This window comes from Galleria mellonella, unplaced genomic scaffold (assembly GCF_026898425.1).
Source record: "Galleria mellonella isolate WM207_F2 unplaced genomic scaffold, CSIRO_AGI_GalMel_v1 utg574, whole genome shotgun sequence".
NCBI classification, from domain to species: Eukaryota; Metazoa; Arthropoda; class Insecta; order Lepidoptera; family Pyralidae; genus Galleria; species Galleria mellonella.
The window spans coordinates 864,828-936,916 of NW_026442122.1; the positions used below are offsets into that span (position 1 = coordinate 864,828).

The following is a 72,089-nucleotide window of genomic DNA, read 5'->3' on the forward strand; positions in this document are numbered from 1 at the left end:
TATATATATATATATATATATATATATATATATATATATATATATATATATATATATATATATATATATATATATATATATATATTAAAAACAACGATAAACACTATCAGATGTAGTGACTATTGACTAATGTGTAGCTAGAACTAGTCTCTCTGACTCGACAAATAATTGAAATAGTCTTCTTTTAAAAATATGCTTACTGGATACTCTGCGTAGGGTTACAGAGTAGAGTAAATAATAAAAAATGGCGGTGAAGGAATTGGACATATAAATTCGGAATGGTGTGATGGATTTACAAGAAGAAATTACGTAAATGAATAAAAAAAAAACTCATAGCTTAGGCAGGTGGTTTATGAACAATACTATGAATATCATAGAATGCATAGTGATTCCAGCTTCATGGAGACTACGCCTGAGGACTAAGAGGGGTTTGCCTCCTTAAATACCAATTTCACTGCTATATATTTTACTTCAAACCGAAATGTCATCAACAGACACAACTGCTTGATGGCAGAAAGATAAGTTAGACAGAGCACGTACTGATCGATATAAATTTAGGAATAAATTCATAATCCCCTAGTAGATATTTCCCAGACACCATGAAACCTGCTCGATAATATATATTGACCATCATCATATCAGTCATTAACTGCCTACAAGGGGGGTTTTACCAGTAATCATGCTTGGCAGGCAGGTTGGCAACCGCAGTTAGGCTTTATTGATGTTTTAAGGTGGACGCTGCTGCCTATCGCTCGACTATTAAGTTCCCTTAGTCGCCTCTTACGGGACTCACGGGAAAGTAAGCAATGGCTTATTCTATATCGGTATTAATTCATTATTATGGGCATTAATACATACTTATTTATTTATTTAAACTTTAATGCACAGTAAAATTCTATGTACATTTGGCGTACTTAATACCGGACGGTGTTCTCCACCAGTGAACCATTGGGCAGACTGAGAAATACGTAGGCGGTGCATTATTGAATTGAGGAAAAATAAAGCAATACTTGATATATTCATATAATATAAACATATAAATAGACTAATATATTAAATAAATAAATATATACATACAATAAATACATACATACGTAAATAAGTACATAGGTGGGGAAAGGGATTGTTAGTAATGGGGTCTAATAGCCCCATTACTAGCAATATACCCTCTCAGGTCGACCTCCACGCGGTTCCCCCTGGAAACCATCATGTTTAATTCTTGTCTAATTCATCATGGTGGGCCAACTGATCTGCATTAGTTCTCGCCTATCATCTTCCTCTGGTGACTTGTCGGTGTATACCGAAGGCGCAGGCGGGGTTACCATTCCATTTTCACCCATTAAAAAAGAATAAATACAAAAAATATTACTATGTAAAACAATTAGATAAAACAACTGTCATAGAAGAGCAAATAGCAATCTATGACTCAAATAGAGTAACCAACATATCTTGTTAAAGTATTATTTATTATTCAGACAGGCCTATGCTAGACAATTATAAGGATGAAATTTTTGATTCTACCTTCGAAATCAGAAAGTAGTTTCACCCATACGGCCTTATGAAACTGACCAATCACTGGGGAGAAAGGAATTGTTAGTAATGGAGACTGAGAATCCTATTGCTAGTAATATACCCAACCAGGTCGACATCCTCGCGGTTCTCCCTGGAAACTATCATGGTTAATTCCTGATGAATTCATCATGATGGGCTAACTGGCCTGTTTTCATTCTCATCTATCACCCTTCACTGGTGCTCCGCCAGCGTATCCCGTTAGCGCAGGCGGGGTTACCATACCATTTTCAGCCATCAATAAAAAAAAAACTGACCAATCACTTCACTTCAGATTGGCAAAATCGATAAATCAATAAACAATCAATATTTATTCAAAACGGACCTCTGTATCCATGTATTAAAATTTGCCATTAATCTCGAATACAATCTAAGGCGCCGGCGGTAAATCGCGACCATAAAACAAGCGTATAAATTATCATAGTACGTATATAAAATATATCTTGCAGTGCCTTGCAGCGGCGCGTGATGTACGGGCGGCCAGAAACATCGTTTACTGTGTTAATTTATCGCCTTTCATACACTTAGCATGCTCAAATCTACTGCGAATGTTATATTGTTACGCTTTTTAGTATGTCCAAGCCAAAACGAATAACTATGGCAGCTATGTTTTTTTTTTATTTATTTTGTTTATTTTATTTTATTGGCTGGTACATATTATTTTGTTACATCTAATGGGTTCATTATAAAAAATAAATACAGGTAAAAGCGAATGTGAAGTCGAAATAACTGGACGTAGCTTTCAAACAATTCAATTATCATATGTATTAAAAAGAAAATAGAGTCTATTTTAAATACATGCAATGTAAAACCCTTACAGATAAATACTACCTTTTAAGTCGTGTCGTTTGTCAACCTCTCGCGATTCTTAAAAAAAAAAGTGTCATTATCATCTTTTTGAATTTAAAATTCGAAAACAAAAGAATGTTTTCAGATTGGTCGAATAGTTTTATTGTATCGTCTATTCCAGGGGTTCCTAAACTTATTTTGTCTACTGCCACTACTACTACCCCACTTTGAGAGGAAATTTTTTTAGCGCCCCTTTTTTTCTGGGTCTTTCCGTCACTCCTTCAGGGGGTCGTCCTGCACTGCATTTGCCATACAGGGTCGCCACTAAAGAACCTTTCTTCCCCACCGGTTGTCGGTTCTTCGAGCTATGTGACCACCCCTTTGCCACTTCAGCTTGCTTATCCTTCGGGCTGTGTCGGTTATTTTGGTTCTTTTGCGGATATCCTCGTTTCGGATTCTATCACGCAAAGAAACTCCGAGCATAACCCTCTCCATAGCCCGCTGAGTAACCTGTAGCTTTTGCATACGGACAATCGTGTAGGACCATGTTTGAGTCGGGGCCCGCAAGCCGGTGCGGGCCAACGCCGTTGGGGATCCCGGTGAACTACGCAAGGGAACCCGGGTCCCCAACATTAAGGCGCGGCGAGGGAATGCCATGTGGTTTTTAGCCGGTAGGAGTCCGGCAGTATACACACCCTCCCCCGGGGGTGTGTTTCTGCATGACGCATTTTCTACATGAAAAAAAAAAGGGCCGTGTTTCGGTTTCATAAGTCATCTCTGGCAACATGCACTAGTTAAAGACCTACTAAAGAGTTGGTAAAATTGAATTCACTTATAAATATTCCTTGACTAAATTGTTTTACTTTACACAAATTTCCATACATAAAACTAAACGGAAAATATACCTGTAATAACTCGCATACTTCAAAACGAACACATAAAATTGGGCGCTAAAGAAAAAAAAGCATTTTCACGTTTTGTTTTCTTTCTTTTTTTTATGAAACCATTGGCCCATTTCTCGTTTTATGCGCAGACGCAATTCGTCATGGTCATTATACTATGTCTGTGGCACTTTCATCTCGCTTATGTCATAATTAGAGCCGGTAGCAAGGTCACAATGTTGTGATCGCGTCATTTAGTGGCCGACACAAACATTATTTGTGGTTATCATGTGTGAACGAAACAAAAACGAGAATGGAAATAGGGAGGTTCATTATCGTTCGTGAATATGGATTTATGGATGCGAGTATAAAAGATCAAAGATATAATATTTATAATGCGTACCTGCTACAGCTACGCGTGTTTCAGTTGAAACATCATTAAAACAAATTTTTTATATGAAATATTATTGTGAACTTTAATTTAAAGAGGCGCGCCGTAGCCGAAATGTTCATTTTCATCAAAGAACTAGTCCAAATTATTCGAATGCAGTTTCCGACAACGGACTTATTAAATTTAATATGATACGTGTATCTGTTTGTGTTCTGTATTATTATTTATAGTTGTTTTATAGAATCTAATTTATTGCTAATTTAAATAAACAAAACGTAAATTAAAAGAAACACAAAGATATGAATGTGACTTCGATTTTTTTTCAATCAAACTTTTGATAAAGACAAATTAAACAAGCAATCTATCTAAAATATAATTCCTTTTTTCATAATGTAAGTACTAGTTTCCACCCGTGACTTTGTTCGTATGACTGAGATAAATTATATGACTTGATTGAAATAGATCTGGAGTAAACAATAAAGTAAAATCATTATATATATATATATATATATATATATATATATATATATATATATATATATATATATATATATATATATATATATATATATATATATTGCACTTGTAAGTTACATTTAAAATAATGCATTTATAAATGTTGTGAGCAAGGGTGGACTTATCTCTGACAGAGATCTCTTCTAGTCAACCCAATATAGTTAGAAAGCATGTTGTTAGCGCGCAGCTGAAGTGCTACAAAGCTATAAAGGTGTCAAGCGATGACATACGAACAAAACAATGACGATTATAAATGTAAAACCAATCATTTTTGTAAATCTTAATGCACATTGAATAATCGATTTCTAAAGAGAATAAATTTAATTTGACTGTATTTTTTATGTACATGTATGCTATTCAATATCTATATTAATTACTAACTAATAGTTATAATAATAGTAATAGATTAAATAACTGAAATTAAAAATACTACTACCAGAGGGAGACTTTGTACAAAAGTCGATTGCTTGGGTACCTCTGTCCCATTCGTGTTTCTACCGTGAAGCAGTTGTGTTTGCATGGCTGTGTTTCAGTTTACAGGGTACAGAGGAATAACACCTGAGTCCTTAGGAATGGCAATGTATGGGGGGTATCATGGGCGAAACAGTATACTCTGTTATGTCCATGGTACTGCTCATGTCTATAGGCGACGGTTACCACTTTCCATCAGGTGGGCCGTCAGCTTGTTTGCCATTCTAAGTTTTATTAAAAAAAAAGTACTCTATATCCTTGTCCATCCCATACACTACGTATATACAAAATTTAACAGTAATCGGTCAAGATGTTAAAAGGTTAAAAACTTAATCTTAAACTTATATTATTAATAAGGATTTTTAACCAATTTTATTACCTACTCGAATGAAATATAATAAACAAAACACATTATAAGACATCTGAGATTATAAATTTCAATATTACAAAAAAAAAACCCCATTAAATCTTTTCTCCTAATAACCCGTCGAAACAAAACGTTACCTACAAATTTATAGTATCCTCTTCCCCAAAAAAAAAAACTAAATAAAACAAATTACAGTCATAATAAAAATGTCAGGACATCCTGTATATGAATAACGATAGTTTATTAAGCAAAATGAGTTGTAAATGATATATTCACGTTTATTTTTGACACGTAAATTGTTAACGGAACGTATAATTCGAGTGAACAGTACGAAGTATGCATAAAATTACTCTCTGCTGAGCCATGACATACATACATAGTTCTTTTATAATTTTATAAAACTTTTTCAAACGTTATATAAATGAATTAAAATTAAATTAATAAATAAATAATTGATTAAATTATTAAATAAATAATTTATGTATTAAATTAAAATTTTATTTTATACTAGCGGCCCGTCCCGGCTTCGCATAGGTGGTTTTTACATTTTAAAAAGTGACCATTAAGGCTGCACACGCGACGGAAGCTTAAAAATGGAGTAACTTCTCCCGTTTTCCCAACATTTCCCTTCACTGCTCTGCTCCTATTGATCGTAGCGTGATGAAAAGTATACTATAACCTGCCTAGGAGTATGAAGAATAATTGTACCAATTGTTTCGTTAAAATCCGTCGAGTAGTTTTTGTTTCTATAACGAACATACAGACAGGCAAAAAATTTTCTAATTGCATTTTTGTCATCAGTATCGATCACTAATCACCCCCTGATAGTTATTTTGGAAATATATTTCATGTACAGAATTGACCTCTCTACAGATTTATTATAAGTATAGAATTAAACACTGAAATTAATTAAGTAGTAAAGCGTAACCTAATTAATAGTAGCACCTCGATTGACAATTGTGAAACCAAAAATCTTTGAGTATTTTTAACTTACTCTCTGGTGATGGAAGATATTTACAATTATATAAATACATATCTATCACGCCTGTCTTCCATTAGGGTAGGCAGAAACAAAAAAAAATACATTATACAGATAGAGTGTCTCCATTTTAGAAAAGTGGGTCAAGTAACAATATTCTTAAAAACTAATGTTAGTAAATTTATATACACAATACACATACACACACATACACACATACAATATATTAAGCAGTATACAGATAATCACCGCTGCACAATTCCATTGGAAATTGCGCAGCAGTGATTAACGTATATAGTACACTAATAAAAAAACGAATCGGCTATTTTGACATTTAGCTGACGCGTTTTTTGGGTTCAATGCTCTATCTATATAATCTAAGGAAAAATACTAATAACAAATAATGTTAGTATGAGACATGGCGAAAATTTTATGTAATGTTAAATACAAATTTTCATTGAAAAAAGTGTACATGTAGATACATGTAAGTTTACCAGAAACACTTTGTACAAAAGTCGTTTGCTTGGACACCTCTGTCCCATTCGTGTTTCTGCCGTGAAGCAGTTATGTTTGCATGGCTGTGTTTCAGTTTTAAGGCAGGAATGTCAACGTATGGGTGTAACATGGACGAAAGAGTATATCCATGGTACTGCTCATGTCACAATGACAACAGTCAACTTATATCTTTGACTATCTCATTACGGACCATATCGTGACCATTTATTTACTTTTTTACTGTAAATTTTTCTTTTTTTTTTTATTATAATATAGATTTGCGTTAATTGATGTGAACAAACAGCCATCTGTATTTTTATTTGACGAATAAACACACAGACTGCAATTCTCCCGGTGTTACGGATGCTCATGGGCGGCGGTAGTCCCTTACCATTCAATTGAACCTCACGCTCATTTGCTCCTTGTATTATAAAAAAAAAATAGTGCATTGTGTCAATTAATGCGACACTTATATAAAAGAAAACTCTATCAATTGCAATAAGAATTATTATTAATATAGGTACAAAAAAATACAGATATATTGAGGAACTAAATATTTATATATGACTAGTGCACTTAGAAATTTAAAAATTTAATTAATAGATTAAAAATAGATAACTTTATCTTTTTTTTAAATCCACTAAATTAACTATATAAATGCAGATTGTCTTTGGAATTATGATTAGAAATCCTCTTAAAAGCTTAATAGCCCAGCTAAACGCACTCAGCCCCCTGCAAAAGCAATACAGTGTAGTTCCACGTAAAAAACTAAAAGTAGGGATTAACCGGCACCCCAGAGTTGAGGTGTAACATGCGAAACCACTCAACGGCCGCCATTACCCCGTAGCGTTTTATAATAGTGGCATTAAACAAAGAATACCTTGGAATTTTCACGGCGGGGCACACTGAGAAATTGTATTAGGTGGTACTTGGTAATGTTTTCTAATAGACACGAGTAAATTAAAAAAAAAAACAGAGAAATCAATCATAATACTTTTTTTTCAATTTTTTTTTATTTATTTTTATTCTACTTAGAATGGCAAACAAGCTGACGGCCCATCTGATGGAAAGTGGTAACCGTCGTCTGTAGACATGAGTAGTACCAGTTTCGCCCATGATACCCCCCATGCATTAACATTCCTGAGGACTGAGGTGTTATTCCTCTGTACCCTGTAAATTCACACCATATCCCACCCTTCAAACCGAAACATAGCCATGCAAACCCAACTGTTAATATAGTAATGATATACCTTTATAAATATTTTTTAATGGGGATAATGAAATTGTAATCCCGCCCGTGTCACCAACATACGCTGGTGAAGCACCAGAAAAACACGATAGAAGGGCATCAAAGTGGGTCAGTTAGGCCGTCGGGTCAAATTAACTATAGTGGTTTCCAAGGAATTCCGAGTAGAAGCCGACCTGATGGGCATATAGCTTGCAATGGATTTATTAAACTTAATTGTTAACAATCCCTTAACTTCAATTAAAACAATTTCTGAATTGTAAGTACCTACGTCACTTCAGAAAATTTGCACCTTTTTGACAAATTCTTATTTTTTTGTATTTGTAATTGTCAATACCATATTTAAATGAAAGAAAATATTTGAAAACTCATACGAAAAATGACAAATTTGATAGACTGGTGAGAAGTCAAGTGGGTATCTAGTTTTATATAAACGTATGTACAGTACAAATTTATGCTACCTTTACTTTGTTTTGGCCGTGTGGCCCCGGCAAAGAATAGGCCACCCGTTCCTGTCCCGTGAGACTAAGAGAAGGCGAGGGATGGGCAATAGCGTCCCTCTTAAAACAACTGTAAAGCCTAATTGCGGTTGCCAATCCACTTGCCAAACGTGGCAACTACTGGCAAAACCCCCCCAAGGGGGAGGTTTACCTTCAGCAGTGGACAGTTGAGACTGATGACGATGATATGTTTATTTAAAGTCCAAGAAATTTAGGAACAAAGACTTTAGAAAAATTACAAAAACAAATCAAATCATATTAAAAATTAAAATATGTAAAACGGACACGCTTCACTAAACGAGCGGATGTAAAATATATTTTAAGTTTACAACTCTGTCTCCCTTTACTCGATCAAACCGTCACACGTACGCATATAAAGACATACATTACGACATATTTTCACAGCACGTCATCAGATTGTCATTGGATGAAGGTGTTCAAATCAAAATGATGCGCAAACGCCGGCTCAAAGAGAACATCACAACATAAACATGTCGGCGTTTATTCTCCGCAATTCGCTCAGAGTGCGGACTTTCATAACTGGATAAATGTCCTTACCAGCTCGTATAATGAATCCCAATTAAAGCGTGCTGCGCGCGGACAAAATTTCGTTTTGTTGTGATAAAAGATGCGCATTATGTTTCTTTAGTCACGGAATACACTGTTGAAGTATGTTATACTCGTATTTTCTTTTGTAATAAGCTATGACTACGAATTTGTCCTCGCAGTCTCAAGGCTGCGAACTATCTCAAGTTAAAAAGCATCTAAATAAATTTCCATTGATAAAATAGGTTAAAATTCATTTAAAAATTTCGTAATATTCCAAGATGAACAGTCAAAATGAAGAAAATGTTTTAAAATAAGAACAAACGAATTAATTCATATATATTTTAGTAGAGAATGCTCGACTAGTTTCGGGACAATCCGGGACTTTTAGTCATGAGCGGCCGTGATGGCTTGCTGACCACAAACTGTAATTGCTAACGGTATCGGCTTAGATACGAAAAATGACGTTCGAAGATTTTATTTAAAAATGGTAGTAACGTCATAAGATACAGGAAGATAAGATTAATTAATGCCTCTAATATTTACTACAGCCAATCACATACGATGCAGTGCATGATTCGTTGGGCTCCGTCATTTTCCTCTTTGAACCGAAGATCTTGAATTGCGTGAATTTACTGGGTACAGAGGATAAACACCTGAGTCCTCAGGAATGGCAACGGATGGGGAGTATCATGGGTAAAACAGTATACTTTGTTATGTCCACGGTACTGCTCATGTCTATAGGCGACGGTTACCACCTTCCTTCCATCAGGTGGATCGTCGGCTTGCTTGCCATTCTAAGTTGCATAAAAAAAATAAAAAAAAAAAAACGAGACACGCGCACAGATAACAATATATGCGTCTTTTTAAAACACCATCAACTGCACTACGCTTAAGTCGATCACACGTCCACAACTCAGGTATGTAAATACGTCCATTAGTAGTTGACTCAGAAGCGGCCGCGTGCGCTCGTAACTCTCCTTTTTTATGGCCACACACCTACGCTCGCTTATTATTTATTCCGTAAAGCGCTTGAGAATATAATGAATTTCATTAATACATCTAAAGTCGTCATTTGAAAGCTTTTAAACTCTTTCTTGCCAGTCACTGAAATGTGAAAATATACATAAAATCTATAAAGAAGTGATGGTATAGTTTTATGTGATTTGTTTAGTTGAATACCGCCATTTTATCTATTTCTAGCAAGCATGGGGCAGTAATGCATATTTTATTGAACCTAGTCATGCGGTTCCGAAAAGAATGGGCCACCCCTTTCTTTCCCGTATTATTGACAATAAATAATTAGTTTTCTTTTAAAAGTGAGCTAAATAAATCATTATATTGTGCAAATCCTACGTCATGTATCACTGTCACTATATAGTTTAAAATAAAGTCGCTTTCCTTCCCATATGTCTGTCTGTATGTATGCTTAAATTTTTAAAACTACGCAACGGATTTGATGCGCTTTTTTTTTATTTTTATATATATATATATATATATATATATATATATATATATATATATATATATATATATATATATATATATTCGAAATTGTATTTTGTAGTTTTTTTTCTTATACAACTTAGAATGGCAAACAAGCTGACGGCCCACCTGATGGAAAGTGGTAACCGTCGCCTATAGACATTAACAGTACTATGGACATAACAGAGTATACTGTTTCGCCCATGATACTCCCCATGCGTTGCCATTCCTGAGAACTCAGGTGTTATTCCTCTGTACCCAGTAAATTCACGCCATATCCCACCCTTCAAACCGAACCACAGCCATGCAAACGCAACTGCTTCATGGTAGAAACACGAATGTGAGAGTGGTGCCCAAGTAAACAACTTTTGTACAAAGTCTCCCTCTGGTATAATTAGTATCATTACATCCATTTGAAGCCGGGGCGGGTCGCTAGTTCTACAATAAATATCAAATTAATCATAATAATTGATTACCAAGTACCAATTTTAAGGATTACTCCCCAATTTACATCAAATTCGGAAACCACATCAATACGCTATTTAAATTTGGAACGCGCACCGCAAACATTCGCGCCGTATCCGCCGTACATCCGTGATATCCGCCACAGTCCAATGGGTCCGCACAAATAAACGGTTGATTTGATCAGCCGCCCCGCTCTACCAGACCGATATGCGTTTGGAAAAAACGTGGACGAATGGATACGAGCTGGACGATTACGCAACAAATTTAATGAAATGGCAGCGATGTAGGTACGCCGCTTGTAATGCGGAATTTAATTCTATGGGATTATAATTTAATAAATATTTATTGAGGCAACCAAATTTTATCATTCTCGCATATTTTCTCACGTTTTATTCGAATATCTATGAATCATACAGACAGATCATACGATTGAAACATGCTTTACTTAATTGAAATAAAATACTAAATATAATATACAAAATATTCAGTTTCTAAATGGTAATTCCTTAATAACTTCCTACATCAGAGGGAGACTTTGTACAAAAGTTGTTTACTTTTCCTCTGTCTCGTTCGTGTTTCAACCGTGAAGCAGTTGTTTGCACGACTGTGGTTCGGTTTGAAGGGTGAGATATGGCAGTGAATTTACAGGGTACAGAGGAATAACACTTGGATCCTCAGGAATGGCAACGCATGACGGGTATCATGGGCGAAACGGTATACTCTGTTATGTCCATGGTACTGCTCATGTCTATAGGCGACACTTACCACTTTCCATCAGGTGGGTTATCGATATATTTGCCATTGTAAGTTGTATAAAAAGTCTTATTATCTAATTATTCTTTATTAAAAGAAGTTAAAATAATTTTCTGATCTTGACATGAAAATAACATTTAACTGTAAAGTTAAAACTATCAAATGAGTCATAGTCTATACTTACTTACTACAATAAAAAATAAACTTTTTGCTACACATATTAAAGTTCAAACTTGATTTATTTATCTTTATGCATCTCTATGCAGTTTGACGGATTGATGCACCTTTAATATAGCGTGTCGAGTGATAAGCGAATTAAACGCAATGCTTCCAGTAACAATAAATGTGTCTCGTAATAGATTTATGCGTTTGTATCTGCAACATTGTTTCTATCACTAATTTGTTTTACAGCTTCTTTTTTTATTTCTAATAACCATTTAGATACCTAGTTTAATTTATAATAAAATACAAGTATAAATTTTTTACGATAACATGGCACGCCCCTTCAAAATCCAAATAAAAAATGTGTGGGTACTTAAAAATATTTACAAGGTTTCGACCAAGAAATGTTTACCAGAGGGAGACTTGTATTTGCATGGCTGTGTTTCGGTTTGAACGATGGGATATGGCAGTGAATTTACAAAGTAAACCTGAATAACACCTGAGTCCTCAGGAATGGCAACGCATGGGGAGTATCGTGGGCGAAACAGTATACTCTATTATGTCCATGGTACTGCTCATGTCTATAGGCGACGGTTACCACTTTCCATCAAGTGGGCCGTCAGCTTGTTTGCCATTCTAAGTTGTATAAAAAAAATATTCCTCTGGTCGGAACACTACTGAAGACGTCTCCTCACAAACACAAACAGAGCATCACGTCTGAATATGCTTACACACACTGATGTAAAAAGTTGGAACAGCCTGCCATGTAAACATAGACAAATTATATATAATATATGAATTATGACGGAATTTATTCCTAATTACAGGCACAAAACGTAACATTTAGATATGAGACCTCTGGGAGTCGCTAACTCAATTTATAACTACGTAGTATACACAAAGGTCTCACAATTTGTTATTATTATTATGTTGGTAAAAATCTACTTTCAACTCTCAACTCTCCCAGAATTTTTCATTAATTCTTCACAACCTATATATTATATTATCCAATGCTGAATCAAGTATACAGTCAACTAAACAAAAAACAAAATAAAACTTTTCGCCACTTCAACCCAGCGACTCCTCGCAACAATCTTGAGATCGTCACTCCATCTCGTTGAATAATTTCTTTTTATTATTTTTATATAACACAGGGGTCAAACGAGCATGTTGCCCCATTGATGGTAAGTGACTACTATCCCTCATGATCACCCGCAACAACAGAATCATTGCAGGTGAGCATTTATTATACAGCTAAATAAATAAATAAATAAACCAATGCTTAATTTAACCATGTATCTAAAGTACCGGTACCGGTACTATATTCAAATCTTTTTCTACTTTGAACATCTTCTTTTCATTTAAGAGTTTCCTCTTGTCGGTGCAACTAATTCATGCATTCTCTTCCAGCCAGTTCTATCCCAAGCCATATCCTCGACCTCCCTATGCGACATGACATCCAGTGTTTCTTTTATCTGTCCCATGTAGTTATTCCTCGGTCTTCCTCTTCCTCTTTTGCCCTCTCTTTTTCCTTCTACTATGCTCTTTAAAAAATCGTCATGTCGTATAAGGTGGCCCAGCATTTTGCCTCTTCTATTCTCTATTGTTTTAATTAATGTTCGTTTCTCGTTCACTCTTTTCAGGATTTCCTCATTTTGAATATAGAATCTTTAAAATTTTAAATTAAGAATAACACAAATTGTTGCTAAAGCAATTCAAACAGTTGAGATAATCAAAATTTCCTGTCATTACAATACGATAATGTGGAGTGGGCTCGTTAAAAAGTTGCTCGCATCACCCGCCCGCCGCAGACTCGCTCACGATGGGGCGAGGTGCGACACGTAGCTACAGGCCGATCTAAATCCACACAAATTAACACGTTTAAAGTATTAAAATTAAAAATAAAAAAGATGCGAGATTAAAATTGTTGCATAAATTGCTAAAAACTTAGGTATTGCACGAATGCTGAAAAAATGTGAAAAAAGGACAACATTCCATGCTGTGCTAAAGTAATGTTGAATACATCAACATGACACTTTTATCTTATATATGTATATAAATCTCGTGTCATGGTGTTTGCGGTCGATTTCCTCCGAAACGGTTCAACCGATTTTTGTGATTTTTTTATGTATATTTGATAGTTATGAAAATAGATCGTAATGTATATTTCGTACCGCCAGGTGGTGAGGATGTCCCTAGCCACGAAATGAAGAAATATATATAGACAAATAATTCATTTGCATTACTTACAGCACACAAATTAAAATACAAATACACACTAATACGCAGTAAAAAAGATAAAAGAATGAAAAACAAACAAACATATAGAAGAACAACGTGTACCGAGTCAACTAGTAAACATATAATATTAGTTACCTAGATATATATATGTAAATAATGGCCAAATGTAAAATATATTTAATGTTACTTCTTTATGTCATTTATTTGTATCTGATCTCTTTAAATATATGCCAGAAAGTTTTTGATTTGCTTAGTCTCTGAATTACTTTTAGTTTTTATTTATTTATGCATCAAATCTCCCATATTTAGAACTAACAAAATTTTTCATCGTGCCTCCCACCAAATTGTTTATAATTATTCCTCTCCATCCAAAGGTTGCCTGTAAGAGATCGCTCTTAGCGATAAGGTCGCCCATTGTTTTCTAATTGTGATCATTTCTTGTAATTATTTATATTTATAATAAGTTTACTATTGTAATCTTTTGGAGGAAACAATAAAGAGTATCTATCTATCTATCTATATTGTTTTTCTAAGTTTCCGATTTCACTTTAATAACATTCTGTATAACCGAATAGGTAACAACCTTAAGTAAGCATGTTTTGTCTCTTAGTTATATCTTTGTTCGCGGTGATCCTCAGAAGTGACTCTGCTTCCCGCGTCGCCCCCCCCCCTCCTGACCCCCTTTTCCTGTCACTTGTGACATCAAACGCGGCTCGAAAAGTGACAGGAAGTGAACCGCCTATTGTTAAGTTACGTTACGTTTAATGACTCAACTCTGATGGAATTCATAGTGAAAGGTTTCTTAACACTTTGCTTTAAAATAATATTTACCCTTATTAATGATTCACTTTCAATTTTTTTTACAATTAAATCTTTTTTTTTATACAACGTAGAATGGCAAACAAGCTGACGGCCCACCTGATGGAAAGTGGTAACCGTCGTCTATAGACATGAGCAGCACCATGGACATAAAAGCGTATACTGTTTCGCCCATGATACCACCCATGCGGTGCCGTTACTGAGGACTCAGATGTTATTCCTCTGTACCCTGTAAATTCACTGCCATATCCTACCGTTCAAACCGAAACACAGTCATGCAAACACAACTGCTTTAAGTTGAAATACGAATGTGACCCAACGAACGAATCTACTACCTAAGTACAGCAAATAAATTATCTATCTATCTATCTACCTCATCTCAGCCTTTAACTGTCCACTGCTGAACATAAGCCTCCTCTTTAGGGGGGTTTTGCCAGTTGTTGCTACGCTTGGCAGGCGGATTGGCAACCGCAGTTAGGCTTTGGAGATGTTTTAAGAGGGGCGCTGCTGCTCATCCCTCGCCCTCCCTTAATCGCCTCTTACGACACTCACAGGTAAGGAAGGGGTGGCCTATTCTATGCCAAAAGCCCCTTGATGGGGGATTTTGTACAGCATTGGACAGTTAAAGGCCGATATAATGATTAAATTTCTTATTCAACGTCACGAAACCGAAAAGTCAAACCTTACATGCCATCACTAAATTAAATGTACCTATAAAAACTAAAATATCATAAATCTACCATTCACGCCCCCATAAAGCAAGTTCCGCCTACTTCATCCGTCATCTCTTTATCAGCAAAAAAAGCAATATCCACCTTTGGAAAAATGAGCCTCTGCGGCCTTGTGGCCTCTAAGACAACTATTTATCGGAAAATACTCCCATAAATCAGGGTGTTTTTTTATCTGGCAATCTCACCAAGGTGGGTAAGGTACGTTTCGTTAGCGTTTTATAGCTGATGCCGTGATATTTTTAAACGACTTGGGGTGATAAGTGATCAGTTCCGAGTATTTATGTCATAGAATGGTTTTATGGAACATTTTTATTATAGAAAAAAGCATATTTTTAATATTGTTGTTTACATACAGTTGAACTGACAACTTTTACATATTATTACATAATATACTGCCAATTTTTTTTTATACCACAAAGGTGGCAAACTAGCATACAGTCTATCTGATGGTAAACGATCACTGTAGCCTATAGACGCCTGCAAATAGTACTTTTATAAAAAAAAAAATTAAAAATGGAGAAAAACGATAGAAAGTACTGACAAAAAAGGATAATTATGACGAGTATATGATTTACCTTTTATATATTTATTTACCACATTACGAAATAAAAAATATATGAAACACCTACAAAATTGGAAGGTTCGTTTTAACATGATTAAAATTTGCCCTCAATTTTCCTGGAATTCCATTATCAGATCTTGCCTTCGTTAAAACAGGAACACCTCAAAAGTATAGTATTTCAAATAGAAAAAGAATTTTCCAAATCGGTCCACAATTGATTTCGTCACGATGGGTCAACTGACCCGCTTCATCCTCACTTATCCCCTCACTAGTGGCCTATAACACACACTGATAACACAGGAGGTCATTATTTCACGTTCACTAAAAAAAATATATATTTAGTTACACTACGTCACTAACTCACAGTGAGTTAGTGAAGAAAGTCACTATTCTCACATTTAGTCATGTTCTCCATTGTAAAAGTACAGTCAGTGCTGAAACATTTCTGCCGCACCTATTTCCATCTCCGCTTTGTAAATGGAATAAACAAAATATGAATGCAAAATTAACGAAACAAATTACGCGCTTACCTCGCGCCATTATGAGGCGCAGCGTGTACACAAAACAAAGTCGCACTCGCGGCCGCGACTTATTCATACACAAAAGCCACTTGATGTCCGCAATTAAAATCTTAACATATAGGATTAATAAACACCACCTTTGATAGTGCTGTGACACATTGTATCGATAAAATTAAATTGAAATTCAAAATAAACTTTATTTAAGTGAAATTATATAAAAGAACTTATAAATAGTTTTTTTTTTATTATGATTTTATCGCAGTATATGAAAGTTTTTATCTGTTGAAAAGAAATTACAAGAAACACCTACAGTTACAGTTTCTTAAATCTCTGTTGTTTATAGATGTATTTTTTTATTAATTGTTATAGAAAATATATGAAAAAATTAAAAAAAGATTCATCATCATTACTTCAAAAATTAACTATATATATATATATATATATATATATATTTTACGATTATATATATATATTCTTATATTATATTATATTATATATATATATATATATATATATATATATATATATATATATATATATATATATATATATATATATATATATATATATATATATATATATATATATATATATATATTCTTATATATTATATATTTAGATAAATTTATTTATTGTGATGGCGTACCATAACAAATGTCAGCTATCAATTTTTATCATATATGTATGTATAAGAATGGCAAATTAACAATTTCAATTCTTTATAATATAGTTAACAAGAATCTCATGAGATATCCCATTAATTTGTAACATATTGTATATCAAACACTAATGGCGTGACAATGGAATCTGCAGTGTTCTGTTCATGATAACGATAACGATAGATAACGATTACTGCTTTCGATACTTCTTGTTTGATTTACCAAGCCTTTAAAAAATATATAAAATCTCTTGTTACATACTTACATACATATCTGTCACGCCTGTCTCCCATTAGGGTAGGCAGGAACAATGGAACGCCAAATGCTTCGATTCAAACGAACCTCTTTCGCTTCTTCCACATTTATCAATCTTTTCATACACGCTCGCCGGTTACGGGTACTTTTAATTTGGCCCTTCTTCAGCACATCGCCTATTTGGTCGACATACGTCCGTCTAGGGCGGCCCCTACCGACATCTCCATTCATTCTTGCTCGATAAATCTCTTTCGTAATTCTTCTTCCATCTCTTGTTATGTTTATCGATATCGATAAACTCGTGTTCATTGGACATCATTAAGACAGAGGTCTTAGAATTAAATTACCTCAGCATCCCTAACTCCAAACAATAATCTTTAACATTCACCCCCGCCCCGAATCCCTTGAACTAAGCCTTTTATGTCGACGTGTCGCCGCGTCTTGCCGACTGGAGATAACTCGATAATGAGTTGTTTTATCTATGGCACGGCACTATATGATGAATTCGAAAACCTTTGTACGGTAAAGATACTGTAATATTCTAACACATATCATACATTATAACGTCATGTTTATATTTCCACGAAGTGGTAGATACAGCGTAGAAATTTCCGAAAATAAGAATGATATAAAAACTTTTAGGTATGAAGATTTTAGAGTAAAAAAGAACAGGTAGACTGACATATTGTTTGTTAAAATATTTCACATTTCAAATTAGTAATTTTTTTAGAAACCTATCTAAATTGTATATACTTATGTGTTGACGCCAGACCTCTTTATATACATTTACTTTTTAGATTTTATATATTTCAGTCCTATTAATATAATATTTGTGGAAGTTTCTAACGATTTTTTTTATGCAACTTAGAATGGCAAACAAGCTGACGGCCCATCTGATGGAAAGTGGTAACCGTCGCCTATAGACATGAGCAGTACCATGGACATAGCAAAGTATACTGTTTCGCTCATAATACCTACCCCCCATGCGTTGCCATTCCTGAGGACTCAGGTGTTATTCCTCTGTACCCAGTAAATTTACGCCATATCCCACCCTTCAAACCCAAACAGCCATATAAACACAACTGCTTCACGGTTGAAACACGAATGGGAAAGAGGTACCCAAGCAATCTACTTTTGTACAAAGTCTCCCTCTTGGATGGATGGATTCTACGATAGATAGATGATATGGATAAATGTTATATTTGCTTGGCTGTGTAATAAGGCAATGAATTTTCAGGGCGCAGAGGCGTAACAGCTTAGTACTCAGGAATGGCAACGCATGGGGGGTATCATGGGCGAAAGCGAGTATACTCTGTTATATTGATAGTGCTACTCATGTCTATAGGCTACGGTTACTACTTAATATTAGGTATGCCATCAGCTTGTTTGCCATTTTAAGTTGCATAAAATTTTTTTTGATACTCTCTCACCCAAATACCCAAATACTTACTACTAGATGGATTTGATAAATGAAATTTGGTCTCCTAACTTAGCAGATAGAATACTTTATATACTTACTGATTCACTTGGGTGAAGCCGCAGGATACATCTACTTTTGAAAGAATGCAACATGTGCTAAAATTCATATTATTATTCTATTTGCCCACTATCCCACTTATCCACCACAATTAATAATAAGGGTTATACACATTAATAATAAAACAAAATAAATAACACTAGCTTTTATTCACAAACCAATAATTCCATTTGCTGTCCAACACTATTAACCCTCGATCACTGGCTAATATTTGGGACACTCCGCAAAATAGGTACCACTTTGTAAAGATGTCCCCACATAACATATCCCATCCACAATTGGAGGTGAATCGCTAAATTGGGCGAACAATTTCAAAAGGGTCCCAACGACCTTAATTATTAGCAAGGTGCTTAAGGGTTGAATTTACGATGTGTTAATATAACCCAACGTACGTCGCCGGCAATTATCCTAACCTTAAATTAAATTTACCTGAAGCTATAGGGTCATTTAGACCCGATGTGTATCAATTTACTGACGGTATAGTTTCACAAACATCTGCATTATTAAAATAATGTCTGGCGAACGGTGTTTACCCTGTTTTGTTTAGTCAGATAACTTAACATACTAGTTAAATCCGTTTTAACTTTGTGATAATCCTTACTAATATTGTAAATGTGAAAATATATTTGTTTGTTTTTTTTTATCACTTAGCATCTTAACAGCTTAAAACAATCACTATGAAATTTGGATACTATATGGAATGGAGAAAGACAAAGGAAAAACTTTTTTATCCCACATAATGAACATATTCTGGTCCTACGGACGAAGTCGCGAGTAAAAACTAGTAATGGAAAATGTTTTATTTTAAATACTCTATCAAGACTGAACACGATAAAAATCTTTGCAGGTAAACAGTACCTACATGGCTGCTTCTTTATTGGCGACGTTTCGACGTGGATTGGACCACGTCGTGGTCACGACAGGATAACCAAGACGTTAAGTCCCGATTGTGTATGTAAATGTAAACTATGCGTCATTAACGCCAAAATTTAAAAAATTAAATAATTTTTAAATAAATTTCTTCTACTGAAGGTACACTAGTATTTACCAGAATTTCGTTCGAATGACCAAAATATACTGGTTAACGGCCATATAAAGAAGTTTGAATTCTTCTCTATCTCAAATATTACTTGTGTATCAAATTTCATAATTATTGGTGGATTCGTTAAAGCCCCAAGAAGTAACAAACAAACAAACTCACTTTTACTTTAGTAAGGGTGTGAATGTAAATCAATCATTATATCCCGATCACTCAGATTAAGTCGTTAGTAACAACTAGTTTATAATATTAAAAAGGATTCATGTAAATAAGTATTGACAATATAAAAGATCATAATTTAATATCCCAACATAATATATATTTGTAATTAAACATAGTCAGTGATTACAACATAGAGAGTGACTTTAACATAGTAGGTAATTACAACATAGTGAGTACAACAGTGGGTGACTACAATATAGTGAGTGGCTGCAACACAGTGATTGACTACAACATAGTAAGTGACTAGAACATAGTAGGTGGTTACAACATAGTAATTTACTACTTTGATGCAGATCTGTGCGTGTAACAAATCAGCCGTAATGTTAGAAAATAAACAATCTCCATGAAGCTGAGGACACTGCAGCCGAGGAACAAGCCCGCCATGCCGCCGACGGCCACTAAAAAGTATAAAAATTGTGGATTTTACTGTGTACTTACAGGGAAAAATTTATTTATTGCACAACTAGATTGTGTATGTATGTACTCTTGTAAAACCGGGCATTCCCCGGTTTTACAAGAGTGCATACATATATATAAATGACTAATATTTAAAAAAATAAATACAGTAATTATTTACTGACGTTGTTACCTTTCTACAAGTGAAATTCATTTTCAAATTTTCAAAATAATGGCTTTAATTGAGAAACCTCTCAATAGAAAGTATTTATATATTTATTTTTCAAATTTTTAGAGAAAGCGAATAACAGGGCGAAGAATGGACAGCAGTGTCACTCTTAAAACATCTATATAAACCTAACTGCGGTTGCCAACCCGACTGCCAAGCGTGGCAACTACTGGCAAAACTCTCCTTATGGAGAAAGCTTATGTCCAGCAGTGGACAGTTAAAATAATAATAAAAAAATAGCATAGATATATTACCCAGTACATCTGTGAAGCCGAAGATAATGTCGCGTCTGTACCTCATCCTCGGATAGGTTACGATACCCCACTGCAGATTGGTTCCCAGGAACCATTCTTGTAGTACCTATTGTATTAACAAATATGAGTGGTAGGTTAGTATTATTTAATACTAGGTAAGTTGGGGGAAAGGGATTGTTAGTAATGGAGACTAAAAATCCCATTGCTAGCAATATACTCAACCAGGTCGACCTCCTTGTGGTTCCCTTTGGAAACTATCATGGTTAATTCCTGATGAATTCATCATGATGGGCTAACTGGCCTGTTTTCATTCTCATCTATCACCCTTCACTGGTGCTCCGCCAGCATATCACGTTAGCGCAGGCGGGGTAAATGGTTATCACACCATTTTCACCCATCAAAAAAAAATACTAGGTAAGTATTTTTTTTTTATATATTTTTTTTTTATTTATTTATTTACGAGAGGGAAACTTTGTACAAAAGTCGATTGCTTGGGTACCTCTGTCCCATTCGTGTTTAAACCGTGAAGCAGTTGTATTTGCATGGCTGTGTTTCGCTTCGAAGGGTGGGATATGGCGTGAATTTACTGGGTACAGAGGAATAACACCTGAATCCTCAGGAATGGCAACGCATGGGGGGTATCATGGGCGAAACAGTATACTCTGTTATGTCCATGGTACTGCTTATGTCTACAGGCGACGGTTACCACTTCCATCAGGTGGACCATCAACTTGTTTGCCATTCTAAGTGGTATAAAAAAAGAGTATATTCTTTATAATTGTTTATAATTACTCCTCTCCATCCAAAGGTTGCCTGGAAGAGATCGCTCTTAGCGATAAGGTCGCCCATTGTTTTCTCATTGTGATTATTTCTTGTAATTATTTATATTTATAATAAGTTTACTATTGTAATCTTTTGGAGGAAACAATAAAGAGTATCTATCTATCTTTATTCTATGGCTGTCGTAAAAACATAATTAGTACCGAATGTATTAAATTAGAATACTATGATTCTTAAACGCAAAGTCGCCATACGGTCCCGGCATAGAATAGACCACCCCTTCCTTTCCCGTGAATGTCGTAAGAGGCGACTGAGAGACATTAATTGTCAAAGGATGGGCAGCAGCATCCTTGCTAATACCATCACCTAAGCGTAATAACGCCAATGCGCCAGCCAAGCGTGGAAACTACAGGCAAACACCCCCTGTAGGGGGATGCCTATATTCAGTAGTGGACGATTAATGGCTGATTAGATGATGATGATGATGATGATGATGATGATGATGATGATATCACCGTAGTAACCAATAAGAAGTTAGTAGCTTTTTTGTCTAGTATTTTTTTTTATTTTAATAACTCACATTGGATTGTATAACATAGTTGACATCGTCGCATATTGGAAAGCAGCCGCAGTTGATTTTCTTTCCTGATTTATCTTGTAGTTTATACAGCTCGTCTGAAATATATAAAAATATTATTCTGTATATAAAGCAATATTATATAGTAATATAGTATATAGTACCCTGTGTTTACGACTTTGCACAAGCAAACTCGATGTAGACCGACCCCTCACTTGCTTGCGATTGTTTGGATACCTCTGTCCCATTCGTGTTTCAACCGTGAAGCAGTTGTGTTTGCATAGCTGTATTTCGGTTTGAAGGGTAGGATATGGCGTGACTTTACTGGGTACAGAGGAATATCATCTGAGTCCTCAAGAATGGCAACGCATGGGGGGTATCATGGGCGAAACAATATACTCTGTTATGTCCATGGTACTGTTCATGTTTATAGGCGACGGTTACCATTTTCTATCAAGTGAACCGTCAGCTTGTTTGCCATTTGAAGTTGCATAAAAAATATATAGAGATATTACTGTATTACCCACTCTTAATTTTGGGGAGTCAAATAAATATAGGTGGTTAAGGGTTACTACAAACGACAACCTAAAAAAAAGTATAAGTGCATTCAGTCAGTCTATTTTTTTATACCACAGAGACGGCAAACAGACATACGGCCCGCCTGATGGTAAGCTGTTACCGTAGCCTATGAACGCCTGCAATACCAGGGGCATTACGCACGCGTTGCCCACCCTTGAAGAAACCTCTTTCTTTCTTTCTTAAAGAATCACATTGTTTAAAAAACTTCGACAGGAACCTCATTTATTCGCAGGAGGAAACATCTCTAAAACCACATTGTACGCTACTATCCAGACTCTAAGGTATAAGAGTAAACTGCCTTTTGGTGTCGAACTGTTTCTAATAGATTCGGAATTAATTAATTGATTAAAATAATTAAAACTTGGTACCATACCTTTATACTGGTATAAACAATGTAGACCTCTGATATCACACGTTTTCTCGTCGCCTGCGAACAGTACAAGAGCAATGATGCCACAATGCAACTAGGTAAAATTATGGTTCGAAACAACAATACAGATTTTATATCATCATCATCATTATATCAGCGACTAACTGTCCACTGCTGGACGTAGGCCTCGCCCATAAGAGGGACAGTTATGCGTTGGTGATGTTTTAATAGGGACGCTGCTGCACATCCGTCGATTTCATCGAAGTTCCCTCAGTCGCATCTTTTTTTTTTACTACACGGGGGGCAAACGAGCATGCGGCTCACCTGATGGTAAGTGACTACGGCCGCCCATTATCACCCACAACACCAGCAGCATTGCAGGTGTGCTGCCGGCCTTTTAAAAAGGAATGTACTCTTTTCTTGAAGGTTATGTTGTCGTGTCGTATCTTATAACACTTATGGGAAAGTAACGGTTGGCCCATTCTATGCACACCCTGTGTTGTAAAAAAAAATGCTATCTCATGCGAGAGCGTTTGGGGCCGCTTCGACAAGGAACTTACCAATTCTCCTATAAAAGTGCGGTATGCATTTGCAATACTTGAGACAGAGTCGTATCCGGCACTCCATGCGGCACATGGTGTAAGTGTACACAGAATTGTGCTGCAAGATGTTCTCGTGGAGAAAGCGGCAGCGTCTCTGAGCAACGCTTAGTCTGTATTCAAAGTAAGTGGAAGCAATTAAAATATCAACTGAAATAAAAATTTATAAACATATGATAAATTTTTATCTGTACCTTTCCTGCACTAGATTACCCGCCAGTTAATTATTTTAGCTCTAACTATACTGGGTTGGCTGGAAAAGATCTCTTTTAGAGATAAACCCTCCTTTGGTAACAAGTTGTTAAACTAATCGCTGTATCTATTATTTAAGCGTAATAAAGAATAATACATACATACATATCTGTCACGCCTATCTCCCATTAGGGTAGGCAGAAACAATGGAACGCCAAATGCTTCGATTCAAACAAACCTCTTTCGCTTCTTCCACATTCTTTAATCTTTTCATACATGCTCGCCGGTTACGGGTACTTTTAATTTGTCCCTTCTTCAGCACTTCGCCTATTTGGTCGACATACGTCCGTCTAGGGCGACCCCTACCGACATCTCCATTCATTCTTGCTCGATAAATCTCTTTCGTAATTCTTCTTTCATCCATCCTCTCCAAATGACCAAACCAAAAGAATAAATAAATAAATATATATATATATATATATATATATATATAAAACTAAATCCTCTTAATCATATAAATGCAAATGTTTGTAAAGATGGTTGTATAGGTGGATATTTATTACTCTTTCATGCAAAAACTACTTAATGAATTGGAATGATGATACACTGATAGATTATATCCTAGTTTAGCACATAGAATATTTTATATTTTTTTTTATACAACTTAGAATGGCAAACAAGCTGACGGCCCACCTGATGGAAAATGGTAACCGTCGCCTATAAACATGAGCAGTACCATGGACATAACAGAGTATACTGTTTCGCCCATGATACCCCCATGCGTTGCCATTCCTGAGGACTCAGGTGTTATTCCTCTGTACCCAGTAAATTCACGCCATATCCCACCCTTCAAACCGAAACACAGCCATGCAAACACAACTGCTTCACGGTTGAAACACGAATGTGACAGAGGTACCCAAGCAATCGACTTTTGTACAAAGTCTCCCTCTAGTATATGTACTGATATACGCGAGAAACACTGCAGAATATAGATATATTTTAATAATAATAATAACTTTAGCATTAGTCCTTTTCTAACTTTGTGACGATTGAAACTACTATGTATCTTCATAGAGCAAATAATTGCATATTACGGAGCAAAAATTTTCTAATGTAGCGGGTGCTTATGAGCGGCGAAAGGTTTTTAACATTAAATAAGCCGTACCATCGTTTGTCCTTTGTGTTTTAAAAAAAATATATGTATAAAAAGAGAATATATATAATGCGTAATGAACAAAATACTTAGCAGCCTCTGAAGACGTATACACAGTCAATGCTGTGACGTAGAGCTTCATGTAGAAGTCTTCAGCAGAGTGCTGGTGCCTGGTCGATATATCTGGCACTTCCAGAGGTCCGTGGAGGTACACCTGCATAGATTAGGTAAATGCCTAATATCTTATAGAGAAAACTGAATATTGGGAAGCCAGTAGCAGAGGTGCTCAGAGAAATTGTTCAATATGATGCCCAGGGCCACTTTCTACCATCGTACGGCTCGCCATCGACAGGAAATCTCATACCTTAGAGCCTAAATGGTTGCGTACAACGCGGTTTCAGAGATGTCTCCTTCCACGAACACTCGTGTTATGGAATGAGCTTCCTGCCGAGGTTTTTCCAAGAGACTACAGCATGGGGTTCTTCTAAAGGTAAGTAAAGAGGTTTCTTCAGGGTCGACAATGCGCGCGTAATACCCCTGGTACTGTAGACTTTTATAAGCTATGGTAATCGCTTACCATCAGGTAGACCATATGCTTGTTTGCAACCTCTATGGTATAAGAAAAGGAATTTATACATCTATGTAAGTATAAGATCTTTTTCTTACTTCAACCGCTTTCATAAATCGGCTCATGCATACTAGTACACGCCAGTTCCAGAGACTTACATCCTTCAAATGGCGCACAGTCTACCTGATCACTACAATTAGTCCATTATTTTCTTTTTTGACAGCTCGCTTGATAGAAAATGGTAACCATTGCCTACAAGCAGTACCATGGATATCACAAAATATACTATAACGCCCATGATGGCCATTCTTGAGAACTACGATCATTTTCATATCCTGTAATATCATCATCATCATATCACTCATTTATTGTCCACTGCTGAACACAGGTTTCCTCTAGGGGGGAGGGGGGGGGGGGGTAATATGCATATCAGCCGGGTTGGCAACCGTAGTTAGACTCTCATCTCGCTCATCCCCCTACTATTAAGTTCCCTTGTCGCCTCTTACGACACGGCAATGGAAGTGGTGGCCCATTCTATGCCGGGACCACACTGCTATATCACTGCTATAATTCATTATATCTTATAAATTTTATATGACAACATATGTTTTGATTCAGAAGAGTATTTGTCTATTGGACGCCGCTGTGGCAGAAAAATAACTATGTAAATAATTCACAGACATCTGGAGCATGTGCTGAAGTGTAGGGATAGTGAGTTGGAACCTGAAACTAATTGTTTTTGAAACTTACGTCGTAAGAGGTAGACAAGTTTATAACTTGTGCGAAAACTTCGCCATCTAGCGGATGGATATAGAAAGTGCTGTTATGTACAACCACTCTGTCCCATCTGTTGGCTGCCCTGTAACTAATATTAAAGAGTTTTTTATGCCACTTAGAATAGCAAATAAGCTAACGGCCCACCTGATGGAAAGTGGTAACCGTCGCCGTAAGCAGCACCGTGGACATAACAGAGTATACTATTTCGCCCACGATACCTTGCATGCGTTGGCATTCCTGAGGACTAAGGCATTTCCTCTGTACCCTATAAATTCACTGCCATATCCCACCCTTCAAATCAAAACACAGCCATGCAAACACAACTGTTTTATAGTAAAAACACGAATGGGACGAAGGTACCCAAGAAAACGACTTTTATACAAAATCTCCCTCTAAATAATTTTTAATTCAAAAACCCACCACACCAGAACAATTCGGAGGGAAAGAGATTCTCAGTAATAGGGTATTACAGTCCCATTATATATTATCAGGTCGGCCTCCGAGCGGTTCTCCTTGGCAACCATCATGATTAAATTTTGTTAATTTTTTCACAATGGATCAACTGACCTGCTTTCATCCTCATCTATCCTTTCTCACTGGTACCCCAATATTGTAAACCAACAGAGCAGGCAATGTTACAAAACGTTACGTTTGCGAGACGAAGAGGAACACTACGAAGCCCAGTCGGTCATACCCGAAGAGTTCCGAACGCCGTCTTTCTTATCTGGGACGATGCCGCAAGCGTCTACTCGCGACATAGTCACTGACGATTACGGATCACGAATTGATCCCGAAACTAGTCGAGCTTTCTTGATCTAATTACACGTAAGTTAAACCAGTAGTTATTACATGAAAACAAATTAAATAGATCCTTGATTCCCGCCTTACATAAACAATGGCGTGAATTTACAGGGTACAGAGGAATAACACCAGAGTCCTCAGGAATGGCAACGCATGGGGGGTATCATGGGCGAAACAGTATACTCTGTTATGTCCTTGGTACTGCTTATGTCTATAGGCGACGGTTACCACTTTCCATCAGGTGAGCCGCCAGCTTGTTTGCCATTCTAAGTTGTATAAAAAAAAAATGGTATATAACTTACGCAGGGGAGTTGTAAATAGCAACTTTTGAATTCACAGCGTAGCACAGCCCCATCTCGGTTATAGTCGGTATTATATTGAGACTTATGCCCGTAGCTCCTATAGTGAGAGTGGGCTTGAAGCTCGCTGACAAATTGAGTACCAGCTCCACGTATTTGTCAGCTGGTATCCCATCATATACGGGTATGGTGTCGAAAGTTTCGTACGTAGCGTTGGAAATGCCGATGATGAATTTTGTTAGCGTTTCCTTATCCGGCTCTGATGAACTTCTGTAATCATAGAATTAACTCTTCTAAGATTGTTAGTCTGTTCCGCAAAATTTACTTATTATATGTACAATAAATTTGGCTGTGTGATTCCAACATAAAATGGGCCACCCCTTCCTTTGTGGATGTCGTAAGAGGGGACTAAGGAGAGCGAGGGATGTGCTGCAGCGTCCTTCTTAAAATATCTCTAAATCCTAATTGTGGTTGCCAACCCACTTGCCAAGCGTGGCAGCTACTGGCAAAATCCTCCAAGAGGGAATCTTATGTTCAGCAGTGGACAGTTAAAGGCTGAAATGAAGAAGATGGTGATGTAATTTCGCTGCGCAGTCGTAGCATACAATAGGCTATCATATCCTTTCGCATGGGTGTTTTAAGAGGCGACTAAGCAAAAACCGCTCCAAAATCGGTTATTTTGATCTCAAAACTAAACTACTATTTCGGTTTTGATAAAATTCCTATGACTAATCTATAATTATATCCTTTCAGTTAAAAAACAAATTTTCAAAATCGGTATAGAACTGACGGAGTTATGAGGTAACAAATATAAAAAATAATATAACCGATTTAGAAACCTCCATCTTTATCGGCTGAAAATTAGCTTAAGGCAGAGATAAAGCGTAACATAAAAAAAAAATACGAACGAATTTTAAACATTTTAGAAATAAAATAAACAAAATTGTTTTCGAAATTTACTGTACATAAGCGCGGAGTTTCTTCGCATCCAGCTTAGAGTTCGGGCAGATGGTGACACACGGGAAGGTGGTATTCCAGGCGAACATATCTCGGTCCATGGACAAGACGGTGGGCGAGGACTGGTAGCGGGTCCACGTAGCCCGGGACAAGTACAGTGCCCCGAATACTGAGAGTGCTACAATGGTGAGCCAGAGAAGACTGTCAAAGATAAAGTACATAGTAATTCTACTAATACATCCTTATTAATTTTATTAATTTGAAAGTATGATTGCTTGTTTGTTTATTACCTTATAGTGCCTTACCTCCTACTCACCAGAGGGAGACTTTGTACAAAAGTCGATTGCTTTGGTACCTCTGTCACATTCGTTTTTCAACCGTGAAGCAATTGTGTTTGCATGGCTGTGTTTCGGTTTGAAAGGTGGGATATGGTGTGAATTTACTGGGTACAGAGGAATAACACCTGAGTCCTCAGGAATGGCAACGCATGGGGGGTATCATGGGCGAAACAGTATACTCTGTTATGTCCATAGTACTGCTCATGTCTATAGGCGACGGTTACCACTTTCCGGGTCAATTCCTATACTAAGAGAACCTGTTCTACGGGTACTAAACAACTGATGCTCAGCCAATTTTTTGAAAAACAAGTACCTAGCTGCTTATTATAGGTACATAAAACACATCCAACCCAAATAAATTGAAAAAATACTTACACTTCAAAAGGATGCCTTTTGGATGCAACCAAGTGGTTCAACCCATGTATCGATGAAGTCTCCAGGAATAGCGTGAAGTAGTCTTTCATTTTTCTCTTGATGATGTTACCACGAGTGTTTGTACCAGGCTCAAGATCCTTGGCGTGGAGTGATTGTTGAAATTCATTTTGGATGATTTGCGCTTGAAAGGTGCGCTCAGAAAACATTTTCTTAAAAGCAACTTTCTATCCTTTTCATACAAAATTACTTAATTGAAAAACTAAATTGTTTTTATTTCTCAAAATATTAATTAAAAGTAAAAAATCAGACAAAATCGCATTAAAAAGTTGAAAGGGAAATAATGTTATGTTAATGCGAAATATTATTTTATAAAGAGTGTTTTAGAAATCAAGCAGTCCAATTCGAAAAGGATTTCTAAATTAAAAAATGTTAAAGGAAAGTAATAAATTATAAAATTTTAATAAAAAAAATTTAGGATTTATTTGGAAAATTGTAAACGCCCGTGAAGTGCAACAACTGTATCTGAATAATCTGAATCAGTGATATCGGTACAAATTGGAAAAGTTATGCTGCGTCCAGACATGTGTAATGTAATTTACAGTGTAATATTATAGTATACATTATATTACACATAGCTCAGGCCTATATTCAGCAGTGGACGGTTAACAGCTGATATGACAAGGATGATGTTTCTATTGCTGATCTGTTTTGTTATTCTGAATATCAACTATTTAGTTGTATTGTGACATCATTGCTCTTGTAGTGTCTGTGTAATACGACATACATAACGTAAACATGGCCTGTGATCACACATTTTTACGTAAAAAAGAATAAAATAACGCAAAAGTAACATGTAACGCTAGCAACGTTACATACATAGAATTTAGAGACATATATACACAGAATTTACAAAATAACAATAAATTATAATGATCCCTTTTTGTAATATGGATAAAACCATATTACGCTAACCCCTAATAATAATTGGGATAAGGGTAGGAAGATGATGATGATGATTTCTTTGATTGCATTGGCCACAGCCAACCAATATTAGCAACACTAGAGGGATCTTTCTGGTATTAACAATCGTTGTGATATGATAACCTGTATTCAGTACCCAGTAATTTTATTACTTATTTATTTATAAAAGTCACACCAACAATATGCTCACAACAATTAAGCAGACAATGTGCAATATTATAAGTAAGTAAAAAGTGAAAAATTACTATTAAAAAATACTTAAATCTAAGTTTTTTTGAACAAAAACATCTCACTCCTCCCTACCAAACTTAAGGCCATATGAATACATCAATTAAAGGTGTATGCAGCTCTCACAGATAAGCGTCAATGTATACTAACTAACAATTATACAATTAGAGAAGACCAATTACCAATCCATATTATTAATAAGCCTAGTAAACTGCACTAAAGAATTACCAAAGATGTCGATATCATGGTCAACGTTTACGACTTTATTGTAGGATGACAACATTCTGTTGCCATCATTCCGGCATAATATTTAATATTTTCATTAGCATATCATCTACAAAAACATTCTACCCTTCAAAGCAGAATTAAACGTGCAAACAAATGGTTTAGTAGCATAAATATGTAATGTATAAATGTTACTTCGTACAACGTCTCTCTCTGCTACGTTACATTACATTACACTACAAAATACATATGTTTGGTCGCAGCTTAACATATCATTTCGTGATACAATCTCATTATCCTTTTGTTACGATATTATCCAATTCGTTATAATTATATAATTACGTTCGTGTCGTTAATAGTTGAAGTTTATTTGATAAAATAAATTACTTTCATCGGCACTGCGCTTCGAAATCCATTGTTTTTATATCACTATAAAAACAATGGATTTCATGTGTTCACACACAGAATCTGTCACGTGGCAATGCATAATTAATGTGAAATGTATAAAAATTGTGATTTCATTGAATGACTATAAAAAAATTGAGGGATCATAGAAATGATATTATCACACCATACCATTATAAGTTATCTAATATTAAATATATATTTAAAAGAAAACTTAAAAATGTTTTATTTAGTAAACAAAAAATTGGCATACCTAATAGGTAAGTAGCGGGGGGCAAATATTTATCACTTAGAATCCCATTGCTAGCAATATACCCAACCAGGTCGTAGTCCTCGCGGTTCTCTGGAAACTATCATGGTTAATTTTTTTTGATGAATTCATCATGATGGGCTAACTGGCCTGTTTTCATTCTCATCTATCACCCTTCACTGGTGCTCCGCCAGCGTATCCCGTTAGCGCAGGCGGGGCTACAATAGCATTTTCACTCATCAAAAAAAAAAATAGGTAAGTAGCGCAAATATTTGTCACTTAAATACTTGAATGTGATCGACTACCTCTGACTAGGGTAGTCATTTCTAATGATATTTTTCATTTATTAATTTGGTTTAAAATATTAAATAGTGATTGATAATGGGCATATACAATTAGTTTAATTTTAGGGGAAAGGGATTGTTAGTAATGGGGTCTAACTGGCCCATTGCTAACAATATACCCTATTAGGTCGACCTCCACGTGGTTCCCCCTGGAAATCATCGTGGCAAATTCTTATTGAATTCGTCATGATGGGCTGACTGATCTGCTTCATCCTCATCTGTCATCACTCACTGGTGCCCCGTCAGTGTACACTGATAGCGCAGCCGGGGTTATCATTCCATTATCACCCATTAAAAAATTTTTTTAATCAAAAATGTACAACCGACGAGCTTAATTCTGTAAAAGTTCTCGTCCAGCAAACCCTGAATAGAAACGAGCATTGGTTATCAGGAGGTAGTGTACGCACAATAAAAAATGTTAATCAAAGAGATCTGTCTTTGTAAACAATTTCATTCATAAGTGTCCAGACGTTATCTTAATGGAACTTGGATTGACAAACAAGATAATAGATACGTTAACCGTCACGTATAAACAGGAACAGAAACACGGACATTACAAAATACACTGTGGCGCCCATAGTACAACTCATGCGTTACTGTTTCCTGGGGACGTTGTGCAACAAACGTCCAAATATCTTAACAAATATTCCCAGTTATAAGTTTTAGTGGCAATTCTTTATTTAAAAATTTTGAGTGAGCGTAGGTAAAACAGGTCACATTTATATATAGTGTCAAAATATAAATTTGAAACGGTTTGTAAACAAAATGAACTAATATTAATAGCATTTTTGACAGTAGCCATCAAACTCTTTCACTTTCATCACATCAAAATATTATTTAAGAATGTAAGAAGTTGAAATAAAGTTGTGTTATAAAGCGTTATGAGTCTTATACGCCTATAAATTGAGTTCATTTTTTCAATAACGAGAATTCATGAATGATGTTAGAAATATCGACTCTTGTCATCACTTTGACGGTTCACCAACAAAATTTTTTGGGCAATTCATAGTTCAAACACGTGTAGCGAGCTTACCGCTACTTGAAGATTAATGATTTCACTCACACACTCCGCTTTGACGCGTCTTTAGATCTTTAAAACATACTATTTTCAGATATAGAAAAATAACGCTTTAAGAACCACTTCATATAAACAGGTAGGCGTTATTTTTCATTCATTTCATCTTCACACCTTCTTTTTCTAAAGATACGTACATTTAAATACATGAAATTTGGATTGAAAATTTGTTTGAAATATCATAAGTAAAGAGATGGCATAAGAGAAAGGATTTAGTTATTGTATTCATTGTTGCCATTTGATATAATTTTAAATTTAAACGAACTTTAAAATCAAATATACCATTTTACAATTGAAAACATGAATATTTTGGATCGGATATTTAATTATACTACATTCAAATTGTAGAATTTTTTTTTATTATTTATTTATTTATTACTAACTGTCCGCCCCCGTTTCGCATACTAAGAAAATGAAACCAAATTTTTAAAAATACAACAAAAAATATTAAGCAAAAAGGTGCAGCAATTTTTACGTAATGCGCATATATACATTTTGCAATTGATTTTTATTTATATAGATTTAGAATATTATAAATAATTAGATACATCATGGTACAGAAAACGGTTATAGCTACCATTAAAATATTGCACAAGTCGATTTAAAATCTTAAAATAAATATAATAAAATGATACACTCTTTTTATTATAATTATTATATGGTACATAGCTCCATAATTACCTAATAAAATTATTCTCGAAAATTTTTCACAAAATATAAAACTACATTAGCTTTGAATATCTAATATAGGTTACATTTCCCACTGATATTCTCAAGGGAACAGAAAATAACTAGATAGCGCGATCACGTTAATTTGAATTTAATTTAAAATAAAATCTATTTATTATATAATTAATTAATTAATATAATGTTTAGCCTAGAAGAATTCGTAAATTAAAAAAATACAGGCCTACAAATAAGGTGGCGAAAATTTAATACAAATTCAATTTAAAATATAATTGGAAACGTAGCATTTCATAACGTGACAACATTAAACATTAAAGTAAATAAAGTGCTAAAGAAAAATAAAAGTATAAAAAAAGAAAAATAAATTACATCTTGTCAAAGGTAAACAAGTTGAAACCTTACCTACGGAAACGGAGGCCCTCCTAAAGTCTAATAATTTCCGAAGTGTCATGTCGCCGAGAAATAAATGAAGTGGAGAAAATAAATTTCATTTAAAAATCACGGCACACCATTATTTTCCCGAGCTTCCCCTAATTAATTTCTTGTCACCGTCTGGATCGGCCGTTGTGGCTGTGACAGCCGCGGCGAGTGAAACGGCTAGATGCGATGATTTAATGTTCAAAAGGGACAGGTATATAAAGGTGAGTGCGCTTCATTACCATCTTTTAGTAGTTAGCGGAAGCAGATACGAAGTTTGCTCCGGTCGAGTTCTGCTCGCCTGGTACTTATTAATGACCGTGAATAATTAATTGCGAAGCGCCTGTATTTTGCTTATCTGCATAAGCAACTTCTTACTGTTCTCCTACCTACCTATGGTAAACTTAGTGAATATTTAATTAAAATATATCTCTGAAAACCCAAATGTAATAAAATATACAAAATTATGAATATAAAAAAATAGATATATGGTAGATAAAGAGGTCTCTTCAGGGACGGCAACGCGCGCGTTGTATTGTTGTATGCTCCTGGTATTGCAGGCGTTCATAAGCTACGGTAACCGCTTACCATCAAGTGGGCCGTATGCTTATTTGCTACCTCAATGGTATAAAAAAAAGATAAATGAAATATTCACATAAATTTTGTTTAGCGATCCTCAGATCACTGTGTGAGTAAATATATCAAATTTACGCCTCGAATTAAATATAGTTTTTATGCAACATAGAATGGTAAACAAGCTGACGGCCCACCTGATTGAAAGTGATAACCGTCGCGTATAGACATGAGCAGTGCCATGGACAGAATATACTGTTTCGCCCATGATAGCGCCCCATGCGTTGCCATTCCTTAGGACTCAGGTGTTATTCCTCTGTACCCTGTAAATTCACTGCCACATCCCACCCTTGAAACCGAAACATAGCCATGCAAACACAACTGCTTCACGGTAGAAACACGAATAAACCAGAGGTGTTCAAGCAAACGACTTTTGTACAAAGTCTCCCACTGATAATACCAGATAATACCAGATAGAAGGCAAATAATTATTATAATAATACTACAAAATAAAAATTTAATTTAAAATATAAATCACCATAAACGCTATTTATTAGTGCATCACAAACTAAGTAGAACTTACATTTAGAAGATACCCAGAGCAATACAAACAGAAATACTTAAGCGGTGATCAAACGCAGCAAGGAAAGTGAGATAACTCGTAAGTTATATTTACATTGATCATCATCATACCAGCTTTCAACTGTCCACTGTCGAACATAAACCTCCTTTGGGGGTTTTGCCAGTAGTTGCCAAGTTTAACAGGCAGACTGGCAAGCGCAGTTAGGCTTTTTTAATGGATGGTAATGGAATAGTAACTTTGCCTGCGCTATCGGTATACGCTGACGGGACACCAGTGAGAATGAAAGCAGGTCAGTTAGCCCATCGTGACGAATTGCACTAGAATTAATCACGATAGTTTTCAAGGGGAACCGCGTGGAGGTCGACCTGATAGGGTGTATTGCTGGCAATGGGTCAGTTAGACTCCATTACTAATAATCCCTTTCCCCCCGCAGTTAGACTTTAAAGACGTTTTAAAGAAGAAAGAAGGACTCTGCTGCCCATCCCTCGCCCTCCTTAGTCGCCTGGGGGGAAAGGGATTGTTAATAATGGAGACTGAGAATCCCATTGCCAGCAATATACCCAACCAGGTCGCCCTCCTCGCGGTTCCCCCTGGAAACTATCATGGTTAATTCCTGATGAATTCATCATGATGGGCTTACTGGCCTGTTTTCATTCTCATCTATCACCATTCACTGGTGCTCCGCCAGCGTATCACGTTAGCGCAGGCGGGGTTACCATACCATTTTCACCCATAAAAGAAAATCTCTTAGTCGCCTATTACGACCCCACGGCATAGGAAGGTGGCTTATCCTATGCTGGGACCTACACGGTAATATTTACATTAAATTAAAATATTTAATGGCATTAAAATAATTGAAGAAATCCTATTTAATTTCCAAACTCACCTACAATTTAAATTAGCAGTGGGGCAATTAAACGATGGTAATTCAGAGCACGCAGTCGCCGGGGGCGGGTACACACGAGTTACATAATTAAACAAGCTTAATTTTCTTGTACAAGTTATATTCGAGATGTTCGACGATATTTACAGAAAGTAACGGGTAAATATTGCGAGCGCTGAGGTGGGAATCTTACGAGCTAATACAGTATAGAGTCCACTTTTACAATTCTCTTAACAATAAACATTTCAACGGATTATATATATTTTATAAAACTTAGAATGGCAAATAACTGACGGTCCACCTGATGGAAAGTGGTAACCGTCGCCTATACACATGAGCAGTACTATGGACATAACAGAGTATACCGTTTCGTCCATGATACCCCCCATGTATTAACATTCCTGAGGACTCAGGTGTTATTCCTCCGTACCCAGTAAATTCACGCCATATCCCACCCTGAAACACTGCAAACACAATTGCTTTACGGTTGAAACACGAATGGGACAGAGGTACCCAAGCAAACGACTTTTTTGTAAAGTGTTATAAAAAGATTCCTAAAGGCTAAATTACCTGTACTCATTCACTGTGATTCCCTCCAACTAATTTCTGTTACTCACTTCACTTTAGTTAGCCAAACGTCACATTAACCCATATAATTTTGACACATTTTGACACATTTATTTTTTAAACCAAATTGCTATTTTTTTGTGTTATAATTAAATTCAAATATATGTTATACATTACTATTGTTTTATTTATGTATATAGTCTCTTTATATGCCTTCCAACATTTTTATGATGATAGGTGCCATTTTGTTGTTTGGAGAGTCCATCATGATTAAATCTTTGAAAATAAATCAAGACGATATGACCTGCCCATCTCAACCCAATGTTTCATATTACTGAAGAGTTCATCTGTTATTCATTCAGTTTCTTCCTGAATATCAGTTTTTCTTTACATGATTTTCTTATTTTTTCTTAACATGAATTATATCAAGGTGATATATTTCATGTTCAAAATTAAAGAAAAAATTGTTTTTTTTTGACGGGTGAAAATGGTATGGTAACCCCACCTGCGCTAACAGAATACGCTGGCGGTTACAATGAAAGGTGATCTATATACATTAATTCGATTAATTCACTCAGGAATTAAGTTGACATGTTGCCTGTATCCAGTAGCTAGTATGGTTCGCTCTGCTATTTACTAGACTTACAACTACCAAAACAAAACTAGCAATGAGACCATTGGACTCCAATACTAACCGTCCCTTTCCCCCAATACAGATACATTGATAGACTCTTTTTTGGAAGTCATTTAAAAAAAAACAATAAAATATATCTGTAAATATAGCTATTTATGCTTTAATTCTTTCTACCCAAAGGTTGTCTGGAAGAGATTGCTTAGCAATAAGACCGCCTTTTGTACTGCACTATACGTATTGAAAATATGTTTAACAAATCATGTTATGTTGGTGCAATAAAGTGTTAAATAAATAAATAAATCATAATAGTCCTCTTCCATACTGGGAAAGCACGACTCCGCCACTTAATTTGAATATCAGCAAAACGGAGTTTAATAAAACATCCACTTGATTTACATGCTTACAAATCTGTACCTTTTGTGCTTTATTTAGTGTAAACACACCCCTGGAGCCGGTACCTACGAATTTAACATTTTATTTGCGAATTCGTAATAAATGTTAGAATTAAACGGAGACGAATTCACTGAGTAATATAAATTGTGATAATTCTACCAGAATTCTTAATTGGCCTATATTTTGTGTGTATAATTTGCCACGTGGTCCCGGAATAGAATGGACCACTCATTCCTTTCCGCGACTAAGAAAGGGCGAGGGATAGGCAGCAGCGTCCCTCTTAAAACATCTCTAAGGCCTAATTGCGGTTGCCAATCCGCAATCCGTTCGTGGTACTTTTAATGTTCATTATTAAAATATGCCACAGACGTCACAGTGTATCCTGTGACGTCCACGATGATGTTTATGTCTACAGGTGACGATTAGCATTTTCCGTCAGGTATTATATGGCTTGTTTTCGTTTTAAAAATTTTTACTATTATTATAAATTTGTAAGTGAATAACTAAGAACTAAAAATAACTAAGGTAAAAAAAATATAGTTATACAGGGCGAGCTGAGAATGATTAATCATGCTTATTAATATTATATCTTTAATTATATAGATAGACACCAGAGGGAGCCTTTGTACAAACGTCGATTGCTTGGGTACCTCTGTCCCATTCGTGTTTCAACCGTGAAACAGTTGTGTTTGCATGGCTGTGTTTCGGTTTCAAGGGTGGGATATGGCGTGAATTTACTGGATACAGAGGAATAACATCTAAGTCCTTAGGAAAGGCAAAGTATGGGGGGGTATCATGGGTGAAACAGTATACTCTGTTATGTCCATGGTACTGCTCATGTCTATAGGCGACGGTTACCACTTTCCTTCAGGTGGGCCGTCAGCTTGTTTGCCATTCTAAGTTGTATAAAAAAAAAGCATCGAGCCTGAAAAACGAGTCAACTTTTTGAGCTTTTGTCAGCTAATTATCAAATAAGCTTAATCGTTTTTTATGAGTGTTCCATATACTTACGCATACAGTGTTACATATTTACATATTTAATTATTTAATTAATTAAATATGTTTTTACGCGTTAAGAAGATGCAGAAATTATAAAACAAAATAAATATAGAAGTTATAAAGGAAACGCTCATAACTACTTATCACGCAAAATTGTATGAAAAAGTTGACCCATTTTTCTCGAAATATTTCTCTATCTATATAATCTAAGTACTATATATATGAAAGTTCTTTTTAAAGGGGTTTTTTTTTAAACAAAATAAATTAATTTTTTTTTTATATTTATTTTGTTTTATAAATATCAAAAAAATTTTTTATTGTGTAAACACGTTTTTATTTCCTAAATAATACGTCAAAATACATTTTAGGAGTAAATATATATAAATATAAAAAAAAAAAAAGATTCAAGACAAGAGCTGACAAAAATTTGACCCGTTTTTTGAGGCTCGAGACTCTATCTATATAATCTAAGATACAGGCTTATTGTTCTTTTAAAAAAGTTACTTCATCACGAACGCATTTATCTTGGTCAGTAAACATATCCCGGTCACGTGGACCAAGTCGCGGGTGAAAGCTAGTATAGAAATAATCCCTACCTACTAACGCAGTATCGCACGAGCTAAACAGCCAAGAAGGAAACAATAAAACTCAGGCAAATCGCCTCCTGCGAGGTAACACCTCCTAATAAAAATTCCTCCAAATCAATACGTTCTCTTTTACGCTTTTTGTATTGTATTTTATTTTGTTATTTGCCTCCGCCTCGTGTTAAAGGGACAATTCTGGGATCTAGTCGGTTTGTAGTAGGATGCAATGTTTTGATACTTGTTTATTTTAAACAGTCAAGCGTATGAATGTAGGATCAAGCGATAAACTATTAAGGTTTCCACTGTCGCGGAATAGGTATATCATAAAAATATTAGCAATTATCACACTGACCAGGATTTTTAATGGATGATAACAGAATGGCAACCTCACCATTGCTATTGGTTTGGTGAAACGTCAGTGAGGGATGATAGGTGAAGATGAAAGATGAAAGAAGATTTGACCTATCATTTGATATATCGCTAGCAATGAAATAACTACTCCCCATTACTAACAATCCCTCCTCTCCTCCCCCTTCCCCTACGCCGGACAGATTGTTTAATAAAGGGTATTGTCTATATTTTTATACCTGATGTATAGTAGTAATCGTCCCCTATAAATATAAACAGTACCATGGATATAACAGTGTATACTGTTTCACCCATGATACACTCCATGCGTTGCCATTCCTGTGGACTCAGGTATTATTCCTCTGCACCCTATAAATTCACTGCCATATCCCACCTTCCAAACCGGACAGAGGTGTTCAAGCAAACGACTTTTGCACAAAGTCTCCCTCTGGTAATACCAGATACCAAATACCAGATAGAAAACAACTAATTATTATAACAATACTAGAAAAAAAAATTTCAGGTGTTATTCCTCTGTACTCTGTAAATTCACTGCCCTTCATTGAACTGTCCTACCTTTGAAACCGAAACACAGTCATGCAAACACAACTGCTTCACGGTACAGATTAATAATAGACAAAGTCCTCGTTGGAGTAGTATTTTATAGTACTGCCATAACTTCAACAAATACTTGGCTGAAATTTGATTCTGGAATCCTCGGATAATGCTTAAACATTTTCAACAAAGCCATCAAAATATTTGATAAACAACTCTCGAACCTCAAGTGGATTATGAATAAAAAAATCCTAATATTAGATTTTATCTAAGAACAAATTTTCCTTAAGTGAGTTAACACTACAATCTACCTACCATTTCACAACAAACAACAAACATATTTGTCAACAGGATTACTCATCATCCAGATAGTAATCTAGTTGCTACCAATGAATATTTTTACCAAACGAGACGATTGCCTAATTCCTGATAATGTTTCTATTTTCAAACGTGATCTATGAGTGTTCATAAAACATGTTTATCGTACCTATCTATTGACTGATATCTATTGACTGATAAGTACTTCATAGGTGGTACTAATTCACAACGATTTAAGTAAATTTTAGCTATTATTTTTACATAAAGCTAGCTTTAACGGGCGTCTTCGTCTACAGGATTGGGACCGCGAACTCCTTCTCCATCTCAAATACTGTAGATATACAAAATTTCATGACAATTGGTTGAGCCATTGAGGCATTAAGAGGTAACAGACAAAAACAATTTTACTTTCATATTTATAATATTACTAAGAATTAATTACTAGGTACAATTCTTGAAGTAGTAGTAAAAGTATTCTGAAGGGCAGCGTTTCAATCTTTGTACAATAAAAACATTTGTGTTCATAGATATATCTGTTTATATTAGTATGAGTGTTTTTTATACATAATATGATAGATACATAACAAAAAAGCATATGATAAACTCTGCATACTGAATAACTCCTCAAATAAATACATAATTGTACTACTATGGTGGCAAACAAACAAGGCCCGCCTGATGGTAAACGGAGTTACCGTAGCCTATGGACGCCTGTAACACAAGGAATGTCACGCGTGCCTTGCCGACATTATTATAAAAAATATTTACTAGTAGTATATATTTTTTTATATATATTATATACAAATATTTTATTTAACACTAGCGGCCCGTCCCGGCGTCGCACTGGTGGACATTTTTAACATTTCCCTTCACTGCTCTGCTCCTATTGATCGTAGCGTGAGGAAAAGTATACTATAACCTGCCCAGGAGTATGAAGAATAATTGTACCGAGTTTTGTTAAAATCCGTCGAGTAGTTTTTGTTTCTATAACGAACATACAGACAGACAGACAAAAATTTTACTGATTGCATTTTTGGCATCAGTATCGATCACTAATCACCCACTGATAGTTATTTTGGAAATATATTTCATGTAAGAATTGACCTCTCTACAGATTTATTATAAGTATAGATGTATATAATTTTAACAATTACTATGTAAAGTAATAGCCGTCGATGAGAAATGAGAATGTAACAATAACACGGATCAAAATGTGTCGTGCCAAATACAAAAGCAACAGTAAACAGAATACACGTTGGATTCCGTGTTCTATCTTCGATTTGCATGGCTGCAAGTGTGTGCAATTTGTAACAAACAATTTGCACATGTGTGCGTCCGATTAGTGTCGCTCGCTTATCTTGATACACGCGGGATGTCCTGTTTATTGTTTTCTTAAAGTGCCAACTTTACGATATTTTAATGGATGCTAATTTAATAGTATACCCACCTATATTACTACTGTACAGAGCATCAGTGAAAGAATATACGACAAAAAAATATATATACTTCGCCATGTGATGCCGGCATAGCATTCTATGCCGGGACCACACAGCGAGGTCACCGAGGATATGGCGTGAATTTACAGGGTACAAAGGAATAATACCTGAGTCTTCAGGAATGGCAACGCATGAGGGGTATCATGGGCGAAAGAGTATACTCTGTTATGTAGATGGTACTGCTCATGTCTATAGGCGACGGTTACCACTCTTCATCAGGTGAGCCGTCAGCTTGTTTGCCATTTATAAGTTGTATCAAAAAAAATATATATTTATAAATAACAATACAATTTTCAAAAGTTTTTGAACAAGTAATGTTTCACAAAAATAACCGACTTTAATCAGGCAACACTATTTTAATTTAAAAACTAACTAGTTGGATCCACATTGATAAAATTTATATGGGCCTAATTTGAATATATATCCATTCAGATAAGAAATACACTTTTTAAATCAATTTATAAATGACGGTTTACTGAATTAACAAACATACGAAAAAATAAAACCGACTTGAAGACGTCCTTTTTAATGGCATAAAAAATGAAATTATTAATTTCATTTGACAGTATTGGATATGTACCTATACAAATTTATTGGTTTAATTTAAATTTATTTTTTTCTTTAATCATAACAATCACCAACATTAGTTTTGTATCTTTATTTAATTTAAACACCAAATTTTTACGCCTACAATTTTAAGGCAATTAAACAGACGCCAAAAAGTTCTGTCATATGACCTTTATTATGTTAAATGTCATTTCATTTAATTTCCTTTTCCGAAGTCTATTAAAAATAGAAAGTTCTTAAAGATCTTACACGTTCATTACATATTATCAATTGCATTATTTCTAGCTGTATTTTGCTTTATTTTAAATATTTTAAATTTAATAAATAAAAGACATGTTGACAGCTAGAAAAAAGAACGATTTGTATTTTTTATTATATTCAAATTATTATAAGTAACAAGAAAGTTTTTATGTGTTAACATAAACATCTAAAGGTCCTCGATTTATTCCCGGAATTCGGCACCAAAAATGTTAATGTTCTAGCTGCATTTTGCTTTATTTTAAATATTTTAAATTTCATGAATAAAAGACACGTCGACAGCTAGAAAAGGCATGATTTTTATTTTTTATTAAATTCAAATTATTATAAGTAACAAAAATTTTTTTTTGTATTTGTTTTTATTTTTAATTTTTCAATTATGTTTATCCCAAAATATTAGGAACCGCCGTTGGCGACACTAGTTCCGATTGACATAAAGGAGCTAAATGCTTGGGGTGTGAGCCGTACAAACGCTTAGCACAGTATTTATTGGCACGTACTCGTACACGATCGACAAAAATTCCAATAAAAGTCCCCGATAGGAATTTGGATGCGAAAAGAATAATGTTTAATTTGCCCGATGAGGAGCGCCCCTGCGATTTATGGATGTATTCTGTGAAAAAAAAAATTAAGACTCAAATACTGACCTTTAAGTAGACTTTATGCCTACAAGGTACTTTTCATTTTATCCCTTATAGTGCCATTGACGACGAGCCATGAGAATTGTCGATGATCCCAGGCTCACAGGCGGTATCGAACCCTTAAATCTTAGGAGAGATTTTGCCTCACTCTGCGTGTTCTACCGCCTGTACAATGGATTGTGCTCAGAGGAATTGTTCAATACGATGCCCACAGCCATTTTCTACCATCGTACGGTACCCTTGGATAAATGACATCATCTTTAAAAAACTGTATCTCCTTCAAAAATTATCCAATTTTAATATTTTTTTTTTACAGCAAGCGGCTGATTTCACGAGCGCTATGACGCTCGTGGCACTTTTAATTGTAATGCGTACGCGCGAGATGGTGCTCGCCGGCACTCAAAGCGTTTTTTTATGGGGAAAATGGTATGGTAACCCCGCCTGCACTAACGGGATACGCTAGCGGAGCACCAGTGAAGGGTGATAGATGAGAATGAAAACAGGCCAGTTAGCCCATCATGATGAATTCATCAGGAATTAACCATGATAGTTTCCAGGGGGAACCGCGAGGAGGTCAATCTGGTTGGGGATATTGCTAGCAGCACTCAAAGGGTTATGGATGATAATGGAGTGGTAACCCAGCTTGCGCTATCGGCTATGCAGGGCACCAATGAGAAATGATTGGTGAGGATGAAAAGGCATGTCAGTTAGTCCATCGTGACGAATTCAACGATAAATTAGTCACGATGGTTACCAGAAAGAGCCGCGTGGAGGTCGACCCGATATATTGATAGCAGTGAGGACTAACCTCCCCTTTACTAACCATCCCTTTCACAGAACCTACAAGGTACTTAGCTGTACTTAAAAAACAAATGTACTCGACAACCTATACTGGAGATGTAATTGGTACTTTTGCTCCTAAGTTTTATTTTCTATTTACTATAATAAATTATATATGTACTGATTTATATGACTAATAAAAGGAAATATAATGTAGAATAAATGTAGATTTCTCATATATATATATATATATATATATATATATATATATATATATATATATATATATATATATATATATATATATATATCATATATAATTTGCACGCCGACATGCTGGCAGAATGTATATGGGAAATGTAAACCTCTTTCATCTAAAACTACCAAATTTTTTTTTTATACACCTTAGAATGGCAAACAATCTGACGGCCCACCTGATGGAAAGTAGTAACCGTCGCCTATACACATGCAGTACCATGGACATAACAGAGTATACTGTTCGCCCATGATACTCCCCCGTTGTCATTCCTGAGGACTCAGGTGTTATTCCTCTGTACCCATTAAATTCAGTGTCATATTCCACCCTTTAAATCGAAACACAGCCATGCAAACACAATTGCTTCACGGTAGAAACACGAATGGGACAGAGGTAGCCAAGCAATCGACTTTTGTACAAAGTCTCCCTCTGGTACATTCTAGCAAAATAAATTCATTTCATTTCATTTCATATCACCAGAGCAGGATTAGGCATTAGGCAGTATAGAAAATTGTAGGCAACGCATGGTAGTTATCATGGGCGAAACAGTATACTCTGTTATGTCCATGGTACTGCTCATGTCTATAGGCGACAGTTATTCTTTCCATCAGGTGAGCCGTCCACTTGTTTTCCATTCAAAGTTGTATAAAAAAATCCTTACAGTGAAATCCAGAGGTGCCGTCTATCAAAATAAACGTTGAAGAAAAAAAGTAAACAGATTCATACCCGCATTTCTAAGCATACTTAAAAAAGAAGGCAGTTCCCAATTTAGTTCTTTATTTTTATACTTGTTACGTCAGTCATAAACCGCTTTGGATTTTCTTTATCTTTTTATTTTTTATCTTAAATAGTAAATTTTATCAAATTCTGTTCAGCAGTTTATTTTTTAATAAAAATAGTTAATTTTGTCACAATTTAAGTCGATTGTTTTATGAGAGACAATGTTCATATCTCGTAAAATACGTCTCGTCCATTGTTCTTGCAATTGTAATTAATCGTATTGTATGCCCGATGTATGGGTAGGCTGTTTTCCTTTGAGACGTTAATAACATCTTACGAAAAATTGTAACATACAGCTCACAATAAATTTATTCTATTCTATTCTATTCTAATGGGGTCGAAATATTATATCTAATGGTGCACTCAAAATAAAATAAATAATCGTTTTTTATACCACTGAAGTGGCATGTATAGGTGGTTAACATACCCTATGACCGCCTGCAATATTGAAGAAACCTCTTTATTCCTTTTTCGAAGAACCCCATGCTGTAGTCTCTTAAAAATACCTCGACAAACAACACAAAATCGTGGTCAGAAGTCTTTAAATATGTAATAATAATAATAATAATTTATTTACAAAATATTGGGAATTGCCAGTAGCAGATCTTAAGTTACAGTTGTTCAGCAATATTTACCATTTCGGTGTGTAAATGTTTTTTTTTTTTTTTATAATATCCAAAATAAGTCATAATAACATGAACAAAACCAATTACTTCAAATTACAATCACGAATTAAGTCAATGTTATGCCTTTACAGTGTCAAGTATCACAAATTACATCTATTCAAAAAGTCTTTCACAGAATAGAAACAACCATCAATTAAATAGTCAAACAATCTTCTCCTAAACTGTGTGTTAGTCAAATTTTTAACATTATAAGACAATTTATTATATATTATAATAGCCATGCAGTAACTATTTCTTTGAAACACGTTAAGTCTCTGTGTCGGTATTTCTAATTCATTTTGAAGTCTTTGACTTCTATTTGTGGATTTAGTTACAAACAATTCAATATGTTTTTGGACAAACAAGCAATTTTCATATATGTAAAAAGAACTATATGTATATTAAGTGTAACATTATCTGTTCTCATTGCTTTTACACTATCACCTTTAATTAATCACGTCATTTGCATGACTCATTCTCGACCAATCAGCTAGATTGCATTTCAACACAGTATTTTAAAAGCAAACAATCCATATGACCACACATATCGTCACTCGACACTGAATCGGACGCTCGTGTCTCAACTGTCTACAGTAAACATGAAGTACTTCATATTGCTAGTTGCTGTCACTCAAGCGTTATTAGCAAGCGGGCAGCCAACTAATACGATTCCAGCACCTCATATAACCATTCTGACAGCCCGGGACGACTCCCTCGACGTATCCTGGAGTAAAGTCGAAAATGTAATCTCAAACGAACCCGTTCTCGGATATGTGGTAAGTTTTATTTACTTATTTTTTAATAATTATGTTTATTATTTTATTTATTTTTTTTAATATTTTTTTTTTAATTTTTGCCGTGAGACACGGTAGTGCAATCCACGTCGAAACGGCGACAATAAAAATCAGCTATGTAGGTACTTTCATATTTCATCGCGTCAAGTATCGATAGTGTATTTAAAATAGGGGATTATTAGCAATCGAGAATAATGGTAAATGTTACCATTGCTAGCAATATCAAGTCGAACTCTATGGGGTTACCTCTGGAAACTAATAAGAATAAAATAATAATAATTTTTTTTATTCACGAGAAGATTTATAATAAGAATAAAATAATAATAATAAATAAATAATAATCTTATAATAAGAATAAAATAATAATAAATTTTTTATTCACGAGAGGCGTACCAGAGGAAGACTTTGTATAAAAGTCGATTGCTTGGGTACCTCTGTCCCATTCGTGTTTCAACTTTAAAGCAGTTGTGTTTGCATGGTTGTGTTTCGGTTTGAAGGGTGAGATATGGCGTGAATTTACAGGGTACAGAGGAATAACATCTGAGTCTTCAGGAATGGCAACGTATGGGGGGTATAAAAATAATTGTTTTATTATTAATTTTATAAGTATTAAGCATTTTATGACATATACAATACATTACAATTTCATGAACACAGCGATACTGGAACGCGAGAAGATGAAAAAAAATTGTTCCAAATTCAAAATGTAAAAATAAAACACCTATTACAGGTATTTTTTAATTTAATTACTGGCAACACTGAATAATAGCATGATTCGTATTATAAAAATAGATTTCAAGTGGACGTAGGTGATTTTAACCAGTTTTTTGGTAAGCTCGAGGTGTATGATCTAATACTGAGACTAGTAGCACCATGGTCCGCGGCTAGTCTATTAACTCAATTGCCATTAATTCTCGTTTGAAACAAATTGAAACTGTCACTTTTATTATTATGAATGTATTATTTGAGATTTCATTTATATGACTATCCATTTGTTCGCTACTTCGAACGCATAAACATCAAAAGTAGGATAACCAATGTAATGAACCGCTTCAAGATTTATTTATTTTATTTATTTATTCATTAAAAACAATTATAACATTATGACAGCAAAAACCAAATCAATGTCATAAACCTAAGACATACAAAATTATAATAAAAGTATTTAAAACTTTGTAAAAGGCCGGCAGCGCACCTGAAATGCCGTTAGTGTTGTGGGTGATCATGGGCGGTGGTGACTACCGCAAGTCACCTACCGCCAGGTAAGTGACTCACTTACCACCAGCCGCATTGCCGCATTGCAAAAAAACCCCCGACTTTTTTTTTTACAACACATGGGGCAAACGAGCATGCGGCTCACCTGATGGTAAGTGACTACCGCCGCCCATGATCACCCACAACACCAACGGCATTGCAGGTGTGCGGCCGGCTTTAAAGATAACTCCAGATATTTCTGAGCCGTTTCTAATATCTTTGGCAGGCTACTACTAAAAATAACAATGACGTTTATAATATTATTTAATAACTGTACTGCGCGAGTTAAGAGAGCGTGCTTAGGTAAGAAGTAGGTTAGTTCTGACTGGCGAGACATTAGATAGAAAATTATAAACAAAATATATATATATTAAAATTCGAGATAGACATTCTGTTGGAAATACTAAATTTAATATTATAGTATTCCAACACCTTCAGAAACACAAAAGTAGAAACCGCATCAAGTTTGGTTTGCGTTTTTGGTGAGATAGACAGGAACAACGTTTTTAAACATTATTGTATTAACTTCTATTAGTCTTATTAAATTAAATTAATTCAATCAATATTTACAGTACTTAGATGTAAAATGTGTATATAACAGACAGATAATAATTAAATTTAAATTTGAAGTTAATTTCGAAATATAATAAGTAAAATTCTTTTTAATGTGAGGGAAACTTTGTACAAAAGTCAATTGCTTGGGTACCTCTGTCCCATTCGTGTTTCTACCGTGAAGCAGTTGTGTTTGCATGGCTGTGTTTCGGTTTGAAGGGTGGGATATGGTGTGAATTTACTGGGTACAGAGGAATAACACCTGAGTCCTCAGGAATGGCAATGCATGGGGGGTATCATGGGGGAAACAGTATACTCTGTTATGTGCATGGTACTGCTCATGTCTATAGGCGACGGTTACCACTTTCCATTAGGTGGGCCGTCAGCTTGTTTGCCATTCTAAGTTGTATAAAAAAATATATATATTTGTGATTTTTCTCTCGGTACATTCATTTGTCATTTACCTAGGTGAGCTAGTCTTCTATTTTTCCATTCCAAAACCCAAGTCCATCTAAATGTAAAAATTCGCTCTCAAATTGTTTGCTAATTATATTATTTAAATATTTTCAGGTAAAAGTGTGGGAGATTCCACCTGTAACGGTATACAAATACGAAGTTAAGGACGGAGAGAAAGTGCTTGTCCAGGAGCAAAAAGAGCCTGAGGTATGTTTTTAAATTTTTTCTAACTTATTCGGCCATTTACACTTGTTCCTACTAACTTCCCCTCTAGATGGTAAGAGTGGATTTTTTCCACCTGTATCTACCATTTTGTGAGCAGTAGGAACAAATAGAATTATCAATTATCTAAAATGTGGTATTATCTACCAACTAACTATTCATTTTACATATTTTGTTTAGTAGATAAAGTACTTGAAATACATTGTAATATTACTGTCATATCATTAGTTATATAGTAGTTTACCAGAGGGAGACTTTGTACAAAAGTCGATTGCTTGGGTACCTCTGTCCCATTCGTGTTTCAACCGTGAAGTAGTTGCGTTTGCATGGCTGTGTTTCGGTTTGAAGGACGGGATATGGCGTGAATCTACTAGGTACAGAGGAATAACACCTGAGTCCTCAAGAATGGCAACGCATGGGGGAGTATCATGGGCGAAACAGTATACTCTGTTATGTCCATGGTACTGCTCATGTTTATAGGCGACGGTTACCACTTGCCATCAGGTGGACCGTCAGCATGTTTGCCATTTTAAGTTGTATAAAAAAAAAGTTATTATTAATATCTTTGTATGTTGTGAAGTAACAAACTAGACAATCAGACACTACTCACTCACACACTAGACAATCAGACAGTAGACACACACACTAGACACTCAGACACTAGATATTTAGACACTTGACACTAGACACTCAGACACTAGACTCTCAGACACTCAGACACACAGACTCTAGACACTCAGACACTAGACACTAACACACACAGACCCTAGACTCTCTGACACTTGACGCTCAGACACTAGACACTCAAATACTAGTCAGTCGTACACTAGACACTCAAACACTAGACAGTCAGACACTAGACACTCCGACACACAGTTTCTATACACTCCTTTATTTTTGAAGTCGGTTGTTAAATAGTAAATCTTAAGCTTGATTTTGTAGCAAATTATTCAAGTCAATCAATGAAATGAAATGAGTTTATTTACATTAAACATTCTTGAAATTATTAACAAAAGTGACGTAGTATTAAGTTTGGCACCTGTTTAACCGATTGTAGGCATGCATATATTTATATTTTATAAAATTAATGAAAAATTAAATTATAGGTCTAAAAACCATATTGAATTATATCTAATGTATTTAAAATTATACGATAAAATTGTCTAGAAAAGCATATTACTGACATTTTTGCAGCCACTTGTTGCCGCTGTTCGCTTGCTTTGTTTCGTGTTTGAATAATAAACAATGAATTTCTTAGTACTCTGATCTTGAACATCATTTAAGGTTACTATGTTTTAGTTAAAAAAAAAAATACTAATTAATTTCTCAGTAGAAACAACTATACTGTTTCCACTTTTTATACTACATATATATACTACTTGCTGGTAATTAATGCTTCTTGCCACTCAGGGTTTGCTGGAAGAGAACTCTTAAGGAGCAAGCTCGTCTGTTGTATATCTTTATTTTTAAATAAATATATAACAATGTAATTTTTGTTTTTAATAAAGCATGAAACAATAATAATAATAATTTAATTCCAGCTGGACACGACCAAGATACCCAGTGGAGTACCACGCGAGATCAAAGTTCCCGATGCTACCATTACCACGGCTAACATAGACGGTATAAAGTTCAATGTACTTTACCACATCAGAGTGCTGGCTTATACTAAGTCACAGCAAGGACCATTGTCGGACGCAGCAGGAATCAAACTCATCGATAACGACACAAAAACCTCGTAGATTAAAAAAAAAACTTTAGGAAATAAGTGATTTAAAACTGCAAACCTTTGACATGTGCCTTCAAGTGAGTTAACAGTTGATTTATTATTAAAATATTTGTACAATTATTATTAAATTAAATATTGTAAACAATTATTATAAATATTTAAATAAATAATTATATATATATATATTTTTTTTTTGTATAATGATTTTGTCTTTTCCACCGACTTTAAAAAGAAAGTGGTTTCTCAATTCGATTGTATTGTTTTGTTTTTGTTTATTACCTTATAACTCACACAGTTATGAATCGATTTGAAAAATTCTTTTTTTTTATCTGAAAAAGCATACTTACAGACTGGTTTCATAGGAATTTTATGAAAATCAGTTCAGTATTGTATAGTATATCCATCTATATGAACTCAGAACATATGTAGATTGTAGCCAATGGGTTTTTTTTTTGATGGGTGAAAATGGAATGGTAACCCTGCTTATGCTAACGGGATACGCTGGCGGAGCACAGAGAAGGGTGATAGATGAGAATGAAAACAGGCCAGTTAGCCCAGAGGAAGACTTTGTACAAAAGTCGACTGCTTGGATACCTCTGTCCCATTCGTGTTTCTACCGTGAAGCAGTTGTGTTTGCATGGCTGTGTTTAGGTTTGGAGTGTGGGATATGACATGAATTTATTGGGTACAGAGGAATAACACCTGAGTCCTCATGGGGGGTATCATGGGTGAAACAGTATACTCTGTTATGTCCGTGGTACTGCTCATGTCTATAGGTGACGGTTACCACTTTCCATCAGGTGGGCCGTCAGCTTGTTTGCCATTCTAAGTTGTATAAAAAAAATGTTGAATTCATCAGGAATTAACCATGATAGTTTCCAGGGGTAACCGCGAGGAGGTCGACCTGGTTGGGTATATTGCTAGCAATGGGATTCTCAGTCTTTACAATAACAATTCCTTTCTCCCCTTAGCCGATGGGGTTGATTATGGGGCGGAATTTCTTAAACATATATCTAAAATTAAAATTTGTATAAATGAATATCAGTGTTTATCTCTGTTGAGGGCAAAGCAATAAACTGAGTTGTGACCATTTTGTGTTACTATGGCACACGCATGAAATTAAAATTTTCATGAAATTGAGTATGCAAGGGGTGATAAATCGAAAAAATAATAACGAAAATCATTCATATTTCGTTAGTATGTTTAATATACACAATTTGTATCTAAATATATGTAATTAAAAAAAAAACACGATTTTCAAAAAAAAATACCGATAAAAACTCGGTAATCCAGGTATTGTTTTTATATCTGTTATCATTATTATAATATATTTTGTAAGTTTTTTTTTATACAACTTAGAATGGCAAACAAGCTGACGGCCCACCTGATGGAAAGTGGTAACCGTCGCCTATAGACATGAGCATATATATATATATATATATATATATATATATATATATATATATATATATATATATAATATATATAAAATAATAGGTTAATAGATAAATCAGGAGAAATAACACGTCGGAATCGTTTCTATTGTTACCACAATGCCCTTACGCATACATAGTACGTAGCAAACTATTATCTGTATGACTCGACCTTCGACCAATCAGGTCTTGAGTATACTTAAACTCATTTAAACATAAACACACAAGCACATCTTGCATTTTGTCAGTCGACACGGGATAGGACGATCGTGTACCAGCTTCCTGGATTAAAGATGGAGAATTCACCGATTTTGCTGTTGGTGCTGTGTACGCTGGTAGGAGCTGGTCAACCCAGCAAAACTATACCAGCACCCCATATAAACGCATTGAACGCTCAGGACAAAGCTATTGGTGTATCTTGGAGCAAAGTGGAAGGTGTTTATTCAGACGAACCAATCATTGGATATGTGGTGAGTTTGGTTTCACATAATCATCGGCATCATTATGATATCAACCCTCGACAAATATAGGGGGTTTTACCAAGGGTTTTGTCATGCTTAGCAGGCGAGTTAACAACTGCAATTATGTTTTTAATGGTGTTTTAAGTGGGACGCTGCTGTCCATCCTTCGACCTTTGAGTTACTTTAGTCGCCTCTTACGACGCCCACGGGAAATAAAGAAGTGGACCATTCTATGTCGGGACCACACAGTATACATTAAATTAGTTTATACTAATATTATAAAGAGGAAAAATTTATTTTACCAGAGGGAGACTTTGTACAAAAGTCGATTGCTTGGGTACGTCTGTCCCATTCGCGTTTCAACCGTAAAGCAGTTGCGTTTACATGGCTGTGTTTCGGTTTGAAGGGTGGGATATGGCGTGAATCTACTAGCTACAGAGAAATAACACTTGAGTCCTCAGGAATGGCAACCCATGGAGGGTATCATGGGCGAAACAGTATCCTCTGTTATGTCCACGGTACTGTTCATGTCTATAGGCGATGATTACCACTTTCCATCAGGTGGGCCGTCAGCTTGTTTGCCATTCTAAGATGTATATAAAAAAAAACTCAAAAACTACTCAACTGATTTTGAAAATTGTTTTTCCTGTAGCAAGCTACATTATTAGCCAGTATATATATATATATATATATATATATATATATATATATATATATATATATATATATATATATATATATATATATATATAATTCTGTCTCTTCGTGCGAAGCCGAGTTAGATCATTTGTATACTATAATTTCATTATGTCATCCACTAACCTAAGTCAATTAACTGTTCACTGCTAAGCAAAGGCCTCCTCTGTAAAGAGGATTTTGCCAGTAGTTGCCAAGCTTAGCAGACGGATTGGTAACCGTATTTAGGCTTTGGTGATGTTTTAAGAGAGCTGCTGCCCATTTCTCGGCCATTATGTATTAAAATTTACTCTATGTTAATATAAAATATAAACTATATAACTGTGTATAAATATATTTATTCAAATCCCTTCATCTGTTTATGGGTATTGTTAATGGGTGTTAATGGAATGGTGATCTCGCCTAATAGCCCATCGTGACGGATTCACCTGCAATCAATTTCAAGGGGGAACCACGTGGAGGTCGACCCGATAGGGTATATTACTAACATCCTCCCCCCATCAACCAAAATGATTACCGCTCTGTCAAGTGTCTAGGCAATCATACATAATGTCTAAACGCTGATTCTCTGTAGAATCAATGGGAACGGTAGATAGCGCTACCAAGTAGATACATAATTTTGAGAGACATATCACATATAATATAATTATTATGCAAATTTTTGTACCGTCATGTATATGTGTATGTAATTTAATATGGCTTTTTTTGATGGATGATAATGGAATGGTAACCCCCGCCTATGCTACCAGTATACACTAGCGGGGCACCAGTGAGGGATGATTGGTGAGGATAAAAAGGCAGGTCAGTTAGCCCCTCGTGACGAATTCAACGATAAATTAGTCACGATGGTTTCCAGGGGGAATCGCGTGGAGGTCGACCTGATGCGGTATATTGATAGCGTTGGGGACTAACCTCCTCATTACTAACAATCCCTCCCCCCCCCCCGCCGTTTAATATGGTTATACATAGTTATTTGTATGTACACTAATTTGTTGACAAAAAAATCACAAATTCACTTTCACATTTTTTTTTATACTACCGAGGTGGGAAACAAGCATACGGCCTACCTGGTGGTAAACGGTTACCGTAGCGTATGAACGCCTGCAATACCAGTGCAATAACACACGAGTACCTACCCTGAAGAAATCTCTTTACCCCCTTTTGAAAAACCCCATGCTATAGTCTCTTGGGAAAACCTCGGCAGGGAGCTCATTCCATAACCTGAGTGTTCGTGGGAGAAAACATCTCTGAAACCACTTTGTAATACACCTCATACATAGATAAATTATTTCATACTAAACTAAAAAAAAAATATTTAATAACAAATTGTTTTTATTCAGTTGATAAGTTTTTAGCCAATTGAAATGAAAAAATGCGCCATGCCACGGTTCAAATTATACATGAATTAATCAGATTTTTTTTATTTATTTTTTATTGTCAATAAATACAACCGATCATAACTATAGAAAAAAAAAACTTAACTATTAGTTACATTTGTGATTCGGCTAGGTTACAATCCAATTACATTATGTGCACAGCTTGAGTAATTCATGTAAAGCAAACACGTAAAATAAAGGAAATACATAAAATGCTATTATAAATATTTAAAAGATAAAAGTATATGAAAAAAAAATCATATGTTCAATCATATTTTTATATATTGTATACTTAAACAATCAGACTGTTTTCAAATTATTTTTATATGTTTAATACGATATTTTAAATTGTTATTAATTTATTTAATGTAAATCGAAATTGTTAGATGACAAATCTAATTTAAAACTAGCATATATATGTAAAATAATTAAATATAATTTAACAACTAAATTGACATCAATGCATGTATATTAGTTAGCTATCAATATATAATTTTGCTACACCCAAACAGGGTTTATATACTTACTCTACATAAGAATATTGTTATAACTCTATATTATGTACATAAATGCATTATAATAATAAATAAATAAATAGATATTCACATAATATTTGTAAATAAATTTAACGTTAATCTTATTGCTTGTAACATTGTTTGTATCTAATACAAAGTCGTTATTGAGGTTAATAATTTATTGACATAAAATGATATGGTTATCTAATGGAAACAAAACTATTTAGTCGTGGATAGTTTATCTCATACTTTCTAGATACATATGTATTAGTAATATATATATATATATATATATATATATATATATATATATATATTATATATATATATATATTATATATATATATATCAAATTGTACCCTTTATCAGTACGTGAAGTCTATTTAAGAAAAAATTATATGAGGAATTTTATTAAGATCAATAGAAGCCAAAATAATATTTTTTTGAAATTTGGTCTGTCAAATACTACTACACCAAACTTAAAAATTTTGCACTTATAGAAAGCTACATTATCAGCTAGTTTATGTACTCTAAATATTAATAGTTGTAGCACTTCAGCTGCCCGCTAACGACATGCTTTCTAACTGTATCGGGTTGACTGGAAGAGATCTCTGTCAGAGATATGTCCACCCTTGCTCACAATGTTTATAAATGCATTAGCAATGTAATTTACAAGTGCAATAAAGAGTATATATATATCAAGTATTGCATTATTTTTCCTCTATTCAATATTGCACCGCCTACTTATTTCTCTGTTTGCCCAATAATTAACTGGTAGAGAACACCGTCCGGTGTTAAGTCCGCCAAATGTACATAGAATTATAGAATTCAACTGTGCATTAAAGTTTAAATAAATAAATAGACTATATATTATATTCGAAAATTCTACCTATCCGTGCGAAGCCGGATCGGATCTCTAGTTAATTATGTTTTTCTATTTTCAGGTAAAAGTGTGGGAGATACCAGACGTGACAGCGTACAAGTACGAAATAGTGGACGGGAAAAAGGTGTTAGTCAGTGATAAAAAAGAACCGAAGGTACATATTTGAAAGCTTTTGATTTTACTTTACAATCGTAAGAATTTAATATTATTGTTTCACCGTCTAATTACGTTTCTGTTTTGCCAAAGATTGTCTGGAAGAAAATACTCGATAGCAATAAATCTGCATTTTATACCAAACGTTTTTTAGTAATCCGGTCAATAAATATTATATATATTTATATACATATATATATATATATATATATATATATATATATATATATATATATATATAATAGTTTAATAATAATGGTTAATTTCTCAATTGCAGGTGGACCCAAAAAAGATACCTAATTCCATACCACGCGAGATCAAAGTAGATGGCGCTGATGTGACTGCTGTTGACGTGGATAACGTGAAAGATGATGTACTATACCACATCAGGGTACAAGCCTTCACCAAGACAGAGAAAGGGGCACTATCAGACGCTGCCACAATCAAGCTTATATCTAACGAGAATAAAAGCTAATATAATTAATTATATTGTGTAAACATTATAATATTATTATTATATTCACTATTCATATTATTTTGATATATGTTCTGTTATTTTATGTTTATTTTTTAAATGGATGATAATGGTATGGTAACCCCGCCCGGGTAACCAGAGGACTACAGATATCTTAAACCGCGGGATATTGTCAAGGTAACACAAAGGATCTATGAAATGATGGTATAAGGCAGGGGGAAGCACAAGAGATCTTAATGGGTCGACGTGCAACAGCTTAGCTGACCCCATATGCGAATATAAGATAAGATAAGATAACCCCGCCGGCGTCATCTGTATACGCTGGCGGAGCACCAGTGAGGGGTGATAGATGAGTATCAAAAGGTAGGTCAGTTAGCCGATCGTGGTGAATACATCTGTAACAACGATGGTTTCCAAAGGGGACCATGTGGAGGTCGACCTGACAAGGTATATTGTTAACAAAGGGACTGGTATTCTCCACACTCCCCTCCCCCCGGTTATTTTATGTTAGGAATTTTCTCCCACTAACGTTTAGGCTGGGGAATTAGCTCCCTGTGAGGCTTTCCCTAGAGACTACAGTATGAAGTTTCTCAAAAAGGGTATATTAAGGTATCTTCAGGGTCGGCAACGCGCGCATGACACCTCTAGTGTTGCAGGCGTTCATAGGCTACAGTAACTGTTTATAATTAAACAGGCTATATGCTTGTTTGCCACATTTATATATTTTATTCATTAGTACATATATGTGTACATGGCGGACTTAATGCTAAAAGCATTCTCTCCCAGTCAACCATAGGGAAGTGTCAGAATACTCGAATGCGGTACTACTAATTATTGATATACGTACATACTAAAATTACATATATAAACGAATAAATATATATGAATAACAAATATACTTACACATATATGATATATACTATATTATACACGAATTGGAATGGGAATAATATAAAGCAAATATAAATTATGTCATTAATCTTAATATAATAAAAATAATAAAATACACCTATGAACAACTATGTATTTATAAGACACATCAGACTATAAATATCTGGATGGATTTTGCTTTCCAACGACCAGGATTCTCAGCTTTAACCACCAATAAATTAATAACAGGTCAATATGGAGTCAAATGAGATAACGAGGTCAAAACGGAGTTAGCAAAGTTTAAAGCTTGTTTTCAAAATTTGCTCCGATCTGAATTAAAATGTTATAATATTTATAAAGATTAAACCTATTCGTAGCTCAACTAAGCAATGAAAAAGTGACAAGTAAACTATCCGAGCGTGTCCGAGCCGAGCCGAGGATTATGAGGGTAGTTCTGTGACATGCACGCCACCTGGTATTAGTGGGGATGACATACGCGACGTGTGCCAAGTCGACTTAATAGATTATTAGCAAAAAATCTGACTAGATCTCTGGGAATTAATTTAATCTAGATAAGGCATCAAGTTATTATTAGTCGGAAGAGATTTTCAATTCGTTTCAATTTTTTTTTTTGTTTCTATTGATTTCATATTACTTTTATAATAATTGAAACTTGCGTATTTCTTTACAAACCAAAATACCGGTCGTGTTCTTTTAACAACAACTTGGATTGGTAAACAAACTGACGGCCCACCTGATGGAAAGTGGTAACCGTCGCCTATATACATGAGCAGTACCATAGACATAACAGAGTATACTGTTTCGCCCATGATACCCCCCATGCGTTGCCATTCCTAAGGACTCAGGTGTTATTCCTCTGTGCCCTGTAAATTTACGCCTTAAAACCGAAACACAGCCATGCAAACACAACTGCTTCACGATAGAAACACGAATGGGACAGAGGTGCCCAAGCAATCGACTTTTATACAAAGTCTCCCTCCGGCAAACGAGTATGCTGCTCACCTGATGGTAAGTGACTACCGCCGCCCATACTCACCCACAACACCAACGGCATACGCCTTTTAAAAAGGAAGATGCTCTTTTCATGTCGTTATGTTGTCGTATCGGTTCGGAAATACTGCTGCTGGAAGTTGATTCCAAAGAGTGGTTGTGCTTGGGAGAAAGTGCCTTGAAAAACGCACGATGGAGGACCGCCACTTGTCCAGATGGTTGGGATGAAATTTTAGTTTATGGCGGGTTGTACGGTGGTGAAAATCAGCAGCAGGTATCAATCCGAACAATTCTTCAGAGCACTCCCCATATCGGATTCTATAACGCAATGAATCTCCTAACATAGCCCTCGCCATAACTCGCTGAATAATTAGACCCTTTTATCTACTGGCAATATAGACGGACTGACAGACAAATTAAACCACAATTTTGGTCTAAAATTTGCACCAATTCCGCTGGACAGAATGCTATATTCGTTGAGAGAAAGAAGATTATCTGATTATCTGTCGTAGGTAGCAATAAAAAGTAAGTGAAGTGTACAACGCTCACCTCAGCGAAAATGCAATTAGATTCGTCTCGGGAGACAGACGCGACCACCATTTTGTAGTCAGAGAGACGAATATTAAAATATAACCACCTTTAATTAATTTAATGATAACGCGTAAAGGGTACCATGGACATAATAATACATTCTACTATGATCATGTTACCTTTCATGTCTATAGGTTTGGGTTTCTCAAGTTTCAGTAACAGTTTTTTCCTGATAAATATTAGTTACATGCAATATGACGTAGCGCTGGTCAGAGAATATTATTATCTCACTTGATAAATACTCATTTGTGACGTGGTTCATACAAATTATTATATTAATAAATACACATGTACAAGATTAAAACTTGGTTTGAATAAATTTGAATAAATACAATTGTATTTCAAGTTACAAAATAAGTAAAGTTAACCGAGTTTCAAAGTCCTCTAGTCATTACCAAAATATTTTAAGTATAATTTACTATATTGTGACTTCTTGATGGAACTTTATTATATAAAGTACGTGTACATATACATACATAGCTGTCATGCGTGTCTCCCAATAGGGTAAGCTGAAACAATAGAACGCCAATTGCTTCGATTCAAATAAACCTATTTCGCTTCCTCTCCTTCTACATTCATCAATCTTTTCATACACGCTCACCGGTTACGAGTACTTTTAATTTTACCTTTTTATATAAAATACATACTCATAAAAATAATGAAATTTTTTTTTAATTATCTATATTAAAATAATGGACAGTGGATTATAATTAACACCGTCTCCCTGCCTAGAAGGTCCCGCGGCTGATTTACATATAAATTGCAGCTAACTCACGTGGCATCTCTTACTTTTAACTGCCGTAACCGCACTCCTGTGGCCGACTCGCCTCTTTGTTACCGAACAAATTGTTGCTGGCAAAATATTCTATATTATATACAAATCAAAACGTGCTAAGAAGGAATTGCTATTAGTGGGAATTAGTAGCCCCATTGCTAGCAATATACCCTGCCAAGTCGACCTCCTCATGGTTTCCCCTGGAAACTATCGTGACTGATTTATTGTTTGAGTCGTCAGGGTGGGTGAACTGACCTGCTTCATCCTCACCTATCATCCTTTACTGGTGGCCCGCCGGTGTATACCGCTAGCGGGGTTACCATTCCATTATCATCTACTCGTATTAAAAACAAAATGTTCAAAAACGCCTGTTCAAAATTGAGGAGCAATTGTAACGATTAACCTAATTGATATAAGCTAATTTCTTCACTAATATTAAGATTTAAAATTGTACTATTTTGACTATATAAATAAAAGAGCTTTCTTTTTTTTTGATGGGTGAAAATGGTATGGTAACCCTGCCTGCGCTAACGGGATACGCTGGCGGAGCACCAGTGAAAGGTGATAGATGAGAATGAAAACAGGCCAGTTAGCAGTTAGTTAGATTCATCAGGAATTAACCATGATAGTTTCCAGGGGGAACCGCGAGGAGGTCGACCTGGTTGGGTATATTGCTAGCAATGTCGAACTCCATTGCTAACAATCCCTTTTTCCCCAGATCCTAACCTTACTTCCCATCAATCTTCAATCAAGCTCGAACCAATAGTTCAATAAAAAAAAAAAAACAACGATACTAATGTCAAATGTAACATTAATCTATGATATACAAGTACAAATAATTCGTAAAATATTACATTGTCCATCTCATCTTGCCATAATAATATATTTCATACAATAACACGTCACAAAAGTCCTTCACATAGAAATGTATCCGGAGTTAGTGGACAGTGTAATTCAATTTAGTAAATTAGATTTTCCGTCGAGTTACCTGCGTCTTCGCCCCTTCACATCGTGTCATATAAGATATGAGATATGGCCAATGCATAATGTTTGTACAAATGTTTGTTGTGTACAACCTAAGGTACATTTTTAACATGAATATTTTTATTACTTTGTATGTATTTCTACCATGAAGCAGCTGTGTTTGCATGGCTGTGTTTCCGTTTGAAGGGTGGGATATGGCGTGAATTTACTGGGTGCAGAGGAATAACACCTGAGTCTACAGGAATGGCAACGCATGGGGGGTATCATGGGCGAAACAGTATACTCTGTTATATCCATGGTACTGCTCATGTCTATAGGCGACGTTTACCATTTTCCTATAAAGATTTTACAACAAACAAACTTTTTATTCGAGATATTATTTTTTACTACTTTATTACTTATGCTTGTGTCTGCATACTTTTGAATCACAATTATGAAGATCGCATTCGATTTATTAAAAAAATTTTGCAATTATCGAAACAAGCATACAGACAGACAAAAAGTCGATTCGTCAGCTAGTTTATCTATGACATGTAATGAATGATAATGGAAAGGTAACCCCGCCCGCGCTAACGGTACACACTGGCGGGGCACCAGTGAAGGATGACACGTGAAGATGAAAAAGTAGGTCAGTTAAACTATCGTGATAAATACACCTGGAATTCAGCACGATGCTTACAAGGGCGACCATGTTGAGGTCGACCCGACAGAGTATACCCCTCCCCCTCTAATAAGACATGTAAGGACACTATGTTGGTACATATTTGACAAACATTCGTCCAACACTAGACGTGTAGGGAGAAAATTAGATTGGTACAAGTGGGGTCAAGCGACAACGTGGCGAAATGGACAATGGCGGACGGAAATATGAAATTATTTTTGGCTTGCTTATCAAAATGTATCTAAAGGAAATGGATGTATCATATAATGTAATACCACTCGCGTCTTTGTATGCTATTCACTTTAAGGTGAAAGTTTAAATTATCGTTACTTAATCACACTTCAATTGTCGAATAAATGATCTTTGGTTTAGTCCACGTAAATTAAAAATAGTGTTTAAAAATATTTTATACTGGCGGCCCGTCCCGGCGTCGCACGGGTGGACATTTTTACTTTTCAAAAAGTGGCCATTAAGGCTGCACACGCGATGGAAGCTTAAAAATGGAGTAACTTTTCTCGTTTTTCTAACACTTCCCTTCACTGCTCGGCTCCTATTGATCGTAGTGTGATGAAAAGTATACTATAACCTGTCCAGGAGTATGAAGAATAAATGTACCAAGTTTCGTTAAAATCCGTCGAGTAGTTTTTGTTTCTATAACGAACATACATTACAGACAGATAAAAATTTTACTGATTGCATTTTTGGTATCAGTATCGATCACTAATCACCCCCTGATAGTTATTTTGGAAATATATTTCATGTACAGAATTGACCTCTCTACAGATTTATTATAAGTATAGATATAAATTAATTGAGATCCAAAAAGTCTATCTTAAAGCTTAGTGTATGAATTCGATAAGAATTGATCATGATGGTTTCCAGGGGGAACCACGTGGAGGTCGACCGAATAAGGCATATTACTAGCAATGGGGCTGTCAATCCTTTTCCCCCCTGGCGGGCGGATTGGTAACCGCAGTTAGGTTTTAAATATGTTTAAAAAGGGATGCCCCTGTCCATCCCTCGTCCTCCCTTAGTGGACTCTTACGACACCCATGGAAAAGGAAGGGATAGCCTATTCTACGCCGGGACCACACGTAAACACGTATGTAAATGTAAAATAGGTTAAAATGTTTAGAATCGCTTTACGCGATGCTGTTTTAGCTTGAAGCTCGCCAAAGTTTAGCTAAGCCGCACTCCGCGAGAACACTGTGCCAACTGCACTATCTTCAGAAGCTGCATCCGCAATCAAGATTGCATCGACTATCCTTATTTATAGATACATCTCTATTTGATAGACAAGATGAAAGTTCAATGAAAATTGGTACCTTAATTGCATCTATGTATGAATAAATACAAAAAATAATATAAATCAATCCGTAAAAAAAAAGTTTTATATTATCGTAATGCATTTTAGAAAAATGCATTATGATAATATAAAACTCTTTTTTTATGCAACTGAAGTGGCAAACAAGCATACGGTCTGCCTGATGGTTAGTGGTTACCATAACCTATGAACGCCTTTAATACCAGTGGTATTTGTTTATGGACGATAATGGAATGGTGCCCCCCTTCCTGCGTTAATGATATACACTGGCGGGGCACCAGTGAAGGACGATAGGTGAGGGTAAAAATGGAAGGTCAGTTAGCCCATCGTGATGTATACAGTTGGAATTCAGCACGATAGTTTCCAGGGGGGATCACGTGAAGGTCGAACTGGCTGAATACATTACTAGCTATGCAACTGGTAGGTTGTATTACTACTAACAATCCCTCCTCCCTCTTTACTTCTCCCTCCTCACTCCTCCTCCCTCCTCTCTTCTCCCTCACTCCTCTCTCCTCTCTCCACCCTCCTCCCTCCTTTCTCCTCCCTCCTCCCTCCTCGTAGCCGGAGTATAAACCTAAAGAAACCTCTATACCCCCCTTTTGAAAAACCCACTTTTGAAAAAGTGGTTATTAATACTACATAGCACTCTTCGTCGATCAAGGTTTGGAAAAACAGAACATATATATTCAAAAGTAATTTTAGTCGACGCGACCACCAACCGATTCGTGATCGTGTCGTGAAATGTAAAAGAAGAAAACTAAGGGCATTTCTAAATCAAAACACGGCCCGTTACCCACGAGAGTGACTTGCGGAAAATTGGAAAACGAAACAAGGTGAAAAATATTATTAAGTGGAGCGCTCACCGCTGGCTGCGCCCCCGGGACTCGTGCTGCACGTTTGTTGTTAACAATACTTCACTCCACTGTTGTTTCATTGCTTAAGAATTAAATGGGTTTGATTCAATCCTTCGATCGTATTTTTAGGTCGCGTAAACAAACGGAAAAAAATAGGTTATTTAATTTTATTTCCGAATGACTAGCGATTTGTTTGTTAGTAGTTCTTAAAATACAGTATAAGAAATGTTTGAAATTTTATCTGTCGATCCTTCACCTTTATAGGATTTTTTTTAAACAACTTAGAATGGCAAACAAGCTGACGGCCCACCTGATGGAAAGTGGTAACCGTCGCCTATAGACATGAGCAGTACCATGGACATAACAGAGTATACTGTTTCGCCCATGATACCCCCCATGCGTTGCCATTCCTGAGAACGGATTGGCAACGGGATTCTTAGTCTCCATTACTAACAATCCCTTTCCCCCCTTACCCCTATGTTGGTCCCATATTGATTACATCACGATTGATACATAAATTTATTAAACTCATAACTCTCCTTTTGACTTCATACAATTGGCTACCTAATAACTGAACTCAAAAGGTGAGTGGCCGACATAACGGATTTCTGTGCAATAAAAACTGGAACCACTCCGTTGAAGGCATTCATTGATAGTCAATTGGTCCCACAAATCGTCCGGTTAGCCGACACGGCCGGCTTTTAGCGAAGGTGGAAGGGTCCGGCGTATTAACCGCAAACGGGGGACATCGTTTTTCTTCGTAATGTGAGTCGCACACGTGATCAACGTTTAGTGAAATGCCCAGATAGTTTTAGCAGGCATGTGTGTGTGTGTGTGTGTGTGTTATATAAACATGTGTGACATATTTGACTGACAGAATGACAGATTCTATTTGGAATGACAAATAGTAGTTTTGTGTAATTCACCAGGGTATATTTATAAAGATCTTGTCTTTTTGTTTTGATTGCTGATGAGTTACCTGATAAAAAGTGATAACCGTTGCTTGTAAATATGAACAACACCAGGGATAGTATAGAATGGGCTGTAATGCCTATAGAATAGACATTGCAGGGGAAAGGGATTGTCAGTAATGGACTCTAAATAATAGTATTAAGTCTAAATAACAATAAAGTGTAATAGTTAGCAATATAGGGTATATTGCTAATTAGGTAGACCTCCACGCGGATTCCCCCGGAAACCATCAAAGATTTTTTACAACACAGGGGGCAAACGAGCATGCGGCACATCTGATGGTAAGTGACTACCCCTGCCCATGATCACCCACAACACCAGCGGCATTGCAGGTGTGCTGCCGGCCTTATAAAAAAGAATATGCCCTTTTCTTGAAGATAACGATGTCGTAACGGATCACATTCAGATAGATCACATGTTTTCATTTTTAACGATATACTTGTATGATTATATATAATAAAAAGGTCGATTCAAAATAACGAAGATCGAATTATTAAAGATCGATGTTCGTTTGAATCGAATCGAAATCCAAACTCCAACTATAAAAAAGACAATTTAAATTATTCTCACAGCGACCCCACCCATTCCCACAGATAATAAAGTTCAAAATCCCAACGGTGTAATAAAATATATTTTATAGTGTAGATAGGTGCACGCGTCTCTCTAGCTAGCTATGTGTCAGTGTATGGGTTCGTTCACGCTCGATCGGGTGCCCACCTCGCTTCACCTCTTTATGGCGGCTACCCGGGCCGCTGATAGCTCCAATTACCGATGGACTACACGTGAACTTAATACGGATAAGACATTAGACCAGTGTTTCGCAACATTTTTTGTGCCATGCCCCAATTGAACATCTCTAAAATTTTTATACCCCCATACATAATTTTTCCCGACAAAGTTATTTGACGACTCTAATCGCCCAGTTAATATTTTGGTAACGTCAAACGAAATTATGCCTAATAAATATTTACAGCATTTTTTTAATTTACTTTTTTTTGTTAAATTTGGCACCGATATCTACTTGTAGTATTGCAATTAATTGGCCATTCATCCATCCATTCTTTTAATTGCCCCTCCCCCCCTCTTAACTATCAAATTGCCCCCTGTGAGTCGTGGGCTTCACGTTGGGAAACGCCGGATTAGACGAACTTGAGAACGTCATTTTTTATGATAACAAGCTGACGGTCCATTTGATAGAAAGCGGTAAACATGAACAGCACCATGAACATCACATAAAAAAGTCCACAAAAAGTTGGTAGACGAAGCCTATATATAGCCTTCAGCTTGTTTGCTATTTTAAGTAAAATAAAAGAAAGAAAGTTACGTATGACTTTTTCATGATCATGTTATGCGATTACTTAGCAAATTCCCAATTAATTTTCAGAATTCTTTTTGCAATTAACAAAGTTTTCGCAGGGACCAATACGGAATATCCTTTCCCGTGGGTGTCGTAAGAGACGATTAAGAGAGGACGAGGGATGGACAGCAGCGTCCCTCTTAAAACATCTCCAAAGCCTAACTGCGTTTGCCAATCCATCTTCCAAGCGTAGCAACTACTGGCAAAACCCCGTAGAACTAGCTTATGTTCAGCAGTGGACAGTTAAAAACTGATATGATGATGATGATGATGAAGCCCATTTCCCATTTTCAACCGACTTTAAAATAAATTAATTCGACTATATTTTATTTATGTTTGTTACCTCATAACTCCGTCAGCTTTAAACCGATTTGGAAAAATATTTTTTTATTTAAAAGGATGCACCTTCCAGGTTGGTGCTATAACAAAAATATCAAAATCGGCTCAGTAGTTCAGTTTTTAAATCAAAACAACCGGTTTTGCCACAGGCGAAGTCAGTTTTTTTTTTATAGACCATAATCTTAATTTTTTCTTGTAACTACTTTATTTTTAATATACCTATCAATCAGGTAAAATATTCTGAATTTTTTTTACAACACAGGGGGCAAAGGAGCATGCGGCTCACCTGATGGTAAGTGACTACCGCCGCTCACGATCACCCACAACACTAACGGCATTGCAAGTGTATTAAACAATTTATTTATTTATTTATTTATTCTTTATTGATCATATTGCAAAAAAATGTCTGGTACAAAAGGCGGACTTAATACTATATAGCATTCTCTCGCAGTCGACCTTTGGCTAAACAGAAATTTATTTATTTTATTACAATTCTTGAAGACAAAGGTATATCCGTACTATTCTTTAGTCAGTTACGGAATATATGGTGGTCGGTCACTCCCTTAGACTTTGTTACCTCTGTCGGGAAATTGCTCGACTTATATAAAACTGTTCTAGTGTAGCTCACTATACCGATGGCCATTGTCACTATCTAGCTATAGTTAGCCATATGGTGATAACATTTGGAGCAAGTTAAACGATACCTAAATAGATATAAATTGGGGGGAAAGGGATTGTTAGTAATGGAGACTAAGAATCTCATTGCTAGCAATATATCCAACCAGGTCGACCTCCTCGCGGTTCCCCCTGGAAACTATCATGATTAATTCCTGATGAATTCAACATGATGGGCTAACTGGCCTGTTTTCATCCTCATCGATCACCCTTCACTGGTGCCCCGCCAGCGTATCCCATTAGCGCAAGCGGGGTTACCACTCCAATTTAATCCAATAAAAAAAATAGAGATATAAAATAAAATGAGTTTATTTACATTCAACAATCTTAAAATTATTAACAAAGCCACATAGTATTATTTTGGTACCTGTTTATTTGCCTCAAGCGATGTAGGCATGCAGGTGAAACACTTTTATTCTAAATTTGTATGTTAGCACACTAGGTTTATAACACTGATTTGGTTTTTGCTGGCATAATGTTGTAATTAAAAAAAAAATACATTTTAATATGAATAAATTGTAGCCTGCCAAAGATATTAGAAGCGGCTCAAAAATATCTGGAGTCGGATTAAATACTTTTATTATAATTTTGTATGTTAGCACACTACATAGGTTTATGACATTGATTTGGCTTTTGCTGTAATAATGTTATAATTATTTTTAATTAATGAATAAATAAATTTTATAAAAAAAAGCGAAAAATAAAATTATGATTCAAATATGTCTTTTAAATTATCTTTATATATATATTTTATTATTGTTATCTATATTTTGTATATAGCATTATTGTTCACCTTTTAATTTACAATTTAACCTTTAATTTTTTATTTTTTGTTTATTAAAAATTCCTTAAATTTATATAAAAAAATTAATTATGTAAAGTACGGTAGCTTGACGTTCATAAAAGTTGCTGGGAATCGAATTTGAGGCCCTTTTACAGACTTGCATGATTAATAATAGGAATATAATAAATTGAAAAAAAAATATATTAATAATAATAATAAAGTAATTAACTATAATAAAAAATACTTCTTAAACCACTGAAATGCCTGGTATTATTATGGAATTTAGTTAATGAATTAAAGCCAGCTTTTTAAATATTTTTTTTTTGTAAAATTGGTCAAACAAATGTTAAATAAATTTAATAAATGCCATGCTGCATAAAATAAATAAATATATGCTTTTTAATATATTACTTATTATTTTTATTTATTACTGTGACTATTTCAATACGAGTAGATCTTAATATGAAAGTAATCAAGTTTTGTTTGGAAATGATCACAGAAACAGTTTCTGAATAAAATTGGTAACAAATAAAAAGATTTAATTATTTAATTAGATGTTAGTAGTACAACTACTAGTACGCAGTCTTATGGTCGAGTCAGTTAATCGTTTGTGTACATTTGCATTAAGTTCTGCTGAAACATATTATAGATCAGAAGGTCTACTATGAAATGAAATTCCAATTGTCGAACTTTATTTCGTGTTTTCATTCGTACCGAAATCAGTTCAGTAAATGGAGCTTAATCTTTCGTTCGTCGTAAATCCTACCATAAAAGTCCAAAGGAATGATATTTTAACATTATGTTAAAAACTTTAAACGATATGTATTATATAATTTTAACATCAAATTTGTGTTTCGTTCAGCCAAGAAATTTCGGAAAACATTTCATGGTAGACCCATTCATCTGAACCATATACATCTACCGACTATATCTCCCGCCGGTGGCCCATCGGGAACGAATAAAAACAAATGAAAGTGCCCTACGTTAGCGCCTCAATCAATGTCAACGTTTGATCGATCAAGTCAATTAACGAGTAATTATTCAGGATATCGAATCATTGCTCTAATGATTCCGATGTAGATTCGAAATCTACATTTACTACATTATTTCAAAACTTTATTTCCCAAAGTGGTTAAAAAAAGTGTACAGAGATTTTATCCAATTTTAACGTGAAAAAGTTTAAAATTAATTTTAAATTTTCAGATATGGCCGATCTATTTAAATAATTATATAGTAATAAAGAACATAATCAATAGACAAATATTTCAACATTTTCGTAAAATCATCCCGTAAAATACTATTATAAAAGGTAGAAATTTTTCTATATACAACTTAGAATGCTAAGTTGTATAAAAAAAATATCTAAAATAATTATAAAAATATTATATTTACACCATCTATTAGCCAATTATAAATTCCCAATTTGTATACCTGACAATATTACGGTTATTTTTGGAGGGTAGGTTAAATTAAATAGAAAAAAAAAATATAAAAACAAAATCTGTGGAGATATTTTTTTGAAACGTCGCATCACTAGATTTTTGTGTGTGTAATGTTGCGTGAATGTGGTGTACAAAGAAGCAAAAACATGTCATGTGGCATATTCAAATTTCTGTTTAGCCAAAGGTTGACTGTGAGAGATTGCTATATAGTATTAAGTCCGCCTTTTGTACAAGACATTTTTTTTTGTAATGTGGTCAATAAAGAATAAATAAATAAATAAATAAATAAAAAAGGTAATTACTTACAGACTTAAATAATTTAAGACATTGGACATGGAAAAAAATCCATAATTTTTTTACTTATTTTATTTATATTTGGATAACTTGGATCCATTTTTGTTAGTAAGTGTACTTAAAAACTATGTTAATACTTAATTACTAATAATAATCTATTACCTCTCGGCGAGCATTCTCACGAGAGGACTATCCAATTTATTAACAAACATGTTCAGGATACTGTTGCTACACCCGCGTATTCGACGTAAAAACGAAGCTGTCATTTTACGCCAGACTGCGTCTTTAACTGATAACCTAAAACAGTCGAGAACAGTTTGCAAAACTACGGTAAGCGATTAATTAATATTTCTCAATTATTTTGCTTCGAACTAAGTTTAACAGATCTCCTGTCCGTTATCGATATCTATAATTGATTTATGTATGTTTGTATTGTCTCTCAGCATTTAGCCGTAATCGGAGACTGCAACCGGATAGCACCTTTTACCGTCTGCAAACAGCTCAGGTGTTTGTGTTGGGGTGGCAGCGAGGGTTTGTTTTTCGACGGAAAACACAATTGTGTTTTTGTTTTATTTTGATAAAATTTTTATTTGTTGCTTACGAATACATATGTTAAAACTGATATCAACTAATATTACCTATATATAATAGAATAAAATAAAAATTTATTATTTAACAAAAACACAAAGTTACAAGCATAAGATACAATGGGCCCAGAGGGAGACTTTGTACAAAAGTCGATTGCTTGGGAACCTCTGTCCCATTCGTGTTTCAACCGTGAAGCAGTTGTGTTTGCATGGCTGTGTTTCGGTTTGAATGGTGGGATATGGCGTGAATTTACTGGGTACAGAGGAATAACACCTGAGTCCTCAGGAATGGCAACGCATGGGGGGTATCATGGGCGAAACAGTATACTTTGTTATGTCCATGGTACTGCTCATATCTATAGGCGATGGTTACCACTTTCCATCAGGTGGGCCGTCAGCTTGTTTGCCATTTTAAGTTGTATAAAAAAAAACTAGGCGAACCTGTATCGTGGGCACCCGACAAAGATTAACAATACACGGGCTGTTATAATAAAAAGTACATAGTGGGCGGGTATTCATATATATATATATATATATATATATATATATATATCCAATGATCCTATATGTTGACGACAGCACAGCAATTTTTACTAATGACGATCCCAAACTTATATATATATATATATATATATATATATATATATATATATATATATATATATATATATATATATATATATATATATATATTTACAAATATAATACAAGTAAATGGTCAATACTAACATTACAAAGTCCGTTAAACAAAACTGTTCATACAACCAATTAAACTAGAAGTTTTTAAGGGTATTTCCTTCAATCGTTCCCCATCCATCCCGTCCGGCCACTAAGTGACGGTGTAGTGTCGTAGGCACGTACGGAACCCATAATGGTGGATTATGGCAGGTAATATGAGGGCACTCCATACAAGTGGTCGCAATAACTTGTTCATGTTTTGTTGGTATAACACGATTGGCTAAATATTGAATGGTGACATGAAATGTTCCAGGAAACGTTACATATGTATGTATTGTTATACATATCTCTTTCTATTTCAATAACGTATTAAAGTGAAAAATAATTTAGAGAAAATTAATATAGTGAAGATTAATTTAGTGAAATTTAATTTAGTGAAAATTAATTTAGTATAAGTAAATTAAAAGAAAAATAATAGTTAATTTAGCGGACGTTAATTTTGTGAAATTTAATTTGTGGAAAATAATTTACTATAAAATAATGTTTTTTTTTTTATAGAACTTAGAATGGCAAACAAGCTGACGGCCCACCTGATGGAATATGGTAACCGTCGCCTATAGACATGAGCAGTAGCACGGACATAACAGAGTATACTGTTTCGCCCATGATACCCCCCATGCGTTGCCATTCCTGAGGACTCAAGTGTTATTCCTTTGTACCCAGTAAATTCACGCCATATCCTACCCTTCAAACTGAAACACAGCCATGCAAACACAGCTGCTTCACGGTTGAAACACGAATGGGACAGAGGTACCCAAGCAATCGACTTTTGTACAAAGTCTCCATCTGGTAAAGTAATTTGATCAAAAATTAATGGACTAGTATCAGAAAGTATAGAAATCATCTTTCTGGATCCTGCAGGACAGGCAAAGTCTAATGTAGGAGGCAATAAACT

The 72,089-nt window shown here is 35.1% G+C and overlaps 3 protein-coding genes across 6 annotated transcripts; 2 read left to right on the plus strand and 1 right to left on the minus strand.

Annotated features, from left to right (window-relative positions):
- Window positions 1-20,263: 20,263 nt before the first annotated feature.
- Window positions 20,264-29,953, minus strand: LOC113523227 (sodium channel protein Nach). 4 transcript variants are annotated; one of them, XM_052899553.1, is made up of 10 exons: window positions 29,446-29,953; window positions 28,736-28,933; window positions 27,779-28,045; window positions 26,649-26,736; window positions 25,420-25,544; window positions 23,947-24,098; window positions 23,390-23,443; window positions 22,441-22,535; window positions 21,081-21,186; window positions 20,264-20,599 (listed from the first exon to the last, which is right to left on the minus strand). In XM_052899553.1, exons 1-10 carry the CDS (start codon window positions 29,649-29,651, stop codon window positions 20,481-20,483), a joined length of 1,410 nt encoding a protein of 469 aa, XP_052755513.1. In that variant the 5' UTR covers window positions 29,652-29,953; the 3' UTR covers window positions 20,264-20,480. The 4 variants fall into 4 exon arrangements, with proteins under 4 accessions (XP_052755513.1, XP_052755512.1, XP_052755511.1 ...); XM_052899552.1 differs by having other exon boundaries at window positions 26,649-26,757; XM_052899551.1 differs by having other exon boundaries at window positions 26,649-26,763.
- Window positions 29,954-46,467: 16,514 nt separating this feature from the next.
- On the plus strand, window positions 46,468-51,125 carry LOC128201735 (uncharacterized). The gene is made up of 3 exons (XM_052899549.1): window positions 46,468-46,713; window positions 49,108-49,200; window positions 50,757-51,125. The coding sequence occupies exons 1-3, from the start codon at window positions 46,537-46,539 to the stop codon at window positions 50,955-50,957; spliced, it is 471 nt and encodes a 156-aa protein (XP_052755509.1). The 5' UTR covers window positions 46,468-46,536; the 3' UTR covers window positions 50,958-51,125.
- Window positions 51,126-52,527: 1,402 nt separating this feature from the next.
- LOC128201736 (uncharacterized) lies at window positions 52,528-57,002 on the plus strand. The gene is made up of 3 exons (XM_052899550.1): window positions 52,528-52,847; window positions 56,370-56,462; window positions 56,739-57,002. The coding sequence occupies exons 1-3, from the start codon at window positions 52,671-52,673 to the stop codon at window positions 56,934-56,936; spliced, it is 468 nt and encodes a 155-aa protein (XP_052755510.1). The 5' UTR covers window positions 52,528-52,670; the 3' UTR covers window positions 56,937-57,002.
- Window positions 57,003-72,089: the final 15,087 nt, after the last annotated feature.

Bases quoted from the DNA above. Each gene is read 5' to 3' on its own strand.
- LOC128201735 (XM_052899549.1), top strand. From the start codon at position 46,537: ATGAAGTACTTCATATTGCTAGTTGCTGTCACTCAAGCGTTATTAGCA. The intron at 46,714-49,107 runs GTAAGTTTTATT...AAATATTTTCAG, and splicing joins AACCCGTTCTCGGATATGTG to GTAAAAGTGTGGGAGATTCC. The intron at 49,201-50,756 runs GTATGTTTTTAA...ATTTAATTCCAG, and splicing joins AGGAGCAAAAAGAGCCTGAG to CTGGACACGACCAAGATACC.
- LOC113523227 (XM_052899551.1), bottom strand. From the start codon at position 29,651: ATGTTTTCTGAGCGCACCTTTCAAGCGCAAATCATCCAAAATGAATTT. The intron at 24,099-25,419 runs GTATTTTGTTCA...CTTTGAATACAG, and splicing joins ACGTCTTCAGAGGCTGCTAA to ACTAAGCGTTGCTCAGAGAC. The intron at 21,187-22,440 runs GTGAGTTATTAA...TTAATACAATAG, and splicing joins ACTATGTTATACAATCCAAT to GTACTACAAGAATGGTTCCT.
- LOC128201736 (XM_052899550.1), top strand. From the start codon at position 52,671: ATGGAGAATTCACCGATTTTGCTGTTGGTGCTGTGTACGCTGGTAGGA. The intron at 52,848-56,369 runs GTGAGTTTGGTT...TTCTATTTTCAG, and splicing joins AACCAATCATTGGATATGTG to GTAAAAGTGTGGGAGATACC. The intron at 56,463-56,738 runs GTACATATTTGA...TCTCAATTGCAG, and splicing joins GTGATAAAAAAGAACCGAAG to GTGGACCCAAAAAAGATACC.